Raw genomic sequence first — 72089 nt, forward strand, 5'->3', positions numbered from 1 at the left:
TAGGGATTCCGCACCTGCTACCCCATAAGCGCACCTGTGCTTTCGCTTTTGCGGAAAAATATCCGTTTCTGCGGATTTCACTTAACATTACCAGCCTTCGCATCTGCGGTCGCATTACCGCACATGCGTCATCGTTGATGCAGTTTACCAAGCCGCTCTTGCGGTCCTCCACGCACCTACGCTTCCTTTCTGCTCCTGCGGAGCTCGCACCTGCGGTCCCCCAATCCGCAGGTGCGGATATGACAGAAGCAGCAACACCAGCTGCAATTTCTCAAGTACAAACTTTTTGATGGCTATCCGAAATCATCCAGAGGCCCTCGGAACCTCAACCAAATGTACCAACAAGTCATATACCACTATTCAAACTTATTCAAACTTTCGGAACACTTAAAATAACATCAAAACACCAAATCACCCTCGGATTCAAGCCTAAGGATTTCAAAACTTTCGAATTCTGCAAACGATGCAAAAACCTATCAAACCCCATCCGAATGACCTAAAATTATGCACACACGTTACAAATGACACAACGGACCTACTCTCATTTCCGAAATTCCATTCTGACCCCGATATCAAGATTTCCACTGTCAATCGAAAAATGCCAAATTTCCAAATTTTGTCAATTCAAGCCTAAATCTACCATGGATCTCTAAATTACATTCCGAACACGCCCCTAAGTCTAAAATTACCTAACGAAGCTATTCGAACCATCAGAATTCACATCCGAGACCTTTTACTCATAAGTCAACATCCGGTTAACTTTTCTAACTTAAGCTTCTAAATAAGAGACTAAGTGTCTCCTTCCACTCCAAGACCACTCCGAGCATAGAACAACCAACACGATATGATGAAATACAAGTGAACAACACATAAATAAGCATAAATGGGGAAAACAGGGTTGTAATTCATGAAACGACCGGCCGGGTCATTACACTTATAAGGATTTTTAACATACTTAGATTCCACACATATTTGACATTTTGATTTGTCGCATTCAAACTTAGGCAATACTTCAAGTTAATCATTTTACGCAAGGTTTTATAATTTACATGACCCAAACATATATGCCATAAATTATTTGACTCAAGTAAGTAAGAAGAAACTGAAATATTATTATTATTCTCAACAACCATTATATTCAGCTTGAAAAGGCCCCCAATGAGGTAACCTTTTTATACAAACATCTCATTCTTACTTATTACAACCTTATCAGATACAAAGACACATTTAAACCCATTCTTAACAAGAAGTCCAACAGAGACTAAGTTCTTTCTAATATCGGGAACATGAAGGATGTCGTTTAGAGTCACCACCTTGCTTGAAGTCATTTTTTGAAATATCTTCCCACATCCTTCTATTTTGGCCATTGCAGAATTTCCCATAGAAAGTGTTTCTTTGGATCCAACGGGAGCATATGTAGCAAACGCTTCTCTAATGGCACAAACATGGTGAGTGGCTCCTGAATGAATTTACCACTCCTTAGGATTTCCCACCAGATTGCATTCAGAAAGCATAGCACGCCAGTCATCAACATATTCATGCTTTTCAACCATGTTCTCTTGAGCACGATAATCTGTAGATTTGTGTCCAGTTTTCCCACAGTTGTAGCACTTTCCGTTGAACCGCTTCTTGCTTGGGCTGTTTTTCGGTCCAAAAACCTGCTTCCTCTTTCTCTTATTTTGAGGAGTATCCTCAACAATGTTTGCTCTCATTATTATTGAGTTTCCACGGCCTCTCTTTTCAGCAGCTTTGTTGTAATATTCGATTCTCAACCGAACAATGAGATCTTCAAGTGACATCTCCTTGTGTTTATGTTTCAAGTAGTTTTTGAAGTCCTTCCACAAAGGAGGAAATTTCTCAATCATCGCTACAACTTGGAATGCTTCATTGATGACAAGACCTTTAATAAAAATTCTGTTAGTAAAAATAATAAAACTAATACTTTCAACGTCAGTATTAATTCGAATTATAGCTTCAGCAAGGAGATCGTGAATAATCACTTGCAATTCCTGGACTTGGGTAATAACAGACTTACTATCTACTATTTTGTAGTCCAAAAATTTAGCGGCAACAAATTTCTTCAACCCGACATCTTTAGTTTTGTATTTCCTTTCAAGCGTAATTCACAGTTCTTTTGACGTCTCCACATTACTGTAGACATTATACAGATCATCCTCTAGTCCGCTAAGAATTTAATTCTTGCATAGAAAATCAGAATGCTTCCACTCCTCAATCACGAGAAAGCGCTCATTCTCTGGAGTTTCGTCGGGCAGAACAGAAACATCTTCCTCAATGAACTTCTGTAGACTTAAAGTCGTCAAGTAGAAGAACATCTTTTGCTACCACCACTTGAAATCAATCCCGAAAAAAATTTCGGGTTTTTCTGTCGGTGCCAGTGCTAGTGTTGTTCGGCTTGTCGATGCATTGGTAGTCATCATAGGAACAATCTGGTTCCCGTTTTCATTCGCCATTTCTGTAAAAAAAATGACACAAACAAACATTAAAATCACGTAGATTTTAATCTCCAATGGAGTAGAAAACCACAAAGGTTTTAGTCTCCAAAAATAGTGAGTATAACACAAATACAAGAAATAATTTAAATTCCTTAAGCTTGTTAGTAAACTGTATTTGTAAAAAAATTCTGGAGAAGATAAAATAACATATAAACAGAAATGTAAATGAAATAGAATTTAATCCGAAAGCAAAATTGATAATATGGGATGAAGCACTTATGGAAAAGTGTCAAACGATCGAAATAATTGTCCGGAGTCTCATTAATGAACCATTTGGTGGGAAATTAATGGTTTGGAAGGTGATTTCTATCGACAAAAGCAGAGGCTATAAAAGCTATCTTGCTAAAGTTATACTTCTGGCCTCAAATGAAAAGGGTACAACTGACAAGAAATATAAAGTATAAGAACAAATGTAGTATTCTGTGTCTTCTTGCTTTGTTTTGGAAACGGAGAAGAGCATTTAATAAATATGATTTGGTTTTCCCCGAACACTTGTTTATCAATCCCAATGATAATAGTAGTGCATTTAATAAGAGAAGAATTTATATCATTAGATTAAAACGCAATTTGTGCAAATCACATGATAGAATTAAAAAGATATCTTAGCTATCAAAAATGAATATGTTGATCAACTAAATAAAAGATTGATTGCAAAATTTTATAATAAATATAAAATATCTTTCAGTTTTTGACTCAGCAGAAAATGATACCAATAATTACTACCAAGATGAATACTTAAGTACTTTAAAACCAAATGACCTTCTACCATATATGTTTGTTGTCAAGTTTATTATTTCTTACATATGTTAGTGTCACTGTGTATATGATAAAATTGATCTTCCATTGTGTATAGGTTAAATTTGAAAAACAATGCCAGACATGCTACTGAAAATCTTAGATGCGCCGAATAGCTTATGTAATAGCAAACATATAGTGTATAGAAGTTTTGACAATAACATCATACATGTAAAAATTATGATACTGGTCAATGTGCTTCTAAGTATATTATTATCCCTGAATTCAATTTTCGTCTTCCGAAAGTAAGGAATATCCTTTTAAATTTGTGTGAAAATAATTTTAGTATCTTTATGTTTTGCAAATATAACAAATAAAGCACAAGGACAACTTCCTAAATATTGGACTATATCTACCGCAATATATTTTCTTGCACTAACAATTGTATGTTGCACTTTCAAGAGGGATATCTAGATCGACAATAAGAGTTTTGGTTAAGGCAGAGCAACCAAAGTATTAGGAGGAAACATACACAAAAAATTATTGTCCACAAAGAAGTGTTCGTTAAGAGACCATCACATTAAATACTTTTAAATTATAATACATAATTATCTAACTAACATGACAAAATTGATCATTTGTGTAAGTCTTTATGATGTCTTTTTATTTTAAATTCATGTATTATGCTAATGTAATAATATTTTTCGGTATTTAGATGATTGTTGTATTATTATACATAAAATTTCTCTATTAATAAAATTTTATTATTCCTTCATATAAATAAATATTTAAATCATCACGTGCCATTATTAACGTGCAACACACGTTTATAGATACTAGTACTATAAAAAGTACAAAGACACTTAATAAAATATCGTTTGTCTTTTTTACCCTTTAAAATAAATTTTACATTGGATAAAATAGTCATTTGATTTCTCTAGTATTAGTAATATGAATAATTATATATTTTCTAAATATTTCGAAATTCGAGATCAATTAGATTTTGTATATTATATTCTTCCTTTTTTGAATTGTGTGACATAATAAATTCTTCGAAGAAAAATCAAAATAGTATGTAAAGTGTTTCAAAAATGTCGTCTACATAAACTTTTATTCACTTTTACGTCTTGGATACTTTCACTTGTCATACACTTCAATAATTGTAATTCTAAATTTTTTAGGTAATATAGCTAAAAGTTTTGAGCGATTTCAGTTTCTTTTAGCATAAGAATTTTTGTTTTATTTCTAAACCCGTAAACTTCCAAACACATAAACCTCTAAACTCATAACTTTGGAGCTTGTAAAATTTCGAACTTGTAAACCGAAAGATAAAAAAATTAAAACTGAAAATATATAATAAAAAAATCTTGGGCGTGGGTGGGGAGTGGGGGTGGGAGGAGGGTGTGTGCAGAAAAATACAAAAATAAAAAATTTAAATTACAAAAAAAATAACTTTTTTAGTGTGGGGCAGGAAAGGAGGAGGGGGTGGGGGTGGGTGGTGTAGAAAAATGAAAAATAGAAATTTAAAAATTACAAAAAAAAAGTAAAGATTTTTTTCGGGTGGGTGGGCGGGGGGGGGGGGGCAGTGGGGTTGGCAGAAAAACGAAAAAAAATAGAAATTTGAATTACAAGAAAAAAAGTAAAAAAATAATATTTTTTTTGCGGGGGGGGGGGGGGGAAGAAGGGGAAATGGGGATAGTAGGCTGGGTGGCGACGGAAAAAAAAACTGAAATTTGAAGAAAAAAAAACCTTTTTTGAGAGAGGGGGAGGGATGGGTAGGTGTGGGGTGGGGTTAGGTTGATGAGTGTGGAGGGTGTGGGATGGGTAGGTGTGGGGTGGGGAATAAAGCGGGGAAGGTTGAGAAGGAATTTTCGAAAATGTTTTCCCTTCTCTTGATAAGGAAAATGAGTTCATAAGGAAAATATTTTTCAAAATATTTAAGCCAACCAAACATGGAAAAATTGAAAAATATTTTTCGAAAAATATTTTCCTTTGTACCAAACACACCCTTACTTGTAATATTTTGGCCCGCATGAGAAACTACTATGCTCTATAAAGCATTAACTCCCTAGTATGTACTAGCTTCAACTAGCTATTAATATATTTCTCAGACCTAAGTATTTCAACTGGAAAAAATATAACCTAAGTATTTCAAAAACTACTGTAAAACAAAGAGCTCTGTCTATTGAACTATAGGCTTCTATCTATCCCATAATAAAATAAGATAACTCTATGAAGATCCCTTTATATTCCGGAAGCTCGTAGCATTGGTCCCGATAAATCCCAATTATTTAGTTGAATCTGCTTGTAGTAGTCCATAAGCTCAATGAGTATTAACCAGTAAAGAAAAATAGCATTTGAACCAAAGTTTGACTGAACCTTGCTTCAGAGGTTGCCTACATATCCTTGGCTATAAAAGAATCATGTTAGTGTAGTTCTGGAAGTTTTGGTAGCTGAGACTACCGGGAAGCTGTGATTTCACTGTTGTTGCTGCTTGCTGAACTCCTTATTACACCAAAATTAAAATGAAAAGACTAACTAAGTCTATCAGCTATGAACTACAAGATACTTTTCTATGAGCCTTTTGAAACTTGATCTTGAGTGTTGGCTGGTTCTTCACACAGACTCTAATCTGATCATTGATGCTTGCTAGTTGCATGTGCTAGTTCATTTTTCTTCAGCTCTTTCGGATCGAGACGAGATATGCAGAGCTTGTGGCTTTAGTCATGTATTGAGGTCCACATCTTTTCTCCGCTTCTGCACTTTGGATTCACTTCTTTCTTTCTTTTCTTTTCTTTGGATCGAAACATCTTTTTTTGGTCATCTCGAACCTTGTGCCTCGAGGTATAACCTGCTCAGGCACCAAAACAAACGAACGAAATTTTTCTGCCCCAATTTTCACTAGGAAAATTTTGTGAGTTATTTGTAACAGAACTCTATACTACTTCATTATTAAAAGTAATAAAAGGTTGGGATTGGTGTTCCCTGGGAAAACAAAGACAAGGGAATAGAGACCCTATGTCTAAAATAAAATCAACTAGGGAGTGTAGACCCTATGTTGGGAAAAACGACTAGGGAGTGGAGACCCTATGTGTGAAACAAAGTCAACTGGGGAGTGGAGACCCTATGTTGGAAAAGCGACTAAGGAGTGGAGACCCTATGTCTAAAATAAAATTATCAACTAGGGAATGGAGACCCTACGTCTAAAATAAAATCATCAACTATGGAATGGAGAGCCTACATTGGAAAGTAGACTAGGGAGTGGAAACCCTATGTCTAAAATAAAATCAACAGGGAGTGGAGACTCTATGTTGGAAAAACGATTAGGGAGTGGAGAACCTATGTCTAAAATAACTTCAACTAGGGTGTGGAGACCCTATGTTGGAAAAGAGACTACGGGAGTGGAGACCCTATGTCTAAAAATCATCAACTAAGGAATGGAAACCCATGTTGTAAAAGAGACTAGGGAGTGGAGACCCTATGTCTAAAATAAAATCATCAACTAGGGAATGGAGACCTTACGTTAGAAAAGTAGACTAGGGAGTGGAGACCCTATGTCTAAAATAAAATCAACTAGGGAGTGAAAACCCTATATTGGAAAAGCGACTAGGGAGTGGAGACCCTATGTCTAAAATAACTTCAACTAGGGAGTAGAGATCCTATGTTGGAAAAGAGACTAGGGAGTGGAGACTCTATGTCTAAAAATCATAAACTAGGGAGTGAAATTCACCTGTCATAGAATTGCTCTGTTATCCACCTGCCATTTTATACTTTGGTTAAACTGGCTTCTTTTTATTTATCAGGTACTTTGGTTCAAATGGCGCGGTTTTTGATGCTCAAGGACATGGCCCTTGATAGGAAGGTGTGGAGGTCGAGCATTAGGGTTGTAGGTTAGGGGGTAGTCGAGCATTTCTTCTCGCTGCGTCGGCTAATCTTATAGTGTTTTGTCTAGGACTGCTAGCGATTTTTGTTGTGTTTCACATTTTTTTTCCTGTCTTTCACCTTTTGGCCTTTTCAATTATTTGTTGTATTTTAAGATGCTGATGCTATTTTTCTGGTTTCTGTTGTCATTACGAATCTATTGTCTCTGAGCCGAGAATCTCCCGAAAACAATCTCTCTATCCATTCGGGGTAGGGGTAAGGTTTACATACATTCTACCCCACTAGTGGAATTCTACTAAGTTGTTGTTGTTGTACTTTGGTTCAAAAAGCTATTTTTCTTAGTCGTCTTTAAAAGAATGTTAGCAGTCAAGCGACCAAAGTGAATGTATATTTTATATGTAATTCTGAATATCGATTTCTTAATATTATAACTAAGTTTTACATATTTGGGACTTCATAAATACTATACTATAAATAAACAAATCATATAGCTAATAACGTCAAAAAATGTTTGGAAAAGTTATAGTTTAAAAAAAATTGTTTCATACTGCAATATTGCTATTGGCCAAACTCGTGACAACTGAGGACTATGTGATGATGTGAATAGACTGAGAGAAGAAATAATTATGGATTTTAGTCATATGCTTCTTAGAATAGGTCAAAATTGACAGCCTGAATCGCTGACAAGATGGTACTTTTAACAAGTACTATTAAACTGTAATTTCAAGAAAATATGATGTATTGTGCAACTTTCCAAACATTTGATACTTATTAGAGTCAGATTCAACATTTTGGCACTTCCGCACTACTCACTATTTTATAAGATATAGACCTAAAAACTCTTTTATTGTCGTCTTTGGAGAGTTGTTTTGCATTTTGTTTCGTTTATAGTTGCATCTTGTAATTGTATTTTGTTGTTTGAGATTCTATTGGGTTGTTGCTGTTGTTGTACTTTGATTCAAATGTTATTTGAAAAATGGGTCGAAACCAATCCGAAACATGTCCGAGCCCCTCGGGACCACGTTCGAATATTCCAACAAGTCCTATAATATAATACGGACCTACTCAAGGCCTCAAATCATACATAACAACATCAAAACGATGAATCGCACCTCAATTCAAACTTGAAAAACTTGAACTTTTCAATTCCCATAGCTCGTGCCAAAATATAGCAAATCAACCCGGAATGAACCCAAATTTTGCACACAAATCCCAAATAACATAATGAAGTTATTCAAATTTCTGGAACCACAATCCGAATCCGATATCTACACAGTCAACTCCTGATCAAACTTATGAACTTTCCAAACCTTTAAATTTTCAATTATCGCCAATTTGTACCGAAACCTTCTAGAAACATCCAAATGAAAATCCAGGCATACGCCCGAGTCCAAAATCACCATCCGAATCTAACGGAATCATAAAAAAAGTTCAATCCGAGGTCAAATGCTAAATAGTCAAACTTAGTCAACTCTTCCAATTTAAAGCTTCATAGTTGAGAATCATTCTTCCAAATCAATTCTGAATAACCTGAAAACCAAAATTGACGATTCACACAAGTCATAATACATCATACGGAGCTACTCATGCCCGTAAACTATCAAGCGAAGTGCACATACTCAAATGATCAAATAAAATTAAACTAATAAAGTGGTAATAAAAATAGATTAAAAATCTATAATAACTCAAGTAAATATTTAAAATACCAAAACTAACTTAAAAATTATGCGGGTAAAAAATTACGTGTTTACAGTATTAATAATACTTTGTTTGATATACCGTTTGAACTTATGCATTAGTTATGCGAGTATTAATTATACACCATATTTGTTATTGTCCCATGCATAACTAATGCATAGGAAATCACGGTATTAACAATGCAATGGGTTTTAATGCATGCATTATGATAACTATAATCTAATCTAACGGAGCAATGCATGCATTAAAAATAGGGTGTTAACAATTCATGCATTAAAACCCATTGCATGCATTAAATGACCCCATTATATTAACAACCATGGTATTAACAATGGATGCATTAAAACCCATTGCATTGTTAATAACATGATTTCTTATGCATTAGTTATGTGAGCACCTAATTTCTGCTCCACATGGAGATTACTCCTAAAAATAGTCCAAAAATAATTTTTACTATTTTTATGAATTTTAGAAGTTTCTCTTTATTTGGTTTTGCATTTAGTTGCATATTTAATAGCTTAAAATAATAGAAAACACCAAAAAATATTCAATGTTGCATTGTATAAGTATTTTATATCTTAATTGCATTTAGAATTTAATTACACGAGTTAATCGCATTATTAAACAAAAAATCACAAAATATTAGTCATTTTACATTTTTTTAGCTTTTAGCCTTAAATTAGTAAATTCATTTCATTAGTTTTAAGTTGATTAATTATTTAAATGTTAGGAATAGATAATTAGGTTTAATTCAATAAATTAAATTTGATTTAGGACTTAATTTAGGTTTTAATTAATTTGGTTAGGATTTAAAATCAAAGAAAATCAAAGGAAAAGAAAACAAACAAAAGAAAAGGGGGAAAGTTTTTAGTTTAAATCGGATTGGGCCAGTCTCAAAGAGCCCAAACGAATTCCCATATCCGCCCAATTCACCCCGACCCGCCTGGCCCATTCTCTCTTTCCCCCTCATTAAAAGTCCTTTTCCCCCTTAGCCCTAAAAAAATAAATAAAAAATCCCCCATTTTCTGGAAAAAAAACCAAGCAGCCGCCCCTTATTCCTCCGTCATCTCCAAACAGACTCCCCTTCTCAAAATAAAAATACAGCACACCCTAGCCGCTCCATCACAGACCTCCTTCATTAAAACAAGGTTATCTGGAAAAGAAAGCTGTTTCGAAGCCTTGCTCCTTCATTTGGTATTTCTGGAAAGTTAAAGGGTCTTTTGGGCTGTTGGAAGTATTTTTTTTCTCTGCCGATTGTTGCTGGGGATTGTTAACTGAGCTTCATCTTCTGCTTCTAAGTTTTATTTGGTTATTCCTTGTTGGTGAATTCATCTCTAGGTATGTTTCACATTTTAAGCCATCTAATTGAATTGATGAATGAAGATCAGCTGTTTTGATACCGTGTCATAATTCCAGCCTATTTATTTGCTTACTGAGTGGTTCTAATTTGACCATATGTGTTGTTATTTGTTCGTTTAAAATGAGTCAAATACTCGGTAACATATGAGTTAATTTCTGTTAGGCAACATCAATTACTGATTATTGTGTTAGCCCATCTTTGCGCAGTAGTTAATGACTTCATATCCATTTGGATCTATGAATTTGAATACCAGTGGACTAAATATATGTATGATGAAGAAATCAGCTCAATGAGGTGGATGTGTGATTCTGCTGCCACACGATTAGGAAAAGAACAATGTGTACCTCTTGTGTTGTATTTTGTAGTTTCACCAATGTACTCGTCTGGGTTTAAAGTGATAGACTCCTCCTGCTCAATTGTTATTGATTCATTATGTGATGCTAAACTTGAAACTATGTTGTTTTAATTGATTTAGCAGTTTTTGGTGTTATAAGAACACAATTTTAGTAGTGGAACGTATGAATCAAGTGTTAATTGTGTTAAATCTGTCTTCCAAAATGAACTCCAATGCGGCAAAGGCCCAGAGAATTAGAATCAATTAATACCTCATACTTTTCAACAACTCTTTCCATAACTCATGACCTTTACGGTCAGTCTCAAACATAGAGAATGAATAATTTCAAACACCGTAGTTTGCTTTAGGCGCGTAATTAAATCATCACGACTATGGGTACGGTTCCCGTGACATAGTCGTGATACATAATCCCCAATGCGGGTGCGCATTTCATGAGACCTGACCATTACTTCAAACAATAATAAAATTAACATGTTGTAAAACACGGGTGCGTTTCACGTGGCGTTATCTGCGATGTGTACAAAAATAACAAGTGCGCGACACCGCTACTTGTTTAAATAAACTCTATAATTGTTTAAAATACCGCTACTTGTTTAAATAAACTCCATAATTGCTTAAAATAATTAAAAGCGGTATAAAAGCGATAATGCACAAAAGCTTTTAAAACATGTAATAATAAGATAATTAGGCCAATTATTAATAGTTGAGCGACCGTGCTAAAACCACTGCTTATTAAGATTTTCAGTTAATTACTTAAATATTCCTTACTTTCTTACTTATGGAGCTGTTATTACATGGCAAAGCAAATAAGGCCGAAGATTAAGGGATAAAAATCACAAAGAAAAAGATTAGCAAACACGGTACTTTTTCGATTAAGATGCACTATAATCTAATCTAACCAAAACCTTAGAAATAGAAGCAACCACAATTTTTTTTGTAACTAACCTAAAATTTGTTCGTACAATTTAAAAAATAAAGATAGAAACTTACATAGGCGGCGAGGAGCAATGTACAAGGAGAGGGTTTTGCCTTATTTTTTGTTAAAAAAAGAGTTGTTCGAATTAGGGCTTATGTTTGTTCTTTTACATGGAATTTGGGCTCGGGTCAGGTCAAGGTTTCCGGTTCAAGATTTTATTTCCTTTTTAATTTTAAACATGTGCATTAGGTCGATGGGACTTTTTAGTGTCATAGTCGTTCAACACTTTTAGCGGTTGTTTGGTAGGGTATATGAGAATAATGATAAATAGGATGTGTTAGTAATGTTGATAGTAGAAATGCTTGGATTAGTTATGCTGGCATGAAATGCTGACATATTTCTTATTCATTGTTTGGTTTGATGTATTAAAGCATTGCACAATTTCTAAAAGAATTATTTGTTTGTAAAAATACCCTTATAACCATTCCATCACTTTATCTTTTTAAAAGAAACATATGTTGAAGAATATTTTTATATGAAAAGGTTTAAAAACAATTATTTGATTTGTCTACCTATATTGTAGTATAGAACTAGATATTTATTTATAAAAAAGAAAATATGCTAAGTATTTATATATCAACTAGGGATTTAATTTTATTTCACACTTTTTTGGATTATTAGGAAAATAAATTTTGAATTCAAAAAATAAAAAATAAAAACGAGTTGATTACAAGTGCATTCCAGTACGTAATAGTAGAGTACAAATTTATAAATTTACTATGAAGAAATTGTAGGAGTATAGATATCAATAGTGAGAGCAATTTCAGTATTAATGCTGACATATTTCTTATTCATTATTTGGTTTGATGTAGGGTACTTGAGAATAATGATAAATAGGATGTGTTAGTAATGTTGATATTAGAAATGCTTGGATTAGTTATGCTGGCATGAGATGCTGACATATTTCTTATTCATTGTTTGGTTTGATGTATTAAAGCATTGCACAATTTCTAAAAGAATTATTTGTTTGTAAAAATACCCTTATAACCATTCCATCACTTTAGCTTTTTAAAAGAAACATATGTTGAAGAATGTTTTTATATGAAAAGGTTTAAAAACAATTATTTGATTTGTCTACCTATATTGCAGTATAGAACTAGATATTTATTTATAAAAAAGAAAATATGCTAAGTATTTATTTATCAACTAGGGATTTAATTTTGTTTCACACTTTTTTGGATTATTAGGAAAATAAATTTTGAATTCAAAAAATAAAAAATAAAAACGAGTTGATTACAAGTGCATTCCAGTACGTAATAGTAGAGTACGGATTTATAAATTTACTATGAAGAAATTGTAGGAGTATAGATATCAATAGCGAGAGCAATTTCAGTATCAATGCTGACATATTTCTTATTCATTGTTTGGTTTGATGTATTAAAACATTGCACAATTTCTAAAAGAATTACTCCCTCTGTTCCAGTTTATGTGAACCTATTTCCTTTTTGGTCCGTTCCAAAAAGAATGATCTCTTTCTAAATTTGGTAACAATTTAGCTTAAACTTACAATTCTACCCTTAATGAGAAGCTTTTATAACCACACAAGTCCTCTGGACTCTTTTTGACTCTTCATTTTTTCTTAAACTACGTGCCCAATCAAATAGGTTAACATAAATTGGAACGAAGGGAGTATTTGTTTGTAAAAATGCCCTCATAACCAGTTCATCACTTTATCTTTTTGAAGAAATATATGTTGAAGAATGTTTTTATATGAAAATATTTTTAAAAAATTATTTGATTTGTCTACCTATATTGTAGTATAGAACTGAATATTTATTTATAAAAAAGAAAATATGCTAAGTATTTATTTATCAACTAGGGATATAATTTTATGTCACACTTTTTTGGATTATTAGGAAAATAAATTTTGAATTCAAAAAATAAAAGAAAAATGAGTTGATTACAAGTGCATTCCAGTACGTAATAGTAGAGTACAGATTTATAAACTTACAATGAAGAAATTGTCGGAGTATAGATATCAATAGCGAGAGCAATTTCAGTATCAAACTAATCCAAACATTTCTAATATCAACATTACTAACACATCCTATTTATCATTATTTTCATGTACCCTACCAAACGACCGCTAAAAGTGTTCAAGGTCTATGACACTAAAAAGTCCCATCGACCTAATGCACATGTTTAAAATTAAAAAGGAAATACAAACTTGAACCAAAAACCTTGACTTGACCCGAGCCCAAATTCCCTGTAAAAGAACAAACATAAGCCCTAATTCGAACAGCTCTTTTTTTAACAAAAAATAAGGCAAAACCCTCTCCTTGTTACATTCACATTTTCTCCTCGCCGCCTATGTAAGTTTCTACCGTTATTTTTTAAATTGTACGAAGAGATTTTAGGTTAGTTACCAAAAAAATTGTGGTTGCTTCTATTTCTGAGGTTTTGGTTAGATTAGATTATAGTGCATCTTAATCGAAAAAGTACCGTGTTTGCTTATGTTTTTCTTGTTATTCTTTGTGATTTTTATCCCTTAATCTTCGGCCTTATTTGCTTTGCCATGTAATAACAGCTCCATAAGTAAGGAATATTTAAGTAATTGACTGAAAATCTGAACAAGTAGTGGGTGACGAGCACCACTAGCGCACACTACATATTTGTGAAGTGGCTCCAAAATTACAATGAACATATATATATAGATACATACATTTTATTTATTTAAGTTCTGATGCTTTAAAAAATATTTACACAATTAGGTCACTTAAAATGTAATTGCAACTAATTTGATTTGTATGCTAATTGCGTAAAGAATTTTTATAGTATCAGTTCAACTGATGGTGTAAAAATTCATTGCACTTTCAATGCAGTTAAGTTAAATTTATTATTGTGGGTTCGAATGCATTGCTTTTGTGATGTTTAATACAACAACCACAACAACTCAACGAAATCCCACAAGTGGGGTTTGGACTTTTGTGATGTTTAATGATTTTTAAAAATTGACGGTAATAATTTGGAGTCTATCTATATGTGCAGTGATATCAATCTTGGGAAATGGCGAGCTTGATATCGCAGAATGCTTCTCATACCATCGGGGTTGAAAAGTCTAAAAGGAAGGCTAAGAAGGAAGTAAGTGAGAAAGAAAGTAATAGGAAGAGAAAGAAAGAGCAAAATGAAGAGAATGATGAATTAGAAGTCGAGCAGGAGAAGGAAATGAAGAAGCTTGAGAACTTATTGTTTGGCTCCTTGTACAACCCTGTTGGGTTCAGGAAGGACGATGAAGAAGAAAAGAGAAATGATGGCGAATACGATTCTGCTATGTTCTTTGTGGACCGGTTTGCGGATAGTGCTTTGTCTGTTTATGAGGGGGATGCACAGCTGGTGCCACAAGGTATCCACATTGTGGGAAAGGAGGAGCGGAAACCGGTGTGGGTAGATGACGAAGAAGAGAAGACTAGTATCAAAATAGCAAGTGTGAACAGATCGAGGAAGCTGAGGAAAGAAGAGGGTGAGGATGTCATATCTGGTTCCACGTACGTGGCGAGACTAAGGGCTCAACACGCTAAACTTAATCCAGGCACTGAATGGGCCCAAATTGATTCTCAAGGCAGAAGCTACAGTTCTGATGATGAAGATTCTGACGAGGAAAGTAAACATACTGAGGGCTACGGTTCAAAGAGTGTCAAGTTGGTTGGTGATATTCTTCAATCAAACGAAGATCTTGTTGTCAAAAGTCACACAAAGTTGTTACCTGGGCTTCTTGAATATTCGAGACTGGTTGATGCAAATGCACCTGATCCTTCAAATGCACCAATAAATTTTGTTCAGTTCCACAGGAATTCTCAGTTGCTCCTTGTTGGTGGGTTGGATAAAAAACTCAGATTTTTTCAGATTGACGGGAAAAGAAATACAAAGATACAGAGCATCTTTCTTGAGGATTTTCCAATTAAAAAGGCATCTTTCTTACCCAATGGGTCTCAAGTTATTATATCAGGAAGAAGAAAGTTCTTTCATGTCTTAGACTTGGTCAAAGCAAGTGTAGATAAAATAGGTCCTCTAGTCGGCAGGGAAGAAAAGAGCCTGGAAAGTTTTGAGGTTTCTCCTGATTCAAATACTATTGCTTTTCTTGGTAATGAAGGATACATTTTGCTAGTTTCCTCCAAAACAAAGGAGCTAATTGGGACACTGAAAATGAATGGAACTGTTCGCTCAGTGGCTTTCACCAATGACGGACAACAATTATTGAGCTCTGGTGGAGACGGCCAGATTTACCATTGGGATTTGAGAACAAGAACTTGCATTCATAAAGGTGTTGATGAAGGGTCCATAAATGGTACGGCTCTTTGCACTTCACCAAATGGTAGTTTGTTTGCTGCTGGTTCAGACAGCGGGATAGTAAATATTTATAACAGAGAAGAGTTTTTGGGCGGAAAGAGAAAACCAATCAAGGGGATTGAGAATCTCACAACGAAAGTGGATTTTATGAAATTTAATCATGATGCTCAAATATTAGCCATCAGTTCTAGCATGAAGAAAAACAGCTCAAAACTAATTCACATTCCATCATTTACAGTTTTTTCAAACTGGCCTTCTCCAAATCGAGCCGTGCACTATCCGCGCTGTTTGGATTTTAGTCCTCATGGAGGATTCATGGCTATGGGAAATGCTGAAGGAAAAGTGTTACTGTACAAGTTGCATCACTACCATGATGCATAGTTTGTTTGTTTAATACTGTTGCCATTATGAGCTACAGATGTTTTTGTTAGTGTAGGATGGAGTTCAAAGGCATGATTTCCTTTCAAATTTTGATGTAACAGTATTATTTAAAGTATGGCAAGATTATCTCTGTGATTTTGTTAATTTTAGCAAAAGGTTTGCTCTTAGCAGAGAATTCTTCAAGCGGTAAAGACTGAATGGTTCTCTCTAATTCCTAGTTTGGGTTACTATTGATGCACTTTTGTGCAAATTACATACAACTGCAATTTTAAAGTAATTACTGCTGCTAGTTAAAGTAAATACTGTGTAGTAATAATAGTAATTTTACCTGTTTTGCTCTTTTATTTATCTTTACAGTTGAGGCTGATTTGTACATGGGTTAAATTTCAATCTTAAAAATCTTGCCTTTCCCCCCCTGTTTGTACTCTCGTTGTTTTGGTCTGCTGCTATATTAGGCTTGTAGGAAATTTGGGGGGAAAAGAATTCAGAATTCAGACACAGAGATTTTTTATTTTTGAAATTTTCTCTTTGCAGAAATTTGTCATAGAATTTCATATTCAAGTAGAAAATCACCTGTCAAAGAATTGCTCTGTTATCCACCTGCCATTTTATACTTTGGTTAATATGGCTTCTTTTTATTTATCAGGTACTTTGGTTCAAATGGCGCAGTTTCAGATTTCCGAGAACATGACCCTTGATAGGAAGTGTCACACCTCCTTGTTCTGCATCCGAGAGGGCGCAAGTGAGTTTTTTCCAATTAAAGGACAATCGAATCGGGATTGGTTTATTTATTTCAGAGTCGCCACTTGGGAGATTTAGGGTGTCCCAAGTCACCAATTTTAATCCCGAATCGAGGAAAAGAATGACTCCATATTACAGTCTGCGTACCAGAAATCCGGATAAGGAATTCTGTTAACCCGGGAGAAGGTGTTAGGCATTCCCGAGTTCCGTGGTTCTAGCACGGTCGCTCAACTGTTATATTCGGCTTGATTATCTGATTTTATACAAATATGAACTTATGTGCAAATTTTAACTTTTTACCGCTTTTATTATTATTTTTACGAGAATTGCAACGTCGTGAAAATATATCTCGAACCACGTTACATCAATGCACCCGTGGTTATTGACATATCTCGACTTGGTTGAGATTTGGATTTGGGTCACATAAATGTGCACCCGTGTTTAAGGAAATTAAATTATTAAGACGCGCCTAAAGCAACTAACGTATTGTTATTTTGGGGAAAATCGTAAAATTTGCTAAACGGCATGTCCCGATTTCTAAGTATTTTAATATATATATATATCTAGATGGCCCCGCAGCTTCTACATTTCTTGTTTGTCGAGGCTCGTCTCACTTTGTTATTAAAAGGAATTTACAACGTCATGAAAATGCATCTCGGGCCACGTCACAATCAATGTGCCCGTGATTAAAGACATATTTCGACTCCGTTGAGATTTGGATTTGGGTCACATAAATGTGCACCCGAGTTTAGGGAGATAAGATTATTAGATGCGCGCTTAAAGAGACTATCGCGTTATTATTCCGGGAGGGTCGTGAGATTTGCTAAACGACCTGCCTTGGAAACTGAATGCTTCGATATATACATTTAACGAGGGCCCCGCAGCTTGTGCGTTTTTATTTGTCGAGGCTCATCTCGTCCTTATTTTAAAAGGATATCCTATAGCAACTACGCTTCTTGTCGCGTTTGTCTCTACTAACTGAAAATAGAGATAGTCCTAGTTAATTACATGCTTGCAGGTTATTTACAGCAAGATTCAAAATACTTTTACAGAATAGGAAAATGTGGCTACGCGCACAGACAACTGATCGAACATTATGGGCCCAAATCCAGCTCATGCGAGATGGGCCAGACCTGGGTCACTGTTTATCCGATGCGGGCCTGCTTGGTCTGTTTCGACCTGGGCTCGACCCCCATGAGATTGAGACCGTAAACTTATGTTCTTTGTTTAAAAGATGTGGCTTATCAATAATTATAACAAAGCAGTTTATCAAAAGGAGATGAACTTAACTAGTAATGGATAGTTTCATGCTTGGCATGTATTAAAGAATATGTTACACAATTAAACTAAGTCTAGGATACAACCTACTATATTGGGAATATTTTTACCTAACAGCATACATATACAACTAACATTCAATCACCATACATTGATATCTACTAGGCGTGCAAGCTACCTTCAGTATCCAAACAAAAATGTAAACTATTATGCATTACATGATATTCAATATAACAGTCTATGCTTAAAATAAACATTCTTCAATTCTTCTCTTTTTGCATTCATACTCAACTGCAAGTTACATTGACAGTATTAGTCGTGTACCTGGATGTTTGCACAATAAGAAGAGGAAGAGAAAGAGTATCAGCAGCAAGCAACCAACAGCAACAACAAATAGCAACAACACAACAACACAACCAGCAACAACTATGTAGCCCACAGGTGATCGAGCATCAAACAGACAAATCCCAGAAAAAAAACAGAGTAGAGAGACAGCAGGAGGCCCAGGATATCGAATGTAACAGCAACAGAAATCCAATAACCAACAAAGCTCGGCAAACAACCAACAGCAAACAACAAAGACAACTTGACCGCCTTGAACTCTTACACAGTTTTCAGACAATACTCATTCACAGTATTCTGAAATTTGTTTCTGTTTTTTCCTTTTCAGTTTTCTTACTCACAGAATCTCTCTGAAGACTAAAGCATGTCCAGCCCCTTTTAAGTTTTGCAACAGCTCTATTTATAGGCAGAAATGGCAAGCACTCAGCTGCCTTGAACCCCTTCCCTCTTTCCTGCCCATAACTTCCTTTCTAAACTAATCAAAATATTCCTCATACCCATCCATTCGACAGGCTTTTAGCCTGTGTTTTCTGCCCAACAACATGGGCACCCCTTTTTTATTCAATCAGCCCCATGCCAACAAGTTTGGCTTCCCACTATTACCTTATTTTAATCCTAATCCAGTACCCCATTTGTCAGCTCATTTAAACTAATCATTTCTGTTCTTTTTTATACCCAAACTACCCTTGTTAAGCCTTGATTATTACTGTCCTAAACCATTGCAGCATCAGGGCCTTTTGAACTTCTGAAAGTTCAAATTCAAGACTGCCCTAGCCTGATTCTTTTAATTGTTTACAAAGCAGCTACAAACTAATATTCACAGATAATGTCAAACATCCAATTAACAACACAGGTTCGTTCAATCATGTGAAGTTGTACGCATTAGCATATTTGAACATTCAGTCCTAGGAAACTAATCGACGACGTTTATCAAGTCGACTATACTAATTATAACAAGGACTAATCAGTCGATTAAACAACAAGAACAGGGTCCCTAAGGGCTTCAGACAAACTTGCACGACATTGGGGGGGCTATATGAGTTATCTATGCGACGACTAATCTAATCGAGCATGTATATCACAGAACGTATTCAAACATACACAAAAAACAATCGGCCAAATAAAAGGCCTCACAAAGATGGAAGAAATTGGAATGAAAATACCAGAAATACCAAACAATCACAACAAAACATGCTAACAAACTCAATCAATATTCGAACAAAACTAAAAAGAAAAGGGAAAACTTACTGAAAGTGTTTAACAAAAGCCGACCCAGGTCTGACTTAGGTTTGACCATTTGAGGCCGAACAAGCTTTAATCGAGGTGTTCTCAACCGAGAACACCTTGATAAAAGTCTATTAGACCCCAAACCCCTTATGAAGTCGGTCGGATTCCAAGATTCTTTGTGTCCTAGGGTTCGAATTCTTAGATTTGGTTTTTTAGGATTTGTGTGTAGATTCGGACCAAACCAGGCTTGGTTTGGTCACTAGGGTAGTCAGGGTATTGTCCAGTGTGGATCTGGGGTGGTTTGACATAGATCGAGTCTTGTGTCGAATCTTCAAATGAAGATTCGAGAAGGTGGGGGAGGATTCGAGGCTAGGGGGTAACAGATTTGGGTTCGGGGTGGTGAGATGCATCAAGGGTGTCAAGGGGGTGGTCAACGGCGTCCTTGCCGTCGGCTTTAATGGCGAGGGAAAAGGGGGCGGCATTAGGGTTTCATGGGGTTCGGGGTTTGGTGAAGAAGACGAGTGAAAGGGGGTTTGGATAAGGGGGCGTGGGGTGTGATGGAGGGCTTATATACGGAGTAGGGGATTGGATCTGGGCCATTAGATCAGATGATCTCAACGGCTTGGATCCGATGGTGAGGGGTGAGACGGGGTCGTTTGGTATTAAAACGAGGTCGTTTGGTTTAAGTGAGGGGTTGGGTTGAACCGGTTTCTGGGTCGGGTTTGGGAACGGGTTGCTAAAGGGGGTCCTGGGCCGTTGGATTGTCCTGGACGGACGGCTCAGATCAAACGGCTCATACGGCGCCATTTTGGGGTCGTGCCTGGGCAGGCCTGGTTTGGGCTGAGTCTTGCATTGGCTTTGGGCCTAATTTTGGGGTCCAAACCGATTTTCCTTTCCTTTTTTTAATTCAACAAATTAACCAAAAATTCCTAAAAACAATGTAAAAATTAAAATAAACTTACACACATATTGGGTAACACCTACAACAATTAACACACACATATTAGAATTTTAAAAATGGTTAAATCACAGCCTAGAGTAAAAGCTGCATATTTTGTGAATTTTCTTTTAAAAACCGAATTACGGCCCGATTACACACGGCATACTTATTTTGTATTTTGTTTGATAAGATTCAATGAAAAATGGATAGAAACACAAAGGACTACCAGCACATGTCACGTAAAAATTGAAAATTTGTACGGCGAGGCCATTTGCAATTATTTTAATTTCTTTTGGAGTGATTGTTCGTGAAGCAAAAATCACGTGCTTACAGCTGCCCCTCTTTGCCCGAAGACACGAAGGGTTTTCGCGCAAAGATAAAGCGGGCGATTTTTGCTCGTCCGAGTACTCCGTGTGAAGCATTTTTCGAAAAAGATTTGACCGAACCTTTGCTTCAGAGGTTTCCTACATATCCTGGGCTGAACAGGAATCAGGTCAATGTAGTTCGGGAAGTTTTGGTAGCTGGCACTACCGTATGACTGTAGTGTTCGCTGCTTTTGTGCGCTGTTGCATGCTGCTGTAGGATGCTACCGCTCACCGATCTTCTTGTTACATCGTTCTAAAAGGAAAAACAAGAAGCTAGGCTAGACTATGGATCATAAGATCTCATCCATCTTCAACTTGTTCTTGTCGCCTCGCTTTCTTGTCGGCCTGCGCTTTCCTCCGATGCTTTTATTTTTGTGAACTTGGGAGATGACACTGGTCTTTTGCTTTTTCTGAATGCCAGTTTTCATCATTTCACTTGATCTGCTGGGAACATGGCCCTCTTCTCTAAGCCTTTCAATGGTTTCTTCAGTGGTGTGGCTTTCTTCATCAAAATTGTTATGCTGGGCATGCTATAACGTTCCCAGGCTGCTTCTTGGTTCTGGGGATTTTATTGTTTCCTGCCTGGGGATCTCTGTTGTAACCTTCCGCCTTCTGGTGGGGTTACTGATTCCAGAATCTGTAATATAAGACCAAAAAGTTTTTTTTAAATGCAAAATTATGAGATGTATTCCCGCATTTTACTGGTGGGCAACCTAGAGCTGAAATGTATTCCCGCATTTTACTGGTGGGCGACCTAGAACATAAAGTATTCCCGCATTTTACTGGTGGGCGACCTAGAGCTGAAAAGTATTCCCGCATTTTCCTGGTGGGCGACCTAGAGCTGAAAAGTATTCCCGCATTTTACTGGTGGGCGACCTAGAGCTGAAAAGTATTCCCGCATTTTACTGGTGGGCGACCTAGAACTGAAAGTATTCCCGCATTTTACTGGTGGGCGACCTAGAACATAAAGTATTCCCGCATTTTACTGGTGGGCGACCTAGAACTGAAAGTATTCCCGCATTTTACTGGTGGGCGACCTAGAGCTGAAAAGTATTCCCACATTTTACTGGTGGGCGACCTAGAACTGAAAGTATTCCCGCATTTTACTGGTGGGCGACCTAGAACATAAAGTATTCCCGCATTTTACTGGTGGGCGACCTAGAACTGAAAAGTATTCCCGCATTTTACTGGTGGGCGACCTAGAACTGAAAAGTATTCCCGCATTTTACTGGTGGGCGACCTAGAGCTGAAAAGTATTCCCGCATTTTACTGGTGGGCGACCTAGAACTGAAAGTATTCCCGCATTTTACTGGTGGGCGACCTAGAACATAAAGTATTCCCGCATTTTACTGGTGGGCGACCTAGAACTGAAAGTATTCCCGCATTTTACTGGTGGGCGACCTAGAGCTGAAAAGTATTCCCGCATTTTACTGGTGGGCGACCTAGAGCTGAAAAGTATTCCCGCATTTTACTGGTGGGCGACCTAGAACTGAAAGTATTCCCGCATTTTACTGGTGGGCGACCTAGAGCTGAAAAGTATTCCCGCATTTTACTGGTGGGCGACCTAGAACTGAAAGTATTCCCGCATTTTACTGGTGGGCGACCTAGAACTGAAAGTATTCCCGCATTTTACTGGTGGACGACCTAGAGTTGAAAAGTATTAAAAAAATTTCCTCGTTCTTCTGAGAATTTTTTTTTTGACAATCGGCAGAAAATTTTCTGCCCCGGTTTTGGTGATTTCCCTGGCATCGCGTCCTGCTGCCATCATCAATCCTTTGTTTTCCTGCAGCAGACAAAAAAGGATTTAGTTAGTTTTAATCATGGTGGGAGGAGGTGCCTTTCCGGTGGATGATTTTTCCTCTCTTTCCCTTTTCTTGCTCTGTGCCCCCATAACTGGTTGGTGGACAAAGTTGCTTGCTGGGGGTTTCCGGCCTGCTGGGGATTGGTTTTCAATTTATCCCCTTTTCTGCTTTCTCTTTACAGTACATGCTGTGGGAGTCTGCTTTTACTCCCGAAACCACTCCCTTTAGGAGTTTACTTCCTCCAAAACTGCAGGGCACAACATTGCATTGCCTGGGGCTAGCCTTTAGGACTGTTGGGGTTACCCTGCATCGGATGAATCCCTCTTCGGTCTCTGGTAGTAAGCTTTGAAAAATCCTTTTCAAGACAAATTTTTAGAAAGAGAAATAAAAAGATAGAAAAGGAGAAAATCTTTCTGAACCAATACTTGGTGGGAAAAGAAATTCAGAAGAACTTATCTGGATGACATGACTGGTCCCCGTGATCATGACGTGCACCATAGATCCCCGACCCAGTCTATTTGTATCAATCGACTTGCCCGATGGTCTGACTTGCTGGGGATAAATGAGTGTTCATTTCTTTGCGAATGTGGACCCTTTTGTTGATCTGTCTTGTCGCCTCATAGTGCCCTTCGAGGGGTTTTCACTAATGAGACTCTCTCTTTCTCTCAACTCCCGGCGCCTTATGGTGCCTGTGAAGGTTTTCACCGATAAGACTCTCTCATTTTATATCTCTCATCTTATGTCGCCTTTCGGTGCCTATGAAGGTTTTCACCGATAAGACTCTCTCATTTTATTTCTTCATCGAGGAATCGGGGTGTTGTCGATGTGACTCTCTCTTCTGGAGATCCCTTTGGACTATCAATTCATTTCCAATTTCATGATCCTCTTCTTTGCTGGGGATCGGCGTATTATTCTCGGCTTTATTTGCATGACTTGGCACCTCTTGGATATTGATCGGGAGGTCTTTTGGACGTCGATGTTGGTTTTGGTGTGGGGCTAAAGCAAGGCTATCAAAATGAAATAATTTGATGGGTGATCTGCTACAACTTTTGGAATCTAACCTTTGTTGGAATTTTTAAAACATAACCTCTGCCCCAGTTTTCTTGCTTGGGGGATTTTATTTTTACTCTAGGTTGAGCTACGTGCGTTATGCACACTGTGCCTATTATGCATACTTATGGACATTATGCACACTATGACCGAGCCGTGAGGCGCCTACGTATCCTCTTCGAGGAATCAGGTCAAACGTAGTTCCCACGGTTTTGTATTTCTTATGATTTTTATCTTCTTTTACTTTTCTTTCTCTCTTTTTTTCATTTTCCTTTAAAGATTTTTCCTCTTTTTTTTTCTTTTCTTTTTCTTTCATATCTTTTCCATTAGTGATTCCAAAAGAGGGGTATGAAAGAATAACTTAAGGCTCAAAAGGGGGAAACAAGGGTTAAAAGTGTTTGGATAGAAGAAAGAACTGCCTCTGTCATTTCATTATCCAATAAGCACCAAGTACAAACAAACGAACCGATAATTGCCATAATTAAAGAAATTACGCATAATATCTCTTGACTGCATCAGAATTGATAGCCATGTCGACACATCTCCCCTCGATATCTGTCAAACACACAAGCACCGTTGGAAAACACTCTGGTCACAATATAAGGCCCTTGCCAATTTGGGGCGAACTTGCCTTTTGCCTCGACCTGATGCGGGAGGATCTTCTTTAACACCTGCTGCCCTACTTCAAACTTCCTGGGGCGTACCTTCTTATTGTATGTTCTCGCCATTCTCTTCTGATACAACTGACCATGGCACACTGCTGCCAATCTTTTCTCATCTATCAAGCTCAACTGTTCCAATCGAGCTCTGACCCATTCATTATCATCAATCTCGGCTTCAGCGACAATCCGGAGGGATGGAATTTCGACCTCCGCTGGTATTACGGCCTTAGTGCCGTACACCAGCAAATAAGGAGTTGCACCTATGGAGGTCCGGACGGTAGTGCGATAACCCAACAGAGCAAAGGGTAATCTCTCGTGCCATTGTCTAGATCCTTCCACCATCTTTCGCAGTATCTTCTTGATGTTTTTATTGGCTGCTTCGACCGCTCCATTCGCCTTGGGACGATATGGGGTGGAATTGCGGTGTGTAATCTTGAATTGTTGGCATACCTCTCTCATCAGGCTGCTGTTAAGATTCGCACCGTTATCCGTGATGATTACTTTTGGGATCCCAAATCTGCAGATGATATGGGAGTGCACAAAATCCACCACCGCCTTTTTAGTTACCGACTTGAAGGTTTTAGCCTCAACCCATTTGGTGAAGTAGTCAATGGTTACTAGAATGAACCTATGACCGTTGGATGCTGCTGGCTCGATAGGTCCAATGACATCCATGCCCCATGCAACAAACGGCCAGGGTGCTGACATCGTATGTAACTCTGTTGGCGGAGAATGAATCAGATCTCCATGTATCTGACACTGATGGCATTTCCTCACGAAAGTGATACAGTCGTGTTCCATGGTGAGCCAATAATACCCTGCCCGAAGGATCTTCCTTGCCAATACATATCCGCTCATATGTGGCCCGCAAACTCCAGCGTGTACCTCTGCCATAACCGTCGTGGCTTGACCGGCATCTATGCATCTCAACAATCCCAAATCCGGGGTTCTTTTGTACAAAACTCCTGCGCTGAGGAAGAAACCATTTGACAAACGCCGAAGGGCTCTTTTTTGGTCTCCAGTGGCCTGTTCCGGATATATCCCCATTCTGAGGTATTCCTTGATATCATGAAACCAGGGCTCGCCATCTAGTTTCTCTTCTACGGCGTTGCAATAAGCGTGCTGATCACGGACCTGGATGTGCAGAGGATCAACATACATTTTGTTAGGGTGGTGCAACATTGATGCTAAGGTGGCCAATGCATCCGCAACCTCGTTATGAACTCTCGGGATATGTTTGAATTTTACCGATCGAAATTGCTTGCTCAGATCGTGCAAGCATTGTCGATAAGGTATGAGTTTCAAGTCCCGTGTTTCCCATTCACCCTGAATCTGATGTACCAAGAGGTCCGAGTCTCCCAAGACCAAGACGTCTTGGACATCCATGTCCGCAGCCAATCGTAGACCCAAAATGCAAGCTTCATACTCGGCCATATTGTTGGTGCAATAGAAGCGTAGTTGAGCCGTAACAGGATAATGGCGTCCTGTTTCAGAAATGAGTACTGCTCCTATTCCAACCCCTTTCGCGTTTGCAGCTCCATCGAAGAAAAGCTTCCAACCCGGTTCCTCGGGTAACTCCAGCTCATTTGTATGCATTACCTCTTCGTCGGGAAAATACATTCTTAAAGGCTTGTATTTTTCATCAACTAGATTCTCTGCCAAATGGTCGGCCAACGCCTGGGCTTTCATGGCCGTCCTCGTCACATAGACGATATCGAACTCTGTGAGCAGAATTTTCCATTTTGCCAACCTCCCTGTGGGCATAGGCTTCTGAAAGATATACTTCAATGGGTCCAAACGGGATATGAGATAAGTAGTATACGAGGACAGGTAGTGTTTCAACTTCTGAGCTACCCAAGTTAGGGCGCAACATGTTTTCTCGGGTTGAGTGTACTTGACCTCATATACTGTGAATTTCTTGCTAAGATAGTAGATGGCCTGCTCCTTTCTTCCTGTGTTGTCATGTTGCCCCAGTACACAACCAAATGAATTTTCCAGGACCGTCAGATAAAGAATTAAGGGCTTCCCTGGCTTAGGCGGGACCAACACGGGTGGATTAGACAGATACCCTTTGATTTGGTCAAAAGCCTCTTGACACTCTGCCGTCCAACTTACCGCAGCGTCCTTTTTCAACAGCCGAAATATGGGTTCACAAGTTGCGGTGAGTTGAGCGATGAACCTGCTGATGTAATTGAGTCTACCCAGCAAACTCATTACCTCTGTTTTGTTCTTTGGCGGTGGCAAATCTCGGATGGATTCAATTTTGGATGGGTCTAACTCAATCCCCCGTCGACTGACGATGAATCCTAGCAGCTTTCCTGATGGAACCCCGAATGCGCATTTGGCCGGGTTGAGCTTGATATCATACCTTCGGAGTCTTTGGAAAAATCTCCTTAGGTCTGCTACATGATCTTCCTGATGCCAAGACTTTATGATCACATCATCTACGTACACCTCAATTTCTTTGTGTATCATATCGTGAAACACAGCAGTCATTGCTCGCATGTACGTTGCCCCGGCGTTCTTCAATCCGAACGGCATTACCCGATAGCAGTAAGTTCCCCATGGCGTAATAAATGCTGTCTTTTCCGCATCCTCCTCGTCCATTAGGATCTGATGATAACCCGCATAGCAATCCACAAAGGATCCGATCTCGCGCCCAGCGCAATTATCGATCAGGATATGAATGTTGGGCAACGGAAAATTGTCCTTGGGACTTGCTTTGTTGAGGTTGCGGTAGTCGACGCACACCCTGATTTTTCCATCCTTCTTTGGAAACTGGTACCACATTGGCCAACCACTCGGGATATCGAGTGACCCGAATGACCTTCGCCTGCAACTGCTTAATCACCTCTTCTTTGATCTTTACACTCATTTCTGTTTTAAATTTCCTTAGCTTTTGCTTGACCGGAGGGTATGCCGGGTCAGTGGGCAATTTGTGAACCACTAAATTGGTGCTTAATCCCGGCATATCATCATATGACCATGCAAAAACATCTTTGAATTCCACGAGGGTTTTGATCAATTCTTCCCTGACATTCGGCTCAATATGGATGCTGATTTTGGTTTCTCGGACATTATCAGCGTCTCCTAGATTCACAGCCTCAGTGTCATTTAGGTTAGGTTTGGGTTTTTCTTCAAATTGGCACAGTTCTCGGTTTATCTCTTCGAAGGCTTTATCTTCGTCATATTCAGATTCATCGTCACAAACGACCTCTTGTATTATTGAGTCGGATTCAGATTGATTTATTAAACTAGGTCGAAGATCCGCTGTGCATGCCATGTCATTAGAACCAGTAAAAAGAGAACTGTTCAGAAAGAAAAAGAACAAAACAAAATTAAAATGGGACCAAAGAAGAGAACTTTATTAAACTTGCGGGATAAAAGGGTTCACACTTTTACAAAACAAAAGTAAAACTTGGATTACACCCTGAATAATCCGAACAAAACAAAACAAACAAAACATAAATCAAAGCCTACTACCAAGACTCCCCTCGGACAGGAAGAGGAGTAACTGTCCAATTGTTGGTCTTGGCCTCAGGCCCCACAAACTGTATCTCTGCTCTGCTGGAACCCTCTCCAGCTTCTACCATACTGACATCAGCGAATAGCCTCTCGAAACTCTGATTCAGGTCCCCATCCATACCAATCAATGGTCCTAGAATCTTTGGGACCGGTGGCTCTTTGGCACTTGCCCTGACAAAAGACCTTGAGAGACGTGGCACTGGTTTGGGCAGAAACCAAACCCTCTTCTTCATTTTTCGCGCTTGCTTCCTATCTGCTGCGGTTGGTTTGAACCCCAATCCGAAAGTTTCTACATTTTTAGGCAGGGAGACAGGTTGGACAATCCCCTGAAGCTCGACTCCCAGGCCTTTTCCCGGCACAAATCCATTACCCAGCATTTCCGAGACCATCATGACTGTCGCGGCAGCTACCCTCGGGTGCTGAAGGATCTCACCCTCAGAAATCTTGTTTGCCGACATTGTATCGAAAATCTGGTAGACCCAAGGACCTTTGTCATCATCGGTCTCTATGAAAGGTACAATGGCGCCACCCATGGTGCACGCCGTGTCCTCGCCGTGTAGCACGACCTCTTGTCTTTCCCATTCGAACTTCACCATCTGATGTAGGGTGGAGGGCACTGCTTTGGCTGCATGAATCCATGGTCGTCCTAACAGAAGGTTATAAGATACTGTGGCATCTAACACCTGGAACTCCATGGTGAACAGGACTGGACCGATGGTCAATTCAAGTACAACATCCCCTACAGTGGCTGTTCCATTTCCGTCAAATCCTCGGACGCAGATGCTATTCTTGCGGATCCATCCGTGGTCGATCTTTAACTGGTTCAAAGTGGATAATGGGTAGATATTGGCACTTGAACCGTTATCCACCAATACCCGAGTAACTACCGAGTTTTCACATTTGACAGTTAGGTAGAGAGCTTTATTATGCTCTGTACCTTCCATCGGCAGGTCATCATCTGAGAATGTTACCCTGTTCACCTCGAAAATCTTGTTGGCAATGGTTTCCAGGTGGTTCACAGAAATCTCGTTGGGCACATGAGCTTCGTTCAATATCTTCATCAAGGCCCGACGATGCTCCTCAGAATGGATCAGTAATGACAGTAGCGAGATCTGGGCCGGTGTCTTCCTCAACTGTTTGACCACGGAGTAGTCCTGCACTTTCATATTTCTTAGGAACTCCTCAGCCTCTTCTTCAGACACAGGTTTCTTGGTTGCAACTGGGTTGGTTTTCCTTAACTCCACCGGAGCAAAACACCGACCTGATCGAGTCAGCCCTTGCGCTTCACAACTAACTTCCTCCACCTGTTTTCCTTTGTACATCACCACTGCCTTCTCGTATTTCCAAGGCACATCCTTGCTATCAATTATCGGCAGCTGGACTACAGGCTTTATAGTGACCAGTTCCCGGTACACCCCTTTCAACACAACTGCAGGCGTGGGTGGGGTCCCTGATATTACCAACTTATTTGGCTCGAGTCTGCTTGTTATGGCGGACGGGCTCTTTCCCAATATAACTACTGGCTTGACGCCTCCTTTCTGCGACTGTACCCCGGTTCCTCCACTGGTCGATCCTTCTTTCGGAGCGGCCTGGATCATCATAACTGTCTGTGAAGGTTTTCTCAACTCTCCCCCTTCATACACCAACTCAATCATGTGAGCCTCGTGGTGCGCTGGCAGCGGGTTCTGGTTGATGTTAGGAGCCTCCGGTGTCTGGACCTCGATCTTATTGGTGTCAATAAGATCTTGTATGGCATGCCTCAATTTCTAACACTTTTCGGTATCATGCCCCAGCATCCCTGAGCAGTATTCACAACTTATTGATTGATCCAAATTCTGGGGTGGGGGATTTGGTTCTCGAGTCTGGACAGGATTAACCAAACCCAGCTGCCTTAATTTGTGGAACAAAGCGGTGTAGGTTTCTCCCAACTCCGTGAAAGTTTTGTGTTTCCGTAGCCTGTCATTCCTAGCATCTGGATTTCCCCGAAATCCTGCCCCTGGCGGGTTTCTATACGCCCTCGGTGGAGGATAGGTGTTTGGTGGTGGCGCATATGTGTTTTGGTGAACCAGCGCACGCCATTGCGGGCGAACCGGAGGCTGAGTGTATGTCTGGGCCTGGTGTACGGAACAATTTGGTTCTCGAGGTGGATAGCAATGTTGTGGTGGGTTGTATGGGTAGTCTGGCCTGTGAGGTCTGGGTTGGTTGTAGTGTGGCTTGCTAGCCCTGGACCAATTGTCTGCCTCGATCGTGGCAATTTCTTCTTTCTTTCTTCTTCCCAACGCACCTCCGGTGCCGTTCTGAATAGTTTGGGTTGTGGCCTTGAGTGCCGAATAGTTCAAAATTTTGTCGGACCTCAGACCCTCTTCTATCATGACCCCTATCTTGACCACCTCGTTGAAGGATTTTCCAACCGTTGTCACCAAGTGACCAAAGTAGGTTGGGTCCAATGTTTGTAAGAAATAGTCCACCATCTCTCCCTCTCTCATGGGAGGATCGACTCTAGCTGCTTGTTCTCTCCAGCGGAACCCGAACTCGCGAAAATTTTCCCCGGGTTTTTTCCCAGTTCTTAATAATGTGAGACGGTTAGGGACTATCTCGAGATTGTACTGGAAATGACCTGCGAAAGCCTGCGCCAGATCATCCCAAGTATACCACCTACTGGAATCCTGCCTGGTATACCATTCTAGCGCAGATCCGCTCAGACTCTGGCCGAAATAAGCTATTAGCAGCTCATCCTTGCCGCCTGCCCCTCTCATTTTGCTACAGAATCCCCGCAAATGTGCCATGGGATCACCGTGCCCTTCATATAAATCAAACTTAGGCATCTTGAACCCAGCCGGGAGTTGGACGTCTGGGAAAGGGCACAGATCTTTGTATGCTACGCTGACCTGGTTGCCCAAACCGTGCAGGTTCCTGAAGGACTGCTCCAGGCTTTTGAACTTTCTCAATACCTCATCCTGTTCAGGGGCTTTAACCGGCTTTTCAATCTCTGTCGGTACCTCCAAGTGTGGATTGTAAGCATGTGGTTCGGGGGCATGGAATGTAGGCTCAGGGGGATAGTATTGCGTATCGTGAGCCTGAAACAATGGCTCACTGGTCGTTCTTTGCAAGGGGGTTGATGTGGGTTCCACAAAAGTGGGAATATTGGGTGTTGGGAGAGGTTGATGGGGTGGTGGAGCTTGGGAATCATGAGGGCTTCTTTCTTGATGATAACGGGGGTTTGGGAGGCTTGTTGAAGGGCCGGAGTGAGGGTATTCCGGCATGTGCCCCAGTGGCTCAGGGCTCTTTTGTGCTTTGGTTAGGGCTAGCTGCATTGCATTCATCTCTAGTCCCATCCTTTCAATCTTTTCCATCACTTCTTTTAACAACTGGCTCATCGGCCTTTCTTCCTCATTACTATTCTCTGAAGTAGTCATGCTTGTTGCTACCGGTCCTTTGGATCTAGTTTGGTAGGAGTGTGTTGCCAGAGTTCTTTAACAACTAACTTGTCTGGATTCAGACAACAACAAACTTTGTTAGCATTAGAGCTTAACAGATTTGATCATAACACATAGAGGATGCAATGCTCCTAGGCAGTTAACCGTTTCTACATGCTTTGCATCGAACAACATGCGTCATCCCGGCTTGCTCATTTGTCCCTTTTAAAGTACTTTGGGAAACCCTGTGTTTTATTTTATTTTTGTATTTTCTTTCTTTCTTTAAAAAAACGGTCGAATCTTATGGGATTTGCCTACGTATCACGTCCCCGCGCGAATCAGACCAGGCGTAGTTCTGCCACAAAGTAAAGACACATAAAAATTCTTCTGGAATCACATAATTTCATTATCAAAATTTTGCTATTACAGACTTAAGCCAAGAACAGCAATAGTAAAGACTCCAAAGTTCTTAACCCTATTTGATTAAAAGAAAAAGAAAACAACACATGGGAATGCAACAAAGCCAAGTAAACAGGACTTTGACCAAAGATTAATTTTCCAACTTAGGGGCCCATGAGGCATCATTCGGCCCTTTCGCGGCCCTAGGTGTAAGGTCTCTCTGCAAGCTTCTCAATTCATTCATGATCCGGTGGACACAGCCCATGATGGAAACAAGGAGGGTCTTCCGTGGTATTTGCTCACATGCTAGGCATTTCATGTAGATGTAATGCCCAATTTCGTCGATCCTTCCTCGAATGTTGTCCCTTTCAATGAACAATTGCCCGATTTGTCGGTTCTTTACTCCCAGTGCTTGAGCATTGTCGGCAAGTTAATCCTGGAACAACTCCATTTGTTTTTCCATGCAGGCCATTGCATCGTAACAACGCCTTCTGTCAGCCTGAGCGTCTCGTGCTTGTTTGATGATCCGATCATGTAGAGTGGAGTTCGTTTCCCTTAATATCCCGATGCTCATTTCATAATCCCTTATGACCTGTTGCAGACGCTGCCTCCGGGCCATTGTATCTTTTGCCCATTTGACCTTCATCCTTGCTATGCAAGCTTCTGATTGTTCTAATTCTTCTTGGCTCTGGATGACCTGATTTCTCAAACTTGCTATCAATCTTTCGTCGGAGCGATGCTTCTGTCGGTCAATGTTACTCTTACTGGCTTGGCAAAGGCGGGCCTTCAGGATCTGGTTCTCTTGGGCTAGCTTGTTTCTTTTAGCCTGCTCCGAGGCGACTTGCACGTTGTTTTCAAATACAAGCCTTTCAACTTGTCGCTTTAGCTTCCTGATTTCGACCTGGTAACCTTCCTCTTTTGCGAGCCAGCCCCATTGTTCTTCTGATGACTCGACAAAATCTTGGAGGTGAGGTCGTTTGGTTGGCCGCTCTGCAATGTTCTTCTTATTAAGCCAAGCGAAATAGGCCGGCGAGACTTCACCCCTAGACACATCACCTACCCGAGTATTTGCCGTCAGGTACTGGCATTCACTCCATATGTAACGAACTGTCTTTTCAGGGAATTGGCCGTCACTACTGACCTCGACTGCATAAGTGCTGAGATCTTCGTCCGGATGTACTACTTGACACCTTCCTAACTGCCTCATCACCCTGTAAGGGGCATAAGGTTGAATACCTCTGAGTCCCATTAAGAGGAAGTGAGGACCAGTGGCGGTCATGTATACAATTTCTTCCACAGGAAGCCAACCCAATGTCCAGTTTATTTGTTCTGCCGTGATAGCCCGGAGATAGGATATCCATTCTTCAAACCCTTCTGGTAATCGGGAACCTGAAACCCTCAGGTTATAACCTTCGATGCAGTCCTCATTTGTAGACATGTAGCGGATACACTGAGGATGGCGACACAAGTGTTCGATCATCCACATCTGTAATAACAAGTTGCACCCTTCGAAGAAGTCTGTCCCGACCTTACAAGCCGTGAGGGCTCGGTATATTTCCGACACTACCATAGGAGCAAGGATGCTTTTATCGTTGGTAATCAGGACTTTAACGATTCCAGGCACCTTCAGATCGATATTTCTATCTTTTCGGGGAAACACCACAAGGACCAAGAATGCCACCATGAAAGCGAACCGCCTATGCTCGTTCCACTTTACCAGATTTCCCCTACTGCAGACACCACTTTCTGGATCATTGAATCCTCCTATGTTCCCGTACCTTTGGTATATGAATTGCAGGGTAGAAAAACCTCTATCCAGTTCAGCGTATGGGACTCCCTTGCTTATCTTCAACAGATCCATGAATTTGTGTGAATTCACAGCTCTTGGAGCGATCAGGTATTTGTGTCTCAAACCTTCAGTGACGTCCATGTAACCCGCCACTTCTTCTAAGGTTGGGGTGAGTTCAAAATCCGAGAAACGGAATACGTTGTGGGCCGGGTCCCAAAATGTAACCAAAGCCTTTATGATGTCGCATCGGGGCCTGACATTCAACAGACTAGCCAGACCTCCCAGGTGCAGTTTGATCTTGCCTTGCTCTGACTTCTCCAAATCCTCCCACCATAATCGCACCTCCAGAGGGATTTTGCTCCTAACTGTTACTGGCAAACTTGGACTTATGCTCATTCTGCATGTTTATTGGGGTGATTAAACAAAAATCCAGACTTATTTGACTTAAATACCAAATTGACACACTTCTTTCCTAGGAAAACGAAATTTTGGTTGTTTTCTGTAAAGCATGATGTCACCTTGACTATTTCAAGACTTTTGTTCTTTTGGACTGTACCTATTTTTGAAATAGTAAGTTGGGCCCGATGGGGGTTGCCTACGTATCCCACACCCTGCGAGAATCAAACTGACGTAGTTCGGGCGGAAAATATAAACCAAATTTTGTGAACCATGTTTCTCATGACAAACTATTTTTCCTTTTCTATTCAAAATGAAACCAAAATCCATTTTTCTCTTTTCTATTTTCTTTGGTCTTTAATAAAACAAATTAATAAGACACCTTTTGTTTATTTTCTCAAAATCCCGGCAGATTTTCAACCGTTTTCTGGGTATTGGTTTTTCCGAAAATAATTAATTCCCTAACCGTTATTTCCTTCTTTTTTCTTTTTCACAACATTCCCGATATTCAAAAGCCGGTCAGCATGCAAGTTTGATACAAGTCAATGCATAAATCAAAACAAGATGTAGCAGGATGGTCTTTCATTTTAGGTTGGTAGTCCTAGACGGACCCAACCCCTGTGTTGAGTCCCTTAAGTCAAATGCACATGATGCAAATAAACGCTCCTACTAGGGATCCGGCATGTGGCTTTGTTATACTAAGTTCATAACCTGGGTATTTGTTCTAGACCCGGCTTACCCGAGCGGACAACTCGAGCCGAGGATGGGAGCTGTGTACCGGTAACCAAAAGGCCATCCGATTTTGCAACTCCTCCGAATCCTCGTTCTATTTTGGTATATGACACTAACAGAAAGAAGTCACGACCAACGTGCACACCTCAAGAGAGAGAAGAGAGGGGATTCGGCACAGTTTATATGTACAGTTCAAATAATATCAAAGCAGTAAAAGCAGCACTTAGCACATTAGGCTCAAACACGTAAAAATCAGATAATAAATAAAGCCAAATAATAACAATTATTTTAAGCTTGAGTTCTTAACCCTGAACCAGTGGTTATGGGTCGGAGTCCCCAGCAGAGTCGCCAGAGCTGTCACACCTCCTTGTTCCGCACCCGAGAGGGCGCAAGAGAGTTTTTTCCAATTAAAGGACAATCGAAACGGGATTGGTTTATTTATTTCAGAGTCGCCACTTGGGAGATTTAGGGTGTCCCAAGTCACCAATTTTAATCCCGAATCGAGGAAAAGAATGACTCCATATTACAGTCTGCGTACCAGAAATCCGGATAAGGAATTCTGTTAACCCGGGAGAAGGTGTTAGGCATTCCCGAGTTCCGTGGTTCTAGCACGGTCGCTCAACTGTTATATTCGGCTTGATTATCTGATTTTATACAAATATGAACTTATGTGCAAAATTTTATCTTTTTACCGCTTTCTTACTTATTGTTATTATTTTACGAGAATTGCAACGTCGTGGAAACATATCTCGAACCACGTTACATCAATGCACCCGTAGTTGTTTGGCATATCTCGACTCGGTTGAGATTTGGATTTGGGTCACATAAATGTGCACCCGAGTTAAGGAAAATAAATTATTAAAGGCGCGCCTAAAGCAACTAGCGTCTTGTTATTTTGGGGAAGGCCGTAAAATTCGCTAAACGGCCTGTCCTCGAATTCTAAGTATTTTAATATATACATTTAGAGGGCCCCGCAGCTTGTGCATTTTTTGTTTGTCGAGGCTCGTCTCATTCATTATTAAAAAGAATTTGCAATGTCATGGAAATACATCTCAGACCACGTCACAATCAATGTACCCGTGATTAGAGACACATTTCGATTTCGTTGAGATTTGGATTTGGGTCACATAAATGTGCACCCGAGTTTAGGGAGATAAGATTATTAGATGCGCGCTTAAAGAGACTATCGCGTTATTATTCCGGGAGGGTCGTGAGATTTGCTAAACGACCTGCCTTGGAAACTGAATGCTTCGATATATACATTTAACGAGGGCCCCGCAGCTTGTGCATTTTTATTTGTCGAGGCTCATCTCGTCCTTATTTTAAAAGGATATCCTATAGCAACTACGTTTCTTGTCGCGTTTGTCTCTACTAACTGAAAACAGAGATAGTCCTAGTTAATTACATGCTTGCAGGTTATTTACAGCAGGATTCAAAATACTTTTACAGAATAGGAAAATGTGGCTACGCGCACGGACAGCTGATCGAACATTATGGGCCCAAATCCAGCTCATGCGAGATGGGCCAGACCTGGGCCACTGTTTATCCGATGCGGGCCTGCTTGGTCTGTTTCGACCTGGGCTCGACCCCCATGATATTGAGACCGTAAACTTATGTTCTTTGTTCTAAAGGTGTGGCTTATCAATAATTATAACAAAGCAGTTTATCAAAAGGAGATGAACTTAACTAGTAATGGATAGTTTCATGCTTGGCATGTATTAAAGAATATGTTACACAATTAAACTAAGTCTAGGATACAACCTACTATATTGGGAATATTTTTACCTAACAGCATACATATACAACTAACATTCAATCACCATACATTGATATCTACTAGGCGTGCAAGCTACCTTCAGTATCCAAACAAAAATGTAAACTATTATGCATTACATGATATTCAATATAACAGTCTATGCTTAAAATAAACAATCTTCAATTCTTCTCTTTTTGCATTCATACTCAACTGCAAGTTACATTGACAGTATTAGTCGTGTACTTGGATGTTTGCACAATAAGAAGAGGAAGAGAAAGAGTATCAGCAGCAAGCAACCAACAGCAACAACAAATAGCAACAACACAACAACACAACCAGCAACAACTATGTAGCCCACAGGTGATCGATCATCAAACAGACAAATCCCAGAAAAAAACAGAGTAGAGAGACAGCAGGAGGCCCAGGATATCGAATGTAACAGCAACAGAAATCCAATAACCAACAAAGCTCGGCAAACAACCAACAGCAAACAACAAAGACAACTTGACCGCCTTGAACTCTTACACAGTTTTCAGACAATACTCATTCACAGTATTCTGAAATTTGTTTCTGTTTTTTCCTTTTCAGTTTTCTTACTCACAGAATCTCTCTGAAGACTAAAGAATGTCCAGCCCCTTTTAAGTTTTGCAACAGCTCTATTTATAGGCAGAAATGGCAAGCACTCAGCTGCCTTGAACCCCTCCCCTCTTTCCTGCCCATAACTTCCTTTCTAAACTAATCAAAATATTCCCCATACCCATCCATTCGACAGGCTTTTAGCCTGTGTTTTCTGCCCAACAACATGGGCACCCCTTTTTTATTCAATCAGCCCCATGCCAACAAGTTTGGCTTCCCACTATTACCTTATTTTAATCCTAATCCAGTACCCCATTTGTCAACTCATTTAAACTAATCATTTCTGTTCTTTTTTATACCCAAACTACCCTTGTTAAGCCTTGATTATTACTGTCCTAAACCATTGCAGCATCAGGGCCTTTTGAACTTCTGAAAGTTCAAATTCAAGACTGCCCTAGCCTGATTCTTTTAATTGTTTACAAAGCAGTTACAAACTAATATTCACAGATAATGTCAAACATCCAATTAACAACACAGGTTCGTTCAATCATGTGAAGTTGTACGCATTAGCATATTTGAACATTCAGTCCTAGGAAACTAATCGACGACGTTTATCAAGTCGACTATACTAATTATAACAAGGACTAATCAGTCGATTAAACAACACGAACAGGGTCCCTAAGGGCTTCAGACAAACTTGCACGACATTGGGGGGCTATATGAGTTATCTATGCGACGACTAATCTAATCGAGCATGTATATCACAGAACGTATTCAAACATACACAGAAAACAATCAGCCAAATAAAAGGCCTCACAAAGATGGAAGAAATTGGAATGAAAATACCAGAAATACCAAACAATCACAACAAAACATGCTAACAAACTCAATCAATATTCGAACAAAACTAAAAAGAAAAGGAAAAACTTATTGAAAGTGTTTAACAAAAGCCGACCCAGGTCTGACTTAGGTTTGACCATTTGAGGCCGAACAAGCTTTAATCGGGGTGTTCTCAACCGAGAACACCTTGATAAAAGTCTATTAGACCCCAAACCCCTTATGAAGCCGGTCGGATTCCAAGATTCTTTGTGTCCTAGGGTTCGAATTCTTAGATTTGGTTTTTTAGGATTTGTGGGTAGATTCGGACCAAACCAGGCTTGGTTTGGTCACTAGGGTAGTCAGGGGATTGTCCAGTGTGGATCTGGGGTGGTTTGGCATAGATCGAGTCTTGTCTCGAATCTTCAAATGAAGATTCGAGAAGGTGGGGGAGGATTCGAGGCTAGGGGGTAACAGATTTGGGTTCGGGGTGGTGAGATGCATCAAGGGTGTCAAGGGGTGGTCAACGACGTCCTTGCCGCCGGCTTTAATGGCGAGGGAAAAGGGGGCGGCGTTAGGGTTTCATGGGGTTCGGGGTTTGGTGAAGAAGACGAGTGAAGGGGGGTTTGGATAGGGGGCGTGGGGTGTGATGGAGGGCTTATATACTGAGTAGGGGATTGGATCTGGGCCGTTAGATCAGATGATCTCAACGGCTTGGATCCGATGGTGAGCGGTGAGACGGGGTCGTTTGGTATTAAAACGAGGTCGTTTGGTTTAAGTGAGGGGTTGGGTTGAACCGGTTTCTGGGTCGGGTTTGGGAACGGGTTGCTAAAGGGGGTCCTGGGCCGTTGGATTGGCCTGGACAGACGGCTCAGAACAAACGGCTCATACGGCGCCGTTTTGGGGTCGTGCCTTGGCAGGCCTGGTTTGGGCTGAGTCTTGCATTGGCTTTGGGCCTAATTTTGGGGTCCAAACCGATTTTCCTTTCCTTTTTTTAATTCAACAAATTAACCAAAAATTCCTAAAAACAATGTAAAAATTAAAATAAACTTACACACATATTGGGTAACACCTACAACAATTAACACACACATATTAGAATTTTAAAAATGGTTAAATCACAGCCTAGAGTAAAAGCTGCATATTTTGTGAATTTTCTTTTAAAAACCGAATTACGGCCTGATTACACACGACATACTTATTTTGTATTTTGTTTGATAAGATTCAATGAAAAATGGATAGAAACACAAAGGACTACCAGCACATGTCACGTAAAAATTGAAAATTTGTACGGCGAGGCCATTTGCAATTATTTTGATTTCTTTTGGAGTGATTGTTCGTGAAGCAAAAATCACGTGCTTACAGGAAGGTGTGGAGGTCGAGCATTAGGGTTGTAGGTTAGGGGGGCAGTCGAGCGTTTCTCCTTGCTGCGCCGGCTAGTTTGATAGTGTTTTGTCCAGGACTACTAGCGGTTTTTGTTGTGTTTCACATTTTTTTCCTGTCTTTCACATTTTGGCCTTTTCCATTTATTTGTTGTATTTTATGATGCTGATACTATTTTTCTGGTTTCTGTTGTTGTTACGGATCTATTGTTTCTGAGACCTGAGTCGAGGGTCTCCCGGAAACAGCCTCTCTATCCATTTGAGATAGGGGTAAGGTCTGCATACGTTCTACCATCCCCAGACCCTACTAGTAAAATTCTACTAGGTTGTTGTTGTTGTACTTTGGTTCAAATGATATTTTTCTTAGTCGTCTTAAAAAGAATGTTAGCATTCAAGCGACCAGAGTTAATGCATTTGTATTCTATATGTAATTCTGAATAACGATTTCTTAATTTTATAACTAAATTTTACATTTTTGAGACTTCATAAAAACTATACTATAAATAAACAAATTTTATAGCTAATAACGTCAAAAAATGTTTGGAAAAGTTATAGTTTAAAAAAAATTGTTTCATACTGCAATACTGCTATTGGCCAAACTCGTGACAACTGAGGACCGTGTGATTATGTGAATAATTGAGAGAAGAAACAATTGTGGATTTTAGTCATATGCTAATTAGAATAAGTCAAAATTGACATCCTGAATCGCTGACAAGATGGTACTTTTAATTTTAACAAGTACTATTAAACTGTAATTCCAAGAAAATATGATGTATTGTGCAACTTTCCAAACATTTGATACTTATTAGAGTCAGATTCAACATTTTGGCACTTCCGCACTACTCACTATTTTATAAGATATAGACCTAAAAACTCTTTTATTGTCGTTTTTGGAGAGTTATTTTGCATTTTGTTTCATTTATAGCTGCATCTTGTAACTGTAATTTGTTGTTAGGATTTTACTGGGTTGTTGTTGTTGTACTTTGGTTCAAATATTATTTGGAAAAAGGTTCGAAACTAATCCGAAACACGCCCGAGCCCTCGGGACCACGCCCGAATATCCCAACAAGTCCCATAATATAATACGGACCTACTCGAGGCCTCAAATCACACGTAACAACATCAAAACGATGAATCACACCTCAATTCAAACTTGAAGAACTTTGAACTTTTCAATTTCCATAACTCGTGCCGAAACATAGCAAACCAACCCGAAATGAACCCAAATTTTGCACACAAGTCCCAAATGACATAATAAAGTTATTCAAATTTCCGGAATCACAATCTGAATCCGATATCTACAAAGTCAACTCCCGGTCAAACTTATGAACTTTTCAAACCCTTAAATTTCCAATTATCGCCAATTTGTGTCGAAACCTTCTAGAAACATCCAAATGCAAATTTAGGCATACACCCAAGTCCAAAATCACCATCCAGACCTAACGGGACCATCCAAAAAGTTCAATCCGAGGTCAAATACTAAAAAGTCAAACTTGGTCAACTCTTTTAATTTAAAGCTTCTTAGTTGAGAATCATTCTTCCAAAACAATTCTGAATAACCTGAAAACCAAAATCGACGATTCACACAAGTCATAATACATCATACGGAGCTACTCATACCCGTAAACTACCGAGCAAAGTGCAAATGCTCAAACGCTTAAATAAAACTAAACTAATAAAGTGGTAATAAAAATGGATTAAAAATCTATAATAACTCAAGTAAATATTTAAAATACTAAAACTAACTTAAAAATTGTGCGGGTCAAAAATTACGTGCTTACAATATTAATAATACTTTGTTTGATACACTTTTTGGACCTATGCATTAGTTATACACCCTATTTGTTATTGTACTATGCACAACCAATGCATAGGTAACCACGGTATTAACAATGCAATGGGTTTTAATGCATGCATTGTGATAACTATAATCTAATCAAACACTTTATCGGATCTAACGTGGAAAAGCTTGGACCAACACAACAAACTGAATACTCTTTATAGATAACGTTTGTATTTATATGGGAGTCAACTTCTCTAGAGAGAACTTATCAAATGGAATCTTGGCTGACTCTTTTCTCTCTCTATTTCTATTTATATGGGATATATCTCTTACCTACTTAAAGTATAAATGCAGAGAATATCCTATAGAATATTCACTAGCCGTTTCTGGCCAATCTAAGTGCTCGACTCTGAACCTTGGCTGCTCGGCTCGTTAGCGTTTCTTCAGGAACATGACTTCAGACCAATCGACTCTTGAGCATGACTTGTTCTGTTTGTCCTCGACCTCATCCAGGATGGACTCTTTGGAGGTTTACCCGAGTCATACTTAGCCGAGTTGCCCATGGCGAATTACGGTCCCCCCCCCCACTATAGTTTCTCTTTGTACTGAATTTCCCTGGTCGGATTTTGGCCCATACAGTTACAGCACCCTATAATTATGTTTACCTCGAAAAATGGGAGTAACAGATAAATGTAATTTGTGATTTTAAAGCTATGTGATTTATTCTAATACTAGTGAATATACAAGTAATATTAAGGTTAAATAAGAAGAATTGATTAACCAAACCAGTGTTGCTATAACAATGAGGACCTCGAGCTCGACTTTCTTAGGGGCCTCGAGGTCAGCTAAGAGCAATGAAGTATGAATAATAAAGTAAAAACAATAAAGCTGAAGAATACTTGTTGAGCACGTTAAGCAAGAAAAGCATAGAAGAATATTCTATTGTAGTGAATAATGTGAGATTATTCTTACAAAATGATTGAGGTCCCCTTTATATAGGAGGAGAAAACCCCAATATAGTATATTCCTAATTGTAGTAAAGAATTCTATTGGTGGTACAATAACCTAGTACGTACCTGTACCATTTCGTACAAATCTTATCCTTTAATTTATGCCCTGACCCACATGTCCTTGAGAAATTCCCGCTCTTTCTAAAGTGCCCTCGAGATTGTACTGCCCTCGATGTAGGTCGCACCAGGTCTTCGACCTGCTTCCTCGAGGTGGATGTCCTCCAACCGGGGTCTGACCTCTGCCTCGAGTCGCCCGGTCTCGGACTCATAGCTTAATTTAAGGCTTCGAAATCGGGCTTCTTGATTCTGATCATATACAGATAGTCTCCACATTTCTTAGAATGAGATAATATGAAACAATTTGGATTCCCGAAGCCCTTAGTGATGATGTCATCCTTGTAATTCCAGAGTTCGAAATGATCGAAACGTCCCATCGACCCATTTCCCTAAAAACATTGAATGCACACCAGCGTTGGTCGGCCACTAATGCTATTGAACCGTCGTTGCCCCTCTATAAATATGAGGCATTTTTTCTAAGTAAAGAACTTTAGCCTTTCTTCAATCCTTTCCCATCTTCATCTCTTTCTTCAATCACTCGCTTCCTCCGTCTTTTTAAGCGCCGGAAAACACCAAGCTCTTGCCGGAAACACCATATCCCTGTGCACCCGCATTCTTTAGCTTACAACCATGGCCAAAACTTCCAAGACGATCCCCAAAAAGGATAAAGCATCATCTTTCTCCGCCTTTTGGCTGGCCAAATCGGTGGTGCCGCTAACACTTGAGGAAATCACCCATGGTGATTGCATCATCAAGAAGGACTTCGGTATTGAGAATCCTCCCGTTGTCGAAGGTCGATGCGAGCACGTATCCCGATATATTAGCTTGATAATAGAGCAGCTCACCGATGAAGTAAAGAAGGTTTGTCGGTGGGGAGACGAGGTCGAGGTTCAGATCCCGAGGCCTGATGAAAGCATAACTACCCACAAGAAGGGTTTTTTGAGTGTTTACACTTACCCCTTCACACTAGGTCCCCTCGATCCGGTGGTGATCGACTTCTGCAAGACGTACGAATTCACCCTTGGCCAAATCCACACTTCCTTTTGGCGTATCGTGATCATGTTGCGATACTTTTCTGAAAAGGCCAAGGGTTTAGAGTTCACCCTTAGCCACCTAGTTCAATTGTATCGGCCCTAGTTATTTCGAGGGCTCATCAAGCTGCAATGCCGAACAACGAAGTCCTTCTTCGCCAGTACCGACGAACACAAAGATCGGGGTTGGATGAGCTGGTTCGTTAGAGTAAGAACTTCAGACATCATCCCCGAGGAAAAAATGTCGTTCCCAGAGAAGTGGAACTTTAACCGTAAGTGGAGTTCGTATTTCTTGTATACATTCATATTCTTTCATGCTCCATAACACCCTTTTCTTTCTTTTGGCAGCCAAAGTTGGGCGCCCCTAGCGGTACCCGACTTTGAGGATTGGGTCATAAAGTTAGCTTCCACTTCTTCCTACGACAAGCGCAAGTGGCACGAATTAGTAAAGGGCCAGTGGGAGGCCAAGAACCACGATAAGTGCCTTTCTATAGTCTCAACACTTTCCATACATTTGGCGGTATTTTTACTTACTCACGCTTGCCTATGCAGGCCTTGGAGATGCGTCCGAAATGAGACCGGCCTCGCCCGAGGAAACAACCAAGCCCTCAAATCCGAAGCCCGGGAAGGACAATAAAAGGAAAATAGTCTAGAAACCCGAAGACCCCCAAGACAAGAAAACCTCCACTCGAAGGATGCGGAAAAGATTTGCTCAAACGGGAAAAGGCTCGGCCCATGACTCCCCGGATGGTGAGGAAAATGATGATGAAGAGTCGGCGCTGGTGACTCGGACCAGGAATCCAGTCGAGGCCGCCGAGACTTCTGAAGTAGAAAACCCATCTCGTGGTAAGGATGCCCGGAGGGAAGAAACGGGCAAGGCTCCTATGTCCCTAGAGGTTAAGATTGTCCCTCCGTCTTTAGCAACTATACCGGAGGGGGTAAATGTTAATTCCCCTGATGCTAATGAGAATGTCCTGAGTGAAGAGCTCGGGGCTGCGACAATAGTTCATTCCCTTTCTTTGTTGACTTATTCCGAGTGGGCAATTGAAGAAGCCAACGCCCTGCATAAGCCCGAACCAAGAAAAGTCTTCGAGGATGGTCTTTTCCAGGGTTGCTACGCTGGGATTGATGATGCCGATGACCTGACTAATACATCTGCTGCCTTTGAAGAGGCTCAACATCTCCTTTCCCGGGTAAGTACTTACCTTTAGCTTTGCAATTTTTTCTTTCTTTTCTTTCGACTGATATGTCTTTATTTCATGTGTAGGCCGTTGCAAAGTTTAGAGCCGAGATGAGCCAATATGAGGCCGAGCTTAAGAAAGTTTCGGGCGAAGAGAAGGCCTTGAGGCTCCTCTATAGCCAGAAGGAAGAGGAGCTTAAGGATCTCCAAGCCGCGTTGGCCGGAGCTAGAGAAAGCGAGTCCGAGCTAGACAAGTAGGTAACTGTGATTTTAACAGAGTTCGGCCTTCTTGGCCCTACTTCGGAGGCTAATACTTCGGTATCTCAGCTGCAACAAAAGCTGAATATGATTGGGCAGCTCCGGGGTGAGGTAGATCAAGCTCGGGCCGATTGTCATCAGTAAAAGAAGAATATGGATCAACTCGCTGCCGACAAGAAAGCTATTGCGGCCCAAATGGCTTTGGCTGAAGCTCAGCTCCGAGGCATTGAATCAAGGGTCTGGCTCGGGCCAAGAAAATCGAGGAGTTGGAGGCTGAGCTGACTAAATCCCGGGCTGAAGTTGGGCAGGCTAAGGATGAAGCTGTACAAGCTAAGGCCAAAGCTGAGAAGACAAAGGTTGCGACCGATAAGTCCATTGCTATATACATGAGGGAAGCCACTTCCATCTAATTCTGAGTTGAGGTAGGCCTCCGACCGGGAAAGACGTAGTAAAGAATTAGCTAAGTGCCAAGCTCGAAGGGAGACTCTTGATGAAGTCCATGCCTGAGGGTTCGACCTCACCAGGGAGATGGCCGAAGCAAAGGCGCGGGAAACCGATGCTAGGTTTCTTGTCTCCTCTGATGACGAGGATGTGGTAAGTGGCTCCGGGGATGAGGAAGGTGAAGAAGATGTTTCCGAAGGGGAAGAGGCTCTTGAAGATAAAGCCGTTGAAGATGAGGACGACACTTCCGAGGATGTGGCCCCAAAAATAGATTAGGTTCCTTTTTTGTGCAAGGGCCCCTTGTTGTAATATTGATGTTTTAGACTTCAATACCACGCAAGAGGATATGGGAGGGGGGGTGATTTGTGTGGTACCCAATTTTCGCTTAACTTTATTATAGAAGGACCTGACTCTTCTATGTGTTCCAACTACTACTGTTGCGGAATAATAAATACAAAAAATAAAGAACACAGAGATTTTATGTGGAAAACACTTGGCTCAAAAGGTGAAAAAACCACGACCTACCTTCCAGTAGGATTTTTCCAAACTCTCCACTAAAATCACTGAGCCAAAAACTGCATTTACAAAAACTCTTTTGTAAATCTAGGATTAACTCTAATCCCATTGTGGTACACAACCTCAACTGTTGCGACAACTTCAAGTTAACTCTAACTTGAAAACTCTAAGTACCTAATACAATTGCTTCTATATAAGTTAAAAGGTACAATGTAAAATTACCTACTATAATTGAACTAGAATAAAAGATAGACACTTGGAACATGTTCTTCTATCTGGTTCAAGTAGCTTTAGAGTGCATGCTTGAATCACACATAAATTGCTTGCAAAATTGCCTTGCTATTTTGCTCTCAATTCACGTTTAACTTCTGCTTATGTGCATTACCTGTAAAAGAGAACAACACTAATATTTAAGGAGTTAGCAATTAGAGATTTACTAGGATACAGTTGCTATTCTTCCATGGTGGAAGAGTTCTAGTTGATCTCATACTCTAACTCTATCCTTTTCCTAAACCGTGTTCTCTTTGTGTAAGGGGTCTTTCTCCTTATCCAATATGCAACCTTTTTGATCATGATAAGGAGATATCACTTATGATAAGTTAGGTTTATCTCCTTCATGTGCATCTCACATGTTTGAGTAGATCATAACTGTGCTTCACAAGATGGACCTGGTCCATGTCTGAGTTCCTTTGTCAGTCTTTAAAATTTCACCTTTACTTGGGCCAACAAATATGTTTTGTAAATTTCCTTAATGAATAACAAAGTATCTTTTTGCTCTCTCCTCGATTTGTGTTGACTTTTATTTTGTCCATGTTTATGAAAGATTCCGATGATTCAAATACTAAGCTCGAGTATCAGTCTAGACTCATAGTAAACCCTTAGGTTTTTATTGCTCAAGATCATGCCCCTTGAGGTTTTAGATGATCCTCGAGTTGATCTTAAAATTACTTTGATGCGAGCTCGGAATGATGGGGCCTTTGGGTCCGAGATAAATGAGAACAGAGTCTCGGGCTCCCATAAGCTTTTGGCCCTATATCATTTTTAAGCTGGACCTTAGGCTCTTTTAAAATTGGCCCTTAGGCTCTTTTAAAATTGGCCCTTAGGCTCTTTAAATTGGGCCATTTTGGCCTCTAAAATGGCTATATAATTTTTCTCTCTTTTCGGCTAAAAAACTTAGTGAAATTTTAGTTATGTCTTAGTCTGTGTTTTTGTACCCGTTGGGTTTTTTGAAGGCTCGATGTATCAGAACCTTATTATTAATTTCGTTTGTGTAGACATAATCGAATACCTCTTAAGGTTTTTCTGAAGGTCAGTATTATCGAAGCCTTTGGATTATTCGAGGGCTAGCTTATCGAAGCCTTTAGATTTTTTGGGGGCCGAATATATCGAGGCCCCTTAGATTTTGTTTTTGCCGGGGATAGCCTAGCTTAACCAATTTTTCAATGTTTAAAGGCCTTTAATTTTATAGCGGAAGTCGGACATCTCCGAATCCCATTATTTTAGCCGTAGCCTTTATGTGATTGTAGTCTTTAGTATGGTCATAGCCTTCGGGTTTGTCACTTGAACTTGTTTCCTGATAACTTTCTGAACTTGTCCGAAAAGTTAGTCCCCGAGTATATTGGCCTTGGCCTTTGTTTCGAGGTGGTGCCTCTTTGAGGTTTTATGAATCCGAATTTTTAGTGGCTCGGATGCATTGACTGTCAGTGACAGTCCCCGAGTATTTTGAGGTGCTTTGGCCCTTGAGTTGCTTCCCGTAGGATTGTAAGTGTAGAGCTCGTATGAGATACAAAGTGTTTTTGATATAACCAGAATGCTTCTTTAAATAGTTGATACATGCGTACATATTTTGCCGTCGGGGCTCAACTATTCTATATGGACACGGTTCATTTGACCATTTGTCCCATTATAAAGTTCTGCTATTGAGGCCCTCTTAGGCGTGAAGTATCTTTCTCAAAAATATAACCTCTGAGGGCGATGCCCCCCAGTATTCGAAGTTGATTGAAAAGAAGCCTTGAATACTTGTTAAATGTTCATTAGGTAGCATATAGGTGTTGCCTCATTAAAAACCTTGCCGGTAAAACCCATTTGGGATAAAAGCCGATCTAAGGGAAAAAAAGTGCAACACATAAACCCAAGGTCTTTAAGCTAAAAGATGCCTCGATATCTCCAATCGAACATCTGCAAGGAGTTAGTTCTAAATACAAATGGAAAAGGGGCGAAGATCATACCTCAGCAGTAGTATCGCCTGAGCATCAATACATTCCAATTGTTTGGTAGTTGCTCGCCTTCCATTGTGCTAAGTTTGTAGGATCCTTTCCCTATGACTCCGAGGACACGATACGGTCCTTCCCAATTGGGGCCTAGCTTCCCTTCATTTGGGTCCCGAGTGTTGAGAGTGACTTTCCTTAGGACTAAGTCCCCGACTCCGAAATGTCGAAGGTTCCCTTCTGTTGTAATACCTTTCGATCCTTTGTTTTTGCGCAGCCATTCGAATCAATGTGGCCTTACGTTTTTCATCAAGTAGTTTGCGAGAAGTATTAATAGCTTTGTGATTTGAGGCCTCGGTGGCATGCTGAAACCTGACGCTAGGTTCCCCAACTTCGACTGGGATCAATGCTTTGGATCTGTATACCAAAGAAAATGGGGTCTCCCCCGTGCTCGACTTAGAAGTTGTTCGATATGCCCATAGCACCTCGGGAAGTACTTCTCTCCATTTACCCTTAGCATCATCTAACCTTTTAAGTTTTGAATGATGGTTTTATTTGTGGACTCAGCCTAACCATTTACACTCAGGTGGTAAGGTGCTGATAGAATCCTTTTGATTTTATGGTCCTCGAGGAATTTTGTTATCTTGCTACCGATGAACTGCTTTCCATTGTCACATGCTATTTCGGTGGGTATCCCAAACCAACATATGATGTGGTCCCATATGAAGTCGATGACTTCTTTTTCTCTTATTTTCTCGAAGGCCTGTGCTTCTACCAATTTTGAGAAGTAGTCAGTCATAAACAAAATTAATCTAGCTTTACCTGGCATCGTTGGTAGGGGGCCAACGATGTCCATCCTCCATTTCATGAATGGCCACGGGGATAGGACCGAATGGAGTTGTTCATCGGGTTGATGGATCATCGGTGCAAAATTTTGGCATTTGTCACACTTTCGAACGAACTCTTTGGTATCCTTTTCCATGGTATCCCAATAGTACCTCGCTCTGCTCACCTTGCGAATCAGAGAGTATGCACCAGAATGATTCCCACAAGTACCCTCGTGGATTTCTTGTAGTACGTAATCGGTATCCCCGGGTCCCAAGCACACTGCCAGTGGTCCATCGAAGGTTCTATTATACAACGTTCCATTATAGCAATATGTACCATATTTTGTGATGAACGAAGTCTTTTCCCAGTCCTCCGGGTTCATTTGAATCTGATTGTACCCGAAGTAGGCATCGAAAAAGGTAAGGATCTTGTGGCCAGCCGTAGCATCAATCAAGCGATCGATGTTGGGCAATTGGAAAGAATCTTTAGGGCATGTTTTGTTCAAATCCTTGTAGTTTATGCACATTCTAAGTTTATTCCCATTTTTTGGTACTACCACTACGTTAGCTAGCCATTCAGGATATTTTACTTCCCTAATGGAACCTATTTTGAGAAGTTTGGATACCTCTTCTTTGATGAATGCATGCTTTACCTTGGACTGAGGTCTCCTCTTCTACTTCATCGATTTAAATCTGGGATCAACACTCAATCGATGGGTTGTTATCTCCGGTGGGATTCCTGTCATGTCTAAGTAGGACCAGGCAAAACAATCAATGTTATCGATAAGGAATTAAATGAGTTTTTTCGTGAATTGAGGGTTAACCCCGTCCCCAGGTATACCTTTCGTTTTGGAATATGCTCGATCAATATGGCCTGCTCGAGTTCCTCCACCGTGGACTTCATCGCGTCCGATTCTTCGAGAGCAATGAAGGCTCGAGGGGTGAGAAAATCTTCTTCTTCGTTCTCAGCAACCTTTTCGTCAGACACATGTCCCTCGGGCTCAACCAAGGGCACGGGCTGTAATTGCTATTTGGCCACATGTTCGTCCTTTGACTTTTCCAATGTGGATGGTGCCGATACCGGTGCCAACTCGTGCACTGCAAACATCTCCTTAGCTGCATGCTGCTCTCCATATATAGTTTTCACACCATCCTTTGTTGGGAACTTCATCATCTGATAGAGGGTCGATGGCACTACCCTCATACTATGGATCCACGACCTTCTAAGTAAAGCATTATACCTTATGTCACCTTCGATGACATGAAATTTGGTGTTTTGTATGGTTCCATCCACGTTGACTAGGAGGATGATTTCTCCCGTTGTTGTTTCACTTGCCATGTTAAAGCCATTCAAGACTCGAGATGCCGGTATGATTTGATCGAGCAGCCTGAGCTTCTCCACGATCCTCAACCGGATTATATTTGCCGAACTACCTGGATCCACGAGAACACATTTAACTTGAACTTTATTTAAAAGGATAGAAATTACCAGTGCATCATTATGAGGCTGATATAATGCCTTGATGTCTTCCTCGTTGAATGTGAGGGTGTCCTCAGGCATGTAATCCCGAGTCCATTTTTCCCTTGTGATGGATACCTTGGTAAGTTTGAATACAGGTCCCTGTGGGACGTCGACTCTGCCTATGATCATGTGAATGACATGTTGAGGTTCTTTAGGTTCATTCTTTCTACCTGCATATCTTTTCCTGAAGTGATTGTTTGCCTGATCACTCAGGAATTCTCGAAGGTGGCCCTCATTGAATAACCTAGTCACTTCCTCCCTTAGCTGTCTGCAATCCTCCGTTCTATGACCATGATACTTGCACATCAAGTTCGGGTTCTTTTGGGAGGAATCGGTCTATATCGGCCTGAGCCATTTAGCATCTTTGATTCTCCCAATAGCTGAGACGATCCCTGATGCATCTATGCTGAAGTTGTATTCTGATAATTGGGGGATCTCGGCGAAGTTGGCGTGCTTATCAAACCCACTCTTGCTCATGAGACCTTGTGAACCTTATCCCCGGTCACTTCTTTGATCGTTGCGGGAGGTGTTGCGACTCGGGCCGTTGTTCCTTCGATCATATGGTTGATACCGTTCTTTGTTGAATCTTGCTCCCTTATTTGCATTTCCTGACTCCCTTGCTAGCAACCTGCTTGGATAAACTGAGTCCGAGGGGGCTCCCAATTGGTCATCCTCAACCCTAATTTTTGATTAGTACTTGTTATGCTCATCCGCCCAAGTCACAGTAGGATACTCAACCAAGTTCTGCTTCAACTGCCTCGAAGCTATCGAACTTCGTTCATTTAGCCCCTACGTGAAGGCTTGTACGACCTAGTCATCAAAGACTGGTGGTAACTCCATTGTTCTGATTGAAAACAGGATACAAATTCCCTCAACATCTCATTCTCCATTTGCTTTATTTTGAATACATCGAACTTCCTTGTTGCAACTTTTATGACATCAACATGTGCCTTCACAAATGAATCTGCCAACATGGCAAACGAATCGATATAGTTCGGGGGTAGGTTATGGTACCAAATCATGGCACCTTTAGAAAGAGTTTCCCCAAACTTTTTTAGCAACACTAATTCAATCTCATCGTCTTCCAAATCATTCCCTTTTATGCCACAAGTGTATGTGGTAATGTGCTCGTTGGGATCGATGGTTCCATTAAATTTCGGGATATCTGGCATCTGAAACTTCTTCGGGATGGGCTTTGGAGACGCACTCTAGGGAAATGGTTTTTGCACGAATTTCTTCGAGTCCAGTCCTTTTAAAATCGGAGGTGCTCCTGGTATCAGGTCGACCCTCGAGTTGTATGTTTCCACCTTTTTGTCATTTTCTTCAATCTTTTTTTCTCCGGTCTCTATCCTTTTGGCGAACTCCTCGAGCATTTTCATAATAGCGGGGTTAGTCCCCGAATCATTTTCATCGGGCCTTTCTAGCACTGGCTCATACAGGGCACTGGTTCGGCGGTATTAGGAGTTCTGTTCTGACTCTGAAGTTGAGTGATGGCGACTTGCTAAGCTTGCAGCATCTCAAATATCACTTGGAGGCTGACTCCTCCATCTTCCATCCCTCTTGTTTCCTGGCCTCCTGCTCGGGCTTCCCTATGTGCGTTCCTTGCGGGGTCTGTGCCTGCGTCCATGTTTAGAGTGTTGTGCGAACTGATATCAACTGGCTCCATGTGTGGCACTCCCTCAAGATTTATGGGTGGTACACCGACCCCTATACCGCTATTTTCTCCAAGTCCCCTACTGTCATGAGCAAATGCGTTTTATGTGCTAGACATATCTTAACCTGAAATCAAAGAATCTTGGACAAGAAAAAGTGTAAAGAATAATGTGTGTTATCAGAAAACTAGCACTAAAATAATCACTATTAACTTTAGCCCCACGGTGGGCGCCAAACTGTTTACCTCGAAAAATTGGGGTAATAATTAAATGTAATTTGTGGTTTTAAAGATATGTGATTTATTCTAATACTAATGACTATACAAGTAATATTAAGTTTAAATATGAAGAATTGATTAACCAAACTAGTGTTGCTATAATAATGAGAACCTCGAGTTCGACTTTCTTGGGGGCCTCGAGGTCAGCTAAGAGTAATGAAGTATGAATAATAAAGTAAAAACAATGAAGCTGAAGAACACTTGTTGAGCATGTTAAGCAAGAAAAGCAGAGAAAAATATTCTATTATAGTGAATAATGTGAGATTATTCTTACAAAATGATTGGGGTCCCCTTTAAATATAAGGACAAAACCCCAATATAGTACATTTCGAATTGTAGTAAAGAATTCTATTGGTACAGGTATACAATAACCTAGTACGGACCTGTACCATTTCGTACAAATCTTATCCTTTAATTTATGCCCTGACCCACGTGTCCTTGAGAAATTCCCACTCTTTCTAAAATGCCCTCGAGATTGTACTGCCCTCGATGTAGGTCGTGCCAGGTCTTCGACCTGCTTCCTCGAGGTGGATGTCCTCTATTTACCTTGAAAATGGTAATTACTATTAGATTTGATTTTGTGGTTCTAAAAATACGTGATTTATTTTAATGCTAGTTGTTAGGTAATAGATGCTAAGTGTAAGTTAAGAAATGAGATAAGAGCTTGAGGATAATATGTTATGCAAACCAAATAGCCATAAATCGGGGCCTCGGACTGGACTATGCTGGGCCTCGAGGTTGAGCTAAAGGGCTTGATTGGGGGTGATCGATGAAGGACTAACTGTCCCAAGGGCCTCAGTAATGGCTCTTTATGATCAATGATGAACAATAAATGAGGAACAATCAACGAAACACAATAAATGTAAGCAATAAATCAAAGGAAAGACAATGGAGAATGTTTAAGTTAGATGACAGAGAATGTTCTTGTTCTTGTATGGAATATCATGTATGTCTACAAAATGACAAGGGTCCCCTTTATATAGGAGGGGGAATCCCAACATAGTACATATGCATTTATTACAAAGATAAACAACTGGTACATCTATTTAATGTCACGGTACGGACTTGTACTATTCTTGTAGACCTGGTCAGCTTTAGCCACGTGCCTTTTGGGAATTTCCCGCTTGTCTAAGATAGCCACCGATTGGCGCTGCCCCGAGGTCGAGCACTGGGAACCCTCGGGGTCAAACCTCGAGCTATGCTTCGAGGCTTCTGAAGACGGGTTGTGAAATGCCATAATGATTACATAATCAGACTCTCTGATTCTAGCCGTATACATCCTCCAACCGGGTCTGACCTCTGCCTCGAGTTGCCCGGACTCAGACTCATAGCTTAATTTAAGGCTTCGAAATCAGGCTTCTTGATTCTGACCGTATACAAATTACACTAGGATAAACAAATAAGTCGTCGTATTTACATAATTGTATAATTACTACCCTAGTAATTACACCAATTCCAATTACCAGGTTGTTTCCTAGCAGTTTCCTAGCAGACCCTAAATTTTTTGATGGTCGAAGCATTTCAAAGGCATCAACAAAATTGTGATGGAATAGATGTTAGAAAAAATCTATAGGAAATGCTTGTCCATTTAATGGACCTTACGTCACAAATTCACGATTAATTGGGTCGCAAGCGGACACGAGGTCGGAAATTGGAAAAAAGAAAGTAGCATTTCGAAGGCTATTTAAGGGATTTGCTGTCCTTGCCCTTTGGCACCTATTCACCCGCGCAGTTACTTGGGTCGCAGTTTTCTCCATATCCATTCGCTGCGGATTCTCCATTTTCGTAAGCTTGCAGGTACATTTATCTCTCTTCTCTCTATTTATTCACCTATTTATTTTATCTAATAGCAAGTAATTACCTCTGTCTCCGATTCCTTGGAATAGTTTTAGGGTTACGTTGTACTCTTCAATGTACAAACTTGTGCTTTTGTCTTCTCTGCTTTGGGTTTTGTTTGGCTCTGGTGGGATTTGAACCGCGGTTCTTAGGGTTCCTTTCATCATCTTAATTTTTACCTGGATTTGCATAGTAAAACATTAACTAGGGTTTCGGACTTATTGGCACTTATATTAAAAAAAAGCATCTGATTTTCGTAGCAATTAGAAATGTAGCTTAACCACCGGCTTATATGTGCAATTAATTGTATTGCTTTGTAATTTTTGCAAATTTTATTTGCCCATAGTCTATTGTTCTATGCTCTTTTAAGGTTTTTGTCGTGGGTGGTTTTATTATCTACTAATACTTAAGGGAGAGAGCAGAAGTGGGAAATCACTAAATGTCTGAGACGAGGTGGCAAATTCGCCCGCTAGCTCAAGCTGTGAGTATGCATTGCTTGCTGTATTTACCTTGATTTTAGGTAGAAATTGGTTGATGGAATGGAAGTTGAGGAGAATTTCATGTTTGACATTATGGATGCAAAAGGGTTGCCTGGTTTGTGGCTGGAAGTGACCTAAGGGATAGTTGGGGAGGATTTTTTTGTCTGATATTCCGGATGTGAAAGGTTGCCTGGTTCGTGGGTAGAAGTAAGCTATGTTGCTCTTCTACATACAGATTACAACTGAAATTCTAGACGGAGATGAGAACATTTTTAGTTATTAGTCATTGAAGGATGACACCAAAATCTGAAATCCACTATATCTTCTCTTTGGCGGAAAGCAAAATACTGACCACATATGTAAAAGACAAATCTAAAGGATCCTCAATCTCCAACTTTGAGGTTATTGGCTCAAGTCATTGGGGAGAAAAGGGTCAATAAGGACTTGTTGGTGATGGGTTGGCCGGTTGCGTGTGCTATATCAAATAAATAAAAAGGCTGACTTCATCCATAAATGGTAGTTAGCTGGTCTTCTTTGTTTATTGTTTTTTTTTTCTTGTGGTGGGGTTGTGGGGGTGAGGCTGTGAAGCATATAATTGTGTAGTTCGCTTGTTCAGCTAATTTATTGTTAAGTCATAGACAAAGTGAATGCGATGTTGGTTTCAACTAGAGTTTTGGGTTGACTGGTTGAGAATGAGTTACGAATAGAAGAAATTATAGTTTAGTTTCCTTCATTTCTAACAAATTGATTTGGTCCAAATGCAAGTTTTGTTCGAGCACTAAATCTCCACTGAATCGGAAGTGTACTTTTGGAAATTATAATTTTCAATTCAACATGTGTTGGAGCAGTGCACCTTACTAGTGAATCATGTGATTGTGCATGTTGAGGTCATTAACTCATTTAGTTTTATGATACAACATATTATAGTGAGGAGGAATTATATTGCTATGATTGAATTATGCAGGGATGGATAACATGGGAATGGGCGGCACTAGGAAGTTATTGGATTTCTACTAGGTGAAAGTGATTATATAAATTATCAGTGATCTAGTGTATTCACCCCTTTTTTCGATTTTCTACTGCTTGTAGATTGGTAGTTGGCCTGGGCTTGTATTGTGGAGTATCCTCTCCTCTTTAACTTCTTTTTTCCCAAGAAGTTTCACCTTTTGCTTTCCTAGAGTCAAATGGATTAACTAAATAAGGGCTTTAAAACATATTGTAGTTGGTAATAAATTGTAGGGTAATTTTCGTAACCTTCTTTTGTGAAGAGTAATTTTGGCAAATTTTAATTTTTTTCTTTTCAAAAGTGTGAACTACTATACTTTGAAATTAGGCAATTTGACCTTTGGGAATTCAGATAGTACTTATGGAATTGGGGTAAGGGAGTAGTTTTACCTTTTCTTTTTTCAAAAGAAGGTGAAGACTAAGAACAAGAAACATAACACTTGCCAAAACTAGAAAAGGAAGTGAATGGACTGGTGTATAAATTAATGCAATGGGTCCATTCAAACTTTCAAGTTTCAAGTTAAGATGAAGTTGCCAAGAGCTATAGTGTGGCACGAATAGCTCGGTAGGTGAACATAGTACATCTCCACTCCAAGATAGTAACCTCATTTAGCAGTTAGCACTTGTGCTGCAATTAAGGCTTCGGATTTGGTATGTCGTTTTATAAAGGGGGAGGGGTGGGTGTAATGGAGATCTTCTAGGGTTGTAGTGTCATTCAGTGTTATCAAAGGCGAAAAGCGCAAAAAAGCTTTAAGGTTTGTTGGGGCTTTAAGCGCAAAGCGCAAATAAAGCGTGGGCTTTAATGGAGAAAGGTGCAAATGGTGAAAAATTACAAATATGTATGTGTAGTCCAAGACTAATATCTATAACCATAAATACCAAATATATAGACAAAAATTGAAGAAAATTTACGATAAAGTGAAATATCAATTGTTTAATGTTGCCTCTTCAGGATTACACTTATTGGCAAGGAAAAGTATGTCTTAGAGCCTTGATGACAACACTGAACCTAAGCGAGGCGAAGCGAGACGCTCAACATATTTTGAGCCTCGCATCAAGGCTTAAGCGCGCTTTAAGCACGCCTTTGATAACACTGGCGACATGCAGCATAGCTGAGGTGATAACAGGGGAGAAAAGGGCATAAGGTAGTCCCTTGCTGCTATTGGGGGTGGTTGTAGTAGCTAGCTTTTTTAATGCTATTTAGCAAATTTTCGCTCAATTTGTAATACTTGCTCTTATCAATGGGTTGTGTTACTTGGGACTTTGGTGGGACTGGTGGAGGGTTGAGGATTCATACTTGGCAAGATGTTAATAGTTAGGATTATATGTGTGGACAGAAATGCAGAAATGATACAGGGGCATGGTCAATGATATTTAAAAAGAAAATAAGGGACATTGTGCTTAATGTAATTAATTTTTAATAAAGAACTGTGGTCCTTCCCTACTAAAGAGATTGTACATCTTCAACAGGCATGAAGCGCACACACTCTGGAATGATATTTATAACTCCTTGCTCTTGAGCAGTTTCTTCATTGGGCATCTACTCCTAGTAGAAGCTACCACACAGTGATGTACATTCATCTCCACCTAACAAAAGAGTGAATAATCAATAACAATGGCGAGGAAGTTTACACTTACGCTTCTGTTCTTCTTTCGGTAGCCAATATGTCACTTGTTTCGGTTAATTACAGTTTGAAAAGAAGGAAAGTAACATTGGACTGAGAAATATAACCTCATCTCTTACCACTTGACATATATGTTGTATCCTCTGTTTTAAGTAGTTTATATTTCGAAGTAGTAGCTGTTGTTTGCAAAGCTTTGCCTTTTACCAACACTTATTTCACTTTTCTGCTGGTTACTGAATCTATCTCTATATTTTTATGAAGTTGAAAGTCATTATGAGATCGTCTGTGGTGACTAGAATGTTAATGATAATGTGTGGGTATCTATTTGCCACGAGATGTGCACAGTATGTAGGATGTGGCTGGAGACGAAGTTTCCTGTGTCAACAGCTTTTTAGTATATATAACCTTGATGTCTAAGTGATCTTGCTATCGTGTAGTGTCTTCTTAGTGGTGTTGGGGTTTTGGTATATAAATCATGGGAGTAGAGGTTTTTTATGGATTTGTGATGTGGTCTTGGATGTGTGGTTATGGTGGACAGGAGGAGGCAGCTGCTGGTGGTGGTGTGGTGATATTTTGCAGGTGGTTTTGTTAGTGGTGGTTTACTCGTGATAGTTTTCAAAATGAGATCTGACAGTAGAAGCCAAAGCAGGAGCAGAAGCAGGAGCCCAAGAGATCGTAAAATCCGCACGGAACGGTATTCCTACCGTGATGCACCATATAGACGGGAGTCACGTCGGGGCTTCAGGTTATCTGGTTTTCAATCATTTGTATGTTGCTTAACTATTCTCATTCCCGAGCAATTGTTGGCTGGAACTAAGGGAGTTCTGTCTGTTAGACATGGAAATGGAGGATGTTTGCTATCTTGCTTTTACAGTTGCTGTAACATGAATGTGTGGATACGTTGAATTGTACCTACTAGTTGGTTTCAAGATCTATCTTTTTTGCACTTCTAAAATAAAAAGCTGTTTCACAATTTAAGACTAACTAATGGACTAAGCTGAACATGACTATTTGAAGCAGATTTACCACCCTGATATTCATCTGCATTAGATTGAAATGCTCAGTTGTGAAGTTTTCACAACCCACTCTCTCTTGACTGATAAATAGTGCTGTTTATGGTTTATGATTTTATGTGCATGCTAGATATGTCAAGAAATCTTCAACTCTTTCTAGGATCTACAGTTTTTCATTCTTTTGCTCTTCTGGAGGAAGATTGACGTGGGCTTTACCTTCTTTTTTCTATCTTTCCAACAGTAATCAATTATTTTTTCTTTACAGCCCAGACGGTCTCTGTAAGAACTGCAAACGACCTGGTCATTTTGCTAGGGAGTGCCCTAATGTGGCAATATGTCACAATTGCGGTCTTCCTGGGTAAGCATCTAGAAAGTTGCTGATAAACTACTTACTAGTTCCCTTCCCTCCTCCCCCAACTTTGGAAATCTCAGCATTGCTCTTAACTTTGATTACAGGTACATTCTTTGTTAAACTGTTGGCTTATATATTTAGTGTAGAAGCTGCCAATGTCATTCCTGTAGCCTTGTTATTATCTTTAAATCCACCCCCCCAAAAAAACCCCTCTTACACAATAGTTAAGAACTCGACACTTGGATCCAGGAAACAGATACTAGCAAAACCGAAAAAATAGAGAAATGACTGAATTTCTTTAGCCACGTGATTCAAATAAAATATTTTTGGAACCGTTCTGAATTTCCAAGTCTTCTCAGTTGTTTTTTGTTCTGCTTGATGATGGTTAAATTTTAAAATTCAAATTATCTTGACATGCTTTTTTTTTTTTTTGGGGGGGGGGGGAGGAAGCTTATTATAGTTCTCTTACAGCCTAATTAGCGGGGAAATATTTCCTTGAAAACCAATGCCCCGTTGCACAGACCTGGTCATGCCATTTTGAGATGTGAGGAAACTGCAAGGTTAAGTCATTACACTTTCAAATGAGATTAAATACATCAATTTTAGTACCTTAGCTTATATGCGTTCCCAAACGATTATTAGAAGTGTCATTATACGTGTAATCTTACTGTGTACTACTTAAAATTTTTCTTGCTGCTCAAACACTTCTTTTGTGTAAGTCTTATTGCTCAAACACTTGAACCCAAGTGCTAAAATGTTACTTCAAAAATCAACAAGAGCTACATATCAGGGGCATGAACACACCACATGAAAGCTTGAATGAAGTATCTACATGCAGTATAATACTAGTTTATAAATCACTGCTTTACCCTGTCAAAAAAAAAGTACTAGCTTTGAAAAGTCACTTGATGGAATATACTTATCCTTCCCTTTTCTTGGGGTTTTTGTTCCTTCTTTTGCATACTTCTTAGGTGTATCTTTCTTGCCATTCGTGTTTGTGGAAGTTGGGTTAATTAGTTTGGATAAACCACTAGTATTTGTTAACTTGTTATTCTTGTTTGCTTTGAATATTTCAATAGACATATTGCCTCCGAGTGCTCCACAAAATCTCTTTGTTGGAATTGCCGAGAACCAGGCCACACGGCCGGAAATTGTCCAAATGAAGGAATTTGCCACACCTGTGGGAAGGCAGGACACCGTGCGCGAGACTGCACTGCTCCTCCACTTCCACCTGGGGACCTGAAGCTGTGCAATAACTGCTTCAAACAAGGGCATCTTGCAACTGACTGCACAAATGAGAAGGCATGCAAAAATTGTAGAAAGACCGGTCACCTGGCACGTGATTGTCAAAATGATCCTGTGTGCAATTTGTGTAATATATCTGGTCATATGGCCAGAGATTGCCTCAAGGCCAGTGTTATTGAAGAGAGAGGTGGTGGAAGAGGACATCCATCTCGTGGGTTTGGTGGTCGTGGGTTTAGTGGTGGTGGAGGATACCGGGACATTGTTTGTCGAACTTGTCAGCAGGTAGGCCATATGAGCCGTGATTGCATGGCCCTGATGATTTGTCACAACTGCGGGGGAAGAGGACACCAAGCATTCGAGTGCCCCTCCGGAAGGTTTATGGACCGTTTTCCTAGGAGGTATTAACAGATGAAAGACCTGCCATATTGATACTGCCTTTAGTTTGATGTAAGATCGTCATTAGTTTAGAATAATTTAGATTTTGGAACAAGTTATTTGCAGCTTGTGTTAAGTGTTCTCGAGCACTTGTTTAGAACATCATGGATTTATGTGATTGCATTGACGTTTATGCATTTTATTTGAGACGGATCGTTATACAGATTTTTCTGGTATATGTCCAGTACCTTTACATGGGGCCTCCAACCTCCGAACCACAGTTTTATGTAGTTCAATGTGAAGTGGGAAAAAACTATACGTTGGGGTAAATGATCGATTTTGTTAATCCATGAAAATGTGGGTAAGTATTAATTTATGACACTGAGGTTTCTGATTCTTCTCCAGTACCAATCAATGAATGTATCTTTTGATTGCCTTAAAGGCAAATGCAAGCTATTTAGTTGAAAGGAAGGTCTCGAAAGCACTATGCGGAGAGTCCAAAATAGTTGCCAATCACTGTTCTGTTCCATCACTCAAAAACATAAGCAGTGGGAGATACCCAAATCAGAACTCAACAACCAGAACTCGACAGGGTTTCTTCTTCTTCGCTTTTCTTGTTTTTTTTTTTTAAATTAAAATTTATTCCTCATAATGATAGACAAGTTGTTTTACAATGTATTGACATTATTGTTGTGGAGCCTAAGCTATCAGCTGATATATAGGATTTATTTGAATACACCCACCCCGTCGCACTCAAATCCAATCAGGTAAGTCTTTACAATTGTCACAAGTAAGAATACATGTGGAACCTTATCTAATTAGTATGTTGTTGTCAGACCCAGAATTTGAGTGCAACGGTGGCGGGTGTACACTATCTTTAGATAATGCTAATTATTAGCGATAAATTTCGGCTTGCAACTCTTTAAAATCTTAACGATTATGATAATTTATCAACAAAGTAAAAACTCTCAGTCGTCTTTGCTAAATTAAAAGATGTTGCTACTTTTTCGAAGTGACTGTTAAAGGAAGGGAGATTTTTTAATTTTCTGTTTGTAGAAACAGGAGCTACGGTTTAGAGCTTTCTATTTTGAGGGAGGGACTTAAAAATAACAATATTAGTTAAGTTGATTACTATGTACAAGTATTAAATTATATTTGATTTTTTTTTTGAAATCAGTAAAGTACATGTGGTTCACTATGAAAAGTAAAAGTAAAACCTAAAATGCAAGAGTTGGGTTGTGATCCCAAGTTGATAAGTGCAAGTAGGAATTCAGCAGCACACTCAACAAAATCTACCATGCCCCTTTTTGTGATTTTGGGGGTACCATTACTATATTTAAGAGGTCCTTGATGTATGTCCCTATATATCAAAGTTATATAACGGATTCCAGTGAATCAATCCCCTACCCCTAAATAAAATAAAATAAAAATCCCCTACCCCTAACATAGGGCCGCCCTCGGTTGCTATATGAAACGTCTTATTATAACGTTATAATGGATTACGATTATACATGTTCTTGACATTTTATTTTATAAATTAAATATTTGTTGAGTGTTATTTGTATTGGTCAAAATCTGACCGCGGCGGTCGATCCAATCGAGATCCCGTCTAAGCAGCAAGGCAGTGGAAGACGACATGATTTGTTCCAAACCCCGTACTCATAATACCCGCCAAGTCAAAGAACAATAGTCAGGGGACGTGGTATGAAGGTGCATTGACCCAAGAACGTAGCAAAGATTCCACAACTATATATAGGAGAGGAACCTTTCTAGAGAAGGGGGACTTTTCTCTCTCTCTCTTTCCTCTCCTCTGTAATCTTCTTAGCAAAAAGAAGACAAAGTAATCTTCCATTGATTATGTAAAACAGTCATCTCCATCGATTAGTGAGAGAAGAAATGAAAAACCTCAATAAGATTGATCGCCCCTATTTCATCTTATGCATTATTTTCTGATTTGCTTATGGATCTGGAGTTTATTATGTTTGACTAAGATTTACCTCTTCATCTTCATTAATTGATTTAATCAAAAAGGTTCCGATATCTTTTGGTCAAACAATTTGGCGCCGTCTGTGGGGATTTCTTAGTGAAAACTTCCTAGTCTCCTCCAGATCAAAAATCGGAAACACGACCACCCACCGAAACGAACGGTAAGTAAACCTCACACGCCAACCTAGATCATGATGCTATATACAAGCAGAAGTTGCAACCAACATCCTCCCCCGTACGCCGGGAAACCCATGAGCCAGTCAAAACGAGCCTAACCCGCACAGGACAAAGGCACAAAAAAGGAAGGGAAAGAGAGCTGAATACGGTTACCGAATTCAGAAAACACCACCCCCATCAACCATTGAAATGCCAAGCAAAGCGAGCAACGCCACAGATCCACCTTCATTCACCAACTCATCGGATCGGGATAAGGAGAATATCATCCTGGCCCACCTTCTGTTGTTTGCTCAAAAAAGAACGCAAGCGCCATGCGAGCGAGCGAGCAAGGAAACATCTCAACTGAAGAATGGAAAATTACTACAAAACAACCGAAATATCATCCACCAGACAAACCCAACTCCTAGGAAATGATATCCCTTAAGCGATACCCCCTCTCCTTCACCAAGAAAGTGTCCCAAGAGAGCCCTCCCAGGGACTTAAAGACCGGGCCGACGAGGGGAAACTCCCCGAGGTTAAAGTTTAATTCATCGCTCCACCCACCAATGAAGCCTTCGGACTAGAAAACGAAAAGGTTAGATAGGGAAACTCCAATATGTGCGTGAAACGAGTGTGAGCAAAGCAGCAGCGTTTTCTACTCTTCGACATCACACTCCCTGATGCAAATAAAATTAGGTGAACTGAGACTCCCCTAGAAGATACCCAACTCTCAGAAAAACCGGGACTCGCAACAGGCTAATATTTCGACGAAAGTTTGAAATAACACACTTAAGTCCAAGGGCCTTCGCCAAAAGGAAGAGTTAGACCTCGATCGAACAACGACGGGTTAATATTTCAACGAAAGTTCAAAATAACACCCTCAAGGCCAAGGGCCTTCACCAAAAAGAAGAGTTCGACCTCGATCGAAACGAAAGTTCAAAATAACACCCTCAAGGCCAAGGGCCTTCGCCAAAAAGAAGAGTTCGACCTCGATCGAACCACAATGGGTTAATATTTCGACAAAAGTTTGAAATAACACCCTCAAGGCCAAGGGCCTTCGCCAAAAAGAAGGGTTCGACCTTGATCGAACCACGACGGGTTAGTATTTCGACGAAAGTTCGAAATAACATCCTTAAGGCCAAGGGCCTTCGCCAAAAAGAAGAGTTCGACCTCGATCGAACAACGACCAGTTACTATTTCGACGAAAGTTCAAAATAACACCCTCAAAGACAAGGGCCTTCGCCAAAAAAGAAGAGTTCGACTTCGATCAAACAACGACCGGTTACTATTTCGATGAAAGTTTGAAATAACACACTTAAGGCCAAGGGCCTTCTCCAAAAGGAAGAGTTCGACTTCGATCGAACAATGATGGATTAATATTCCGACGAAAGTTCGAAATAACACCCTCAAGGCCGAAGGACTTCACCAAAAAGAAGAGTTCGACCTCGATCGAACAACGACGGGTTAACATTTCGATGAAAGTTCGAAATAACACACTTAAGGCCAATGTCCTTCGCCAAGAAGAAGATTTCGACCTCGATCAAACCACGACGGGTTAATATTTCGATAAAAGTTCGAAACAACACCCTCACGGCCAAAGGCCTTCGCCAAAAAGAAGAGTTCAACCTCGATCAAACAGTGACGGGTTAACATTTCGACGAAAGTTCGAAATAACACACTTAAGGCCATTGGCCTTCGCCAAGAAGAAGAGTTCGACCTCGATCGAACCACGACGAGTTAATATTTTGACGAAAGTTTGAAATAACACCCTTAAGGCCAAGGGCCTTTGCCAAAAAGAAGAGTTCGACCTCGATCGAACAACGACCGGTTACTATTTCGATGAAAGTTTGAAATAACACCCTCAAGGCCAAGGGCCTTCGCCAAAAAATAAGAGTTCGACTTCGATCGAACAACGACCAGTTACTATTTCTATGAAAGTTTGAAATAACATGCTTAAGGCCAAGGGCCTTCGCCAAAAGGAAGAGTTCGACTTCGATCGAACAATGATGGATTAATATTCCGACGAAAGTTCGAAATAACACCATCAAGGCCAATGGCCTTCGCCAGAAAAGATGAGTTCGACTTTGATCGAACAACGACGGGTTAATATTTCGACGAAAGTTTGAAATAATACCCTTAAGGCCAAGGGCCTTCCCCAAAAAGAAGAGTTCGACCTCGATCGAACCACGAAGGGTTAATATTTCGACGAAAGTTCGAAATAACACCCTCAAGGCCGAAGGCCTTCACCAAAAAGAAGAGTTCGGCCTCGATCGATCAACGACGGGTTAACATTTCGACGAAAGTTCAAAATAACACACTTAAGGCCAATGACCTTCGCCAAGAAGAAAAGTTCGACCTCGATCGAAACACGACGGGTTAATATTTCTACGAAAGTTTGAAATAATACCCTTAAGGCCAAGGGCCTTCACCAAAATGAAGAGTTCGACCTCGATCGAACAACGACCGGTTACTATTTCGACGAAAGTTCGAAATAACACCCTCAAGGCCAAGGACCTTCGCCAAAAAAGAAGAGTTCGACTTCGATCGAACAACGACCGGCTACTATTTCGATGAAAGTTTGAAATAACACACTTAAGGCCAAGGGCCTTTTCCAAAAGGAAGAGTTCGACTTCGATCGAACAATGCTGGATTAATATTCCGACGAAAGTTCAAAATAACACCATCAAGGCCAATAGCCTTCGCCAGAAAAGATGAGTTCGACTTCGATCGAATAACGACGGGTTAATATTTCGATGAAAGTTTGAAATAATACCCTTAAGGCCAAGGGCCTTCGCCAAAAAGAAGAGTTCGACCTCGATCGAACAACGACCAGTTACTATTTCGATGAAAGTTCGAAATAACACCCTCAAGGCCAAGGGCCTTCGCCAAAAAAGAAGAGTTCGACTTCGATCGAACAATGACCGGTTACTATTTCGATGAAAGTTTGAAATAACACACTTAAGGCCAAGGGCCTTTGCCAAAAGGAAGAGTTCGACTTCAATCGAACAATGATGGATTAATATTCCAACGAAAGTTCAAAATAACACCATCAAGGCCAATGGCCTTCGCCAGCAAAGATGAGTTCGACTTCGATCGAATAATGACGGGTTAATATTTCGACGAAAGTTCGAAATAACACCCTCAAGGCCGAAGGCCTTCGCCAAAAAGAAGAGTTCGACCTCGTTCGAACAACGACGGGTTAATATTTCGACGAAAGTTTGAAATAATACCCTTAAGGCCAAGGGCCTTCGCCGAAGAAAAAGTTCGAAAAATCCTAGGGGCCAAAGGCCATCGCCGGAGAAAACTGGGACTCACGACGGGATAATACTTCAATATAAGCTTGAATGTAACATCCCTACAGCTAAGGTCATTATTAGAAAAAGAGTTTGATACCATTCGGACTATGATGGGATAGCACCTCGACACAAGACCGAAAGCACCGTCCCATAAGCTAAAGCCATCATCAAGGCTCTGCTCAACCCGTGTGACATTAAATTTCCTAAGATTCGAGAACTCATCACGTGGAAATCTACTTCTTTGCACCAAAGTTATGAAGATCAAAACAGGAAAAGAAGTACATGAGTCATATAACAATGGAAAATTTCTCTTTATACAAAGCTACTGCACGAACAACGACAGATTACATACGGCTAAAACCAACGGAGTCCAAGAAAAAAACAATACAAAAAAAACAGACAAAGATAGCAATTCTTTCACTTGGCACCATCACCGCCACCCTCTTCACCTCCATTTCCAGGAAATCCTCCATCATCGTCCGCGCCCTCATCAGCTTCCGGCATCGCAGAGTCATATCCATAGTTAACACGAGCCTCTCGTGCCTTCGCCCGTGCTCCTTCATATGCGGCCTTGGTAACATTGCCCGCCTCCCACAAACTCTTATATATGTCCTGATGGGCTTCAGTATGAACCCAAAGCTCGTGCAAATTATGGGGAACATCGGTGGAGGAAGATTCGACTTGAGCCAACAGTTGCTCCTTTTCGTCCTCAAGAGTAGTGACACGATCCCCTAAGGTCGATGCCTCTAAGTCGATCTTTCCAATGCGTTCATCGAGCCTCGCCTCCCTTAGCGTGGCCATCGCCCTCTCCGATTCTTGCTCGAATTGGAGGACGCGGATAGTGTTCTCCAGAGCCGCCACCCTTGCCGAAGCCAATGACCAAGCACTCTCGATGTTCTCCAACCCAGTAACTTTTCTCTCCAACTCGGCCAATTTTACCATCCACTCCGCGCTCATAGCCTCGACCTTGATAAGATTCTGATCCATCTCAGACTGTATCGACCTCAGCTTCCCCTGAAGATATTCACACTCTGCAACAACCCCTTTGCCTAACCCAAACTCTTCGTCCTTTGCACGAAGTTGCTCCTCGAGCATGCTACTTTTGCGAATAGCCTCCATCAATTGCTGGTCCCTTTTCTCCATTTCCTCGCCGAGGGATTGAGCACCAGGGTTCGCCTTCAACCGTTCGTGCATCTCACGACACTTATTGTGATAACGCTAATACTTCTCCAACATCTTCAGGAAAATCTTGGCCCGAATGTCAGCCCTATGAGCACTCTCAATTTCCACCATGTACGTCTGAAAAATGAAAAGATGGGATAAGACCATATCGTCCAGAAAAGTAAAAGGAACATGAAAGAAAGGCGAAATGTACCCTCAAGCCGATAGCGCCACTTCATGCATCAAGTCAATATCAGGAACATTCTGAAGAGCCTCGTTCTTGGCGGTAGAACACAATATGTCGAATTGCGACACCAGATCCTCCGTGTCCCCTAGGAGATTAATATCCGATGATATCTCAAGAATACGGGACAAGCCTCCCGCATGAACCAATTAATGGGTAAGACCCTCTTCAAACATCCTAACATCATCGGGGTCAAGATCAGACTCAGATTTGTAGTCGTCGACCACGACACCTTTTCCTCTTTCTGCGGCCTTAGAAGTCTGACCCCTTGTCGCGGTAGGTTACTGATCAATCATAGCGGTAGGGATCTCCGTCGATGGGTGATAATAGGCTAAATCTAGGTAATTTGGCGATTGTTTATGCTTCCACTTGATTATATTCCAATATCATAATATGGCTAATTGATGAAAAAGAGGCTCTAATTGTGAATTGTATACATTTCAGGTTGAGGAGCCTATGTGATGCTTTAAAAGTGTGATTGGAACCATTCTGGAGCAAGAAAGACTCATCGGGGCTGAGTACGCTTGAAGACGAGGAAAATAAACGATGAAACAGAAAACTGGACATGCGCGCCCAGGTGCGCGCCCGCGCTACTTTTAGCGCATCCAAGACAGAATCCTCATCCAACTAGCGCGGCCAGATGCGCATCCAGGTGCGCGGTCGCGCTAGTCCAAATTTCGGGAAGAATTATTTATGGGAAAAATTGAAAATCTGGAAGAAAACCCACTTAACCTATATAAAGTCAAGCTCACCCAAGGAAGTTTTATCAAGATTTTCATAGTCTAGTGCAAGAAATAGAGAGGCAAAAGGCAAGGAGGAGATTGGACCATCAAGTTCTTCTTTTCTTCTCTTTGTTTTGCTATTTGTGATGAAACTGAACCTATTTGTGATGAACACTAGTATGAGTGGCTAAAACCCATTGTTCTGGGGTCATGGGTTAAACATGAATGTTGTTGTTTGAAGTTTAATTTGACAAAGTTGGTTTATCTTATTGGGTTGTTTATTTAATTCTGCTTTTAATTATTTTGCTGAGTAGCTAACAGTGAAATACTATCTACGAATCTTTAGTTGAACTCGAAAGTGAGAACTTTAGCTTGCATATAGAATTAAATAGAACAAGTTCTTGAACCCGGGCCTCGAGGAACGGATTAGCAATTGGGATAGACATATACCCAATTGCCTTGTTTGGTTGAAATACGGGAATTGTAAATTTATTTTTGTTAATTTTAATTCCATAGACATATAGGCATTGAGTTAACTTGAATAGGCGAGTAAGAACTCGATAGATTCTTATGAGTAATATCAACCCTGTCAATCAATAACCCAGATAAATTGATTAGTCATTTTAAGCCAAGAACACAACACGATTGTTAATTAGCCCGTGACCCTGGAATATCCTTTCCTACTATTTGTTACTCGAAATTGTTATTTGTTTGGTTAATTGCTCTAGTTAAATTATTGATTGGTAGTTAGGTAGTAAAACAATTACATCTCTATTTTGTGGAAAACCTCTTGAATAGACAAATTAATTTGAGTTTGAAGTAGTCAATAGTTAATCATAAGTCTTCGTGAGAACGATACTCTACTCACTACTCTATTACTTGACGATCACGTGCACTTGCGTGAGTATTTTTGGTCGTAACAATGGGGCAGACGCAGTGGCTGACTCTGTCTCTACAAGCAGAATGGCATCAACTCCCACCTCAGATCCTGCCAAGGGAAGGTCTTCCTCTAGATGTATCATGGCCGAAGGAGCCGTTTCAGACTCCACTCGTCGCCTCTTTGATGGCCCCTCTCCCTCTTCGGCACGGGAAGATTCCCCGCTGGGAAGGTAATAGGGGCCAGAGTCTCAGTTCGAGGGGTAGCCTCCGTGCGTACGGCCACAGCCGTAGATTCAACTGAAGCAGCCCTCGACGAAGGTCGAGTAGTAGACATTGAAGTAGGGCGAGTGAACAATGTAGGCTAACGAAAAGCTAGTGGATGAGCCCTCACTCTCTACGCTCTCTCTGACATCGACGAACATCACATAAGAAACTAAGTAAAAAGGGAAGGGGGAAGAATAGCGAACAAAAATGATATTACTCACCAGTAAGGGGCTTGCATCCATATTTCTCATAGAAGGACGACTATGTGCGGACCCCCGCCATATAAGGGAGGATGGCGCTCACCCACTCGCGGATGCCATTAACAGGTGCAGGGGGTAGTTTCGCGGTTGTAAAAACAAAAGAACAAATTTCAAGTACTGACCAAAGGGAAGTGGTCGAGCATCATCCTGACCAAAAGTATAAAAACGTGCGAAGTTCCATTTCTCAGGGAACCCCATAGGATCTGCTACAAGGTGCTCGGTCCGCACATAGAAGTAATTCTCGTAGAAGCGATGGTTGGCTCTGTCGTCCATCTTCACCACCAAGCTCTTCGACCCTCGGTGGCGCATGTGAATCATCGTGACACGAATGAGCTAAGGGACGAAGATATTAAGCATGTGCCCCAAAGTAATCTCACGACCGGCAAGCTCCGCAAATTTGAGCAGCATAAGGAACAATTTATACATGTACGACGAAAGTTGAGCCGGGCATACCTCGTAAAAGCGGCAAAAGTCTACCACCAAGAGAGGAAGAGGAAGCGTGTACCCAACAATAAAAGGGTAGGCATAGAATGCGCAATACCTGGGCGGTCAAAATGAACTATATCGTTCCCCACTGCCAGCAGTATTTCGACGTAGCGAGGGATTCCCCACCTAGCCTTCAATTCTGCGATCCCCTCCTCATCTATGACAGAGGAAGCAGGTTTCGGCTCCTCCCTGGCGAGACTGTGTAAATCGTTCCATGGTCTCCCAGGGCGAGGCAAGATCTCAGCCACCGATGGGACCTCCTCATCTTCTACCACTTCTACTCCCCCAGTGGCAAGTACATCGCTTTCCGACACTGGAATTGTGGCAGGAAGGTCAGCGCGAGAGGAATCACCAGCTATTTGTATCAATTTGATAAAAAGGAAAGACGAAAGTTCCTGGCTAGCCAGAGAAAATAAAAAATCCAAAGTATTAGGAGAAAAGAAGATTCACAAAGTTCTTTCAAGTAAAGGCACGGAAGTGTGTCAATCGAATGGTGCATTCCTTCTATTTATAAGAGGTATAAATTCCCAAGCGCGAAACCCAAGAGTCGCCAATCGAAGTTGAAAGGGCATAAAACGGTTCAATCCCTTGGGAACGTGTGTCATAATGGCAGCAGCCACGAACAACGTTTCAAGCTAAACGATGTTTCGATTCCAAAACGGCCGCAATGGTTCAAGGATATCGATAGGGCGCCGTTACGTTGCTTGAATCCAAAGATCATACCCAAGGGGTAGGTAGTCAGATTTCTCTTAAAAATGTAACCATAATTCGTCTACCAGGCCCAACAAGAGACGACCCCGGCAGACGGAGGGACTAACTGTATTGGTCAAAATCTGACCGCTGCGGCCGACCCAACCGAGATCCCGTCCAAGCAGCAAGGCAGTGGAAGACGACATGATTTGTTCCAAACCCCGTACTCATAATACCCGCCAAGTCAAAGAACAATAGTCAGGGGACGACGAAAGAGGACATGATATGAAGGTGCATTGACCCAAGAACATAGCAAGGATTCCACAACTATATATAGGGAGGAACCTTCCTAGAAAAAAGGGGTTTTCTCTCTCTCTTTCCTCTCCTATGTAATCTTGTTAGCAAAAAGAAGACAAAGTAATCTTCCATTGATTATGTAAAACATTCATCTCCATCAATTAGTGAGCGAAGAAATATAAAACCTCAATAAGATTGATTGCCCATATTTCATCTTATGCATTATTTTCTGATTTGCTTATGGATCTGGAGTTTATTATGTTTGACTAAGATTTACCTCTTCATCTTCATTAATTGATTTAATAAAAAAGGTTTCAATATCTTTTGGTCAAACATATTTCATTAATTGATTTAATCAAAAAAGTTTCGATATCTTTTGGTCAAACATATTAGACGAACAACTTTTACACTATGTTGGTTAATATTTTTAGGTTTTATACCAGTTCAGTTAGTTTGTAAACTTTTGTACTCAAATTAGGTTATAAATTCTAGAAAATGTGCAATTTCTTGCTCGCTCAGCTTTCTCCTTTCTACATCAGCTAATCACTCTATGTTCAACCGACGTCACTTGCTCGGTACTCAACGAAGATATATATACTTTACTAGATTGGGCATACTTTTGTCTTTGGGCATGTACGGTTTAACCAAGTAATTATTTTACAAACAAACAAGTCAAATGATGTAATTACACTTAATTATAGTCATATCTAATTATAAGGTAGTTTTTTAAATAGTGGCAGAGCTACATAACTTCAAAGGGTGTCAGTTAACTCCCTTTGTCGAGAAAAATACACTGTTTAAATAAGTATAAATTATTATATATATATATATATATATATTATGTATCCCTAATTTCTTCGTGTATTTACTTTCTTAAATTTTGACACCTCTTGCTTTTAGTGAAAATCCTAACTCCACTACTGTTTTCAAATTAGCTCTAAGCAAAATGAACCAGAACATATATATGCAGACCATAACTAAGTTATGTTGATCTACCACTTGAAAAAAAAATCACGACGAAATAATAATGTAAGTGACGGATCCAGAATTTTTAAATTATAGATACGTAACTATTTTTAATTTGATAATTACTACTTAGACTGGGTGCTCAACTAATATGTATTTATATGAATTATTAGTTTTTCTATATAAAGTATTAGTGTTGTGTCCCAAAGCAATGGGTGCTTAAGCACCCATACTAGACAATGTAGATCCGCCGGTGAATAATGTAAGGGGCGAATCCAGAAATTTTAAATTATGGGTGCTTAACTATTTTTAGTTTGGAAATTAACTTCTTGATTGGGTGCTTAACTAATATGTACTTATATGAATTATTAGTTTTAGTGTACATGTGTTGCACGTGTATTCTGCGCCTATCGATTAAAAAATATATGGAATATTGAGTAAAAATAAATTATGTGTAAACGTAATTGATGTAGAGATAGATACAACGATCATTTAAATGAAAAAAAAATACTTTATCTAAAATACAAATGTACTTACAAAGTAAATTCTAGGGATAAATTCATGCTTAAAAGCACTTTGGCCATGCTTATCGAAAAATGTACTTTTTTC

General features: G+C 40.2%; 4 protein-coding genes across 5 annotated transcripts; 2 read left to right on the plus strand and 2 right to left on the minus strand.

Annotated features, from left to right (window-relative positions):
• Window positions 1-9868: 9868 nt before the first annotated feature.
• On the plus strand, window positions 9869-16418 carry LOC104222692 (U3 small nucleolar RNA-associated protein 18 homolog). The gene is made up of 2 exons (XM_009773962.2): window positions 9869-10166; window positions 14508-16418. The coding sequence occupies exon 2, from the start codon at window positions 14526-14528 to the stop codon at window positions 16185-16187; it is 1662 nt and encodes a 553-aa protein (XP_009772264.1). The 5' UTR covers window positions 9869-10166; window positions 14508-14525; the 3' UTR covers window positions 16188-16418.
• Window positions 16419-49718: 33300 nt separating this feature from the next.
• On the minus strand, window positions 49719-50519 carry LOC138887294 (uncharacterized). Its single transcript, XM_070169024.1, has one exon. The coding sequence runs from the start codon at window positions 50517-50519 to the stop codon at window positions 49719-49721; it is 801 nt and encodes a 266-aa protein (XP_070025125.1).
• Window positions 50520-53767: 3248 nt separating this feature from the next.
• LOC104235274 (zinc finger protein GIS2) lies at window positions 53768-60309 on the plus strand. 2 transcript variants are annotated; one of them, XM_009788994.2, is made up of 5 exons: window positions 53768-53940; window positions 55423-55475; window positions 57627-57833; window positions 58367-58459; window positions 59533-60309. In XM_009788994.2, the coding sequence occupies exons 3-5, from the start codon at window positions 57709-57711 to the stop codon at window positions 60101-60103; spliced, it is 789 nt and encodes a 262-aa protein (XP_009787296.1). In that variant the 5' UTR covers window positions 53768-53940; window positions 55423-55475; window positions 57627-57708; the 3' UTR covers window positions 60104-60309. The 2 variants fall into 2 exon arrangements, with proteins under 2 accessions (XP_009787296.1, XP_009787295.1); XM_009788993.2 differs by lacking the exon at window positions 55423-55475 and having other exon boundaries at window positions 53769-53940.
• A 5619-nt stretch (window positions 60310-65928) lies between these two features.
• On the minus strand, window positions 65929-66654 carry LOC138887295 (uncharacterized). Its single transcript, XM_070169025.1, has one exon. The coding sequence runs from the start codon at window positions 66652-66654 to the stop codon at window positions 65929-65931; it is 726 nt and encodes a 241-aa protein (XP_070025126.1).
• Between the last annotated feature and the right edge of the window lie 5435 nt (window positions 66655-72089).

Source organism: Nicotiana sylvestris, chromosome 3 (assembly GCF_000393655.2).
Source record: "Nicotiana sylvestris chromosome 3, ASM39365v2, whole genome shotgun sequence".
NCBI classification, from domain to species: domain Eukaryota; kingdom Viridiplantae; phylum Streptophyta; class Magnoliopsida; order Solanales; family Solanaceae; genus Nicotiana; species Nicotiana sylvestris.

Bases quoted from the DNA above. Each gene is read 5' to 3' on its own strand.
- LOC104222692 (XM_009773962.2), top strand. From the start codon at position 14,526: ATGGCGAGCTTGATATCGCAGAATGCTTCTCATACCATCGGGGTTGAA.
- LOC138887294 (XM_070169024.1), bottom strand. From the start codon at position 50,519: ATGTGCAAGTATCATGGTCATAGAACGGAGGATTGCAGACAGCTAAGG.
- LOC104235274 (XM_009788994.2), top strand. From the start codon at position 57,709: ATGAGATCTGACAGTAGAAGCCAAAGCAGGAGCAGAAGCAGGAGCCCA. The intron at 57,834-58,366 runs GTTATCTGGTTT...TTTTCTTTACAG, and splicing joins GAGTCACGTCGGGGCTTCAG to CCCAGACGGTCTCTGTAAGA. The intron at 58,460-59,532 runs GTAAGCATCTAG...ATATTTCAATAG, and splicing joins CACAATTGCGGTCTTCCTGG to ACATATTGCCTCCGAGTGCT.
- LOC138887295 (XM_070169025.1), bottom strand. From the start codon at position 66,654: ATGGAGAAAAGGGACCAGCAATTGATGGAGGCTATTCGCAAAAGTAGC.